General features: G+C 43.4%; 4 protein-coding genes across 14 annotated transcripts; 1 reads left to right on the top strand and 3 right to left on the bottom strand.

Annotated features, from left to right (window-relative positions):
• Positions 1-2,720: 2,720 nt before the first annotated feature.
• Positions 2,721-27,145, bottom strand: LOC146349630 (protein spire homolog 1-like). The gene is made up of 13 exons (XM_084845456.1): positions 27,102-27,145; positions 25,731-25,809; positions 23,580-23,744; positions 21,525-21,650; positions 21,294-21,350; positions 20,474-20,635; positions 18,915-19,044; positions 16,497-16,627; positions 12,159-12,293; positions 9,875-9,936; positions 7,607-7,634; positions 6,631-6,773; positions 2,721-3,536 (listed from the first exon to the last, which is right to left on the bottom strand). Exons 1-13 carry the CDS (start codon positions 27,143-27,145, stop codon positions 3,329-3,331), a joined length of 1,470 nt encoding a protein of 489 aa, XP_084701582.1. The 3' UTR covers positions 2,721-3,328.
• A 2,136-nt stretch (positions 27,146-29,281) lies between these two features.
• Positions 29,282-45,198, top strand: RMP64 (ribonuclease MRP subunit p64). 4 transcript variants are annotated; one of them, XM_084843131.1, is made up of 9 exons: positions 29,282-29,435; positions 34,912-35,066; positions 36,434-36,510; positions 37,665-37,796; positions 38,319-38,396; positions 38,618-38,964; positions 39,462-39,523; positions 40,879-41,135; positions 43,085-45,198. In XM_084843131.1, exons 2-9 carry the CDS (start codon positions 34,977-34,979, stop codon positions 43,500-43,502), a joined length of 1,461 nt encoding a protein of 486 aa, XP_084699257.1. In that variant the 5' UTR covers positions 29,282-29,435; positions 34,912-34,976; the 3' UTR covers positions 43,503-45,198. The 4 variants fall into 4 exon arrangements, with proteins under 4 accessions (XP_084699257.1, XP_084699258.1, XP_084699255.1 ...); XM_084843132.1 differs by having other exon boundaries at positions 40,879-41,098; XM_084843129.1 differs by having other exon boundaries at positions 29,282-29,388.
• Positions 45,071-49,593, bottom strand: TAF13 (TATA-box binding protein associated factor 13). Of its 2 annotated transcripts, none has more exons than XM_084843140.1 (4): positions 49,557-49,593; positions 48,293-48,371; positions 46,491-46,588; positions 45,071-46,163 (listed from the first exon to the last, which is right to left on the bottom strand). In XM_084843140.1, exons 1-4 carry the CDS (start codon positions 49,581-49,583, stop codon positions 45,993-45,995), a joined length of 375 nt encoding a protein of 124 aa, XP_084699266.1. In that variant the 5' UTR covers positions 49,584-49,593; the 3' UTR covers positions 45,071-45,992. The 2 variants fall into 2 exon arrangements, with proteins under 2 accessions (XP_084699266.1, XP_084699267.1); XM_084843141.1 differs by having other exon boundaries at positions 49,184-49,593.
• A 2,012-nt stretch (positions 49,594-51,605) lies between these two features.
• GTPBP8 (GTP binding protein 8) lies at positions 51,606-58,957 on the bottom strand. Of its 7 annotated transcripts, none has more exons than XM_084843135.1 (7): positions 58,830-58,957; positions 57,928-58,157; positions 56,564-56,662; positions 53,853-53,983; positions 53,244-53,343; positions 52,186-52,304; positions 51,606-51,817 (listed from the first exon to the last, which is right to left on the bottom strand). In XM_084843135.1, exons 1-7 carry the CDS (start codon positions 58,948-58,950, stop codon positions 51,739-51,741), a joined length of 879 nt encoding a protein of 292 aa, XP_084699261.1. In that variant the 5' UTR covers positions 58,951-58,957; the 3' UTR covers positions 51,606-51,738. The 7 variants fall into 7 exon arrangements, with proteins under 7 accessions (XP_084699261.1, XP_084699260.1, XP_084699259.1 ...); XM_084843134.1 differs by having other exon boundaries at positions 58,740-58,957; XM_084843133.1 differs by having other exon boundaries at positions 57,928-58,140; positions 58,663-58,957.
• Between the last annotated feature and the right edge of the window lie 11,244 nt (positions 58,958-70,201).

Here is a 70,201-nt window from a genome sequence, read left to right on the forward strand (position 1 = left end):
CGCCTGGTGCCTACATTGTACTCCTTTCGGCGCCAGGTGAAGACCTTTTTATTTTCCCAGGCATTTTAGTATTTTAGCTTTCTAAATTTTTATCTTTGCTGTTTTAAATCTGTATTTTAAACTCCTGCACTGCTGCTAGGTTTTATTGTCGTTGTATTGTTATATTGTGGTTTTAATGTTCTATATATTTTAAATTGTTTTATTGTGTGTTGTTTGGTTTTAATTTTTGTGAACCGCCCAGAGAGCTTCAGCTATTGGGCGGTATAGAAATGAAATAAATAATAAAATAATAATAATAATCAGGAGGTTTGGGGTGTGGTGTCATCAATATGCAGATGACACGCAGCTCTACCTCTCGTTCAAATCTTCACCCAGGTTGGGCATAGAATCCCTGTCCAAATGTCTGGAGACGGTGAGTGGCTGGATGGGGAGAAATAAGCTGAAGCTGAACCCTGACAAGACCGAAGTACTTTTGGTGGGAGACAAGAGGAGGCTAGGGGATGTTGACCTGGTGTTGAATGGGGTACAGCTACCCTTGAAAGACCAGGTCCGCAGCCTGGGGGTCATTTTGGACTCCCAGCTGTCCATGGAGGCTCAGGTGTCAGCTGTGAGCCAGACAGCGCTGTACCAACTCCATCTGATACGGCGGCTGCGCCCCTTCCTTCCCGACTATCTGCTCCCATCGGTAGTACATGCCCTGGTCTCCTCTCATTTAGACTACTGTAATGCGCTCTACGTGGGGTTACCCTTGAAGATGGTTCAGAAGCTGCAGCTGGTACAGAAGGCAGCGGCTCGCCTGATTAAAGGCAGCCGCCGGCGAGATCACATCACTCCAGTGCTGAAGGAGTTGCACTAGTTACCAGTTGTTTTCCAGGCCAAATTCAAGGTGTTGGTTTTGACCTTTAAAACCCTATATGGTTCCGGCCCAGCCTATCGTAAGGAGCGCCTCCAGCAACACCAGACAGGCTGCTGAACAAGATCAGCCTCGGATGGCCTTCTCTCTGTTCCATCAGCCAGGACAGCTAGACTGGTGGGGACAAAGGAGAGGGCCTTTTCTGTGGTGGCCCCCACTCTGTGGAACTCCCTCCCTAGGGAACTCTGCCATGCCCCCTCTTTAATGAGCTTCCGCTGTGCATTAAAACCGTGGGTGTTCAGGCAGGCATTTGGGGTGGGTTAGGGTATTTTAGAAAATGTTTTTATTGTAGAATTTTATTGTTTTAAACTGTTTTATTATATGCTTGTACATTGCCCAGAGTGGCTGGATGACCAGCCAGATGGGCAATTAATAAATTTAATAAATAAATAAATAAATTTAAGGAATAGGGCTTTAATGTGTGCCATTTCAATTGAGGGGGAATCTCTGGAAGTTCTGATGTAGGCATTCAAAGGCAAGCCTCAGTCAGCAGAATGGGAGCTACTTCTGAGGAGACATTAATGGGTTTACTGTGGGAAAGAGAGTAATAAATGGAATCCAAGTACTTTCATCCTAAGGCAATTCATTGGAGCCTCGCTTGGTCACTTAAACAAATTTAAGGAATAGGGCTTTAATGTGTGCCATTTTAATTGAGGGGGCATCTCAGCCTCATCCACCACAATGGGAGTTACTTCTGAGGAGACAGTAATGGGTTTGTTGTGGGAAAGAGAGCAAAACCAGCCCCCATTTTAATGCACAGGATCTCTATATGGAAGGTGTGAAGGAGTTACATCCTAAGGCAATGGACCAAAGCCCTGTCAGTTGAGGAGCTTCTCTGTCATTTCTGTGGTCATTGAGAGGGCAAGTCTCATTCAGCACAATGGGAGACACACATACCCTCCCCCGGGGTCATGGGCTGTGTTCTGGCCCTTATTTTCAATGATGTTTTAAAAGTTGATCCCTCAGCATCCAAGAGATCAAAAGAGGGATGACACTTCTGGAAAACAGGTAGGGAAAGGGTTGGGTCACTGAGGTCAGAGCGACACACCGACAAAGGCCAGCCCACATGCCTCATGGGCAGGACTATGATACTGGACCCAGTGCGGTTGTGGAAACAGGTCAGTAATGGAGCCGTGGTAAGCTGGAAAAGTCGGACTATAAGCCGTCTCAGAAGAAGCAGTTGTTTAGCGATAAAATGTGGGGCTGGTGCTGAATGGCCACGACGTCATGGAAACAGAGAGACCTCACTGAGCAGCCAGGTTGGAGTAAATCGCTGGTGGAAATGCAGCCATGGACAAAATGCTGCAGTAGTTCAAAGCAAATACTTTGGAGGTTGCAAGGAGAAAGAAAAAAGAGAGCGCTACATATTGTGCATCAATCCTTTACCTTGCATTTTACCTAAATATTAAATTACCAACCTTGCTGATTCACTACCACTGGGAACCTGTTAAAGAGTGGCATGTAAACCTCTTAAAATAAACAGAATAAAATACACACACACACACACACACACACACACACAGAAACACACACATGCACGTGTGCGCACACAAACACACACACAGACACAGGGATTTCTTTTTCCTGGAGACTACAGCAAGGACAAGCAACCTTGTAGAGTTTTGCCCCACACAAGTTTGGCGGGAGATGTTCACCATTGCTCACACATGTGGCAATAAGCAAGAAAGAAATCAATTTAGTGAGCTCTCATGCTCTCTCTCTCTCTCTCTCTCTCACACACACACACACACACACACACACACAGAGCAATGCCACTCTCCACCTTCTAAACCTTTTGGCCTTTTCACAGGTTTCATCAAAATGCTTTTTATTTCTTCAAATCCATCTTTGTAGAATATAAAAATGGCTTCCACTCAGAACAACAGGAAGGATTATTATGTTTAAAGCCAAAAAATGAAGATACCCAGATAAAATAAACTTGCCTAGGCTTTACCATGGAGGCTGTAGCTACTGACTACTGACTGTAGCTACTGCCCTTCCCTGGTGACTTGATTCTTGGAATGTTTTGGAAGAGAGCGAACATGAGGGTTTGGTGCTGTAATCAAACCCCATCTCCCCTTGGGCTTGGGAGCAACAGGCAGGGTCGTTGGCCTAGGTCGCAATCATTATCCCAAGCACACGGTTGTAGTCATTGAGGGAACCTCAGTGTCATGTCCTTGACGTTTGGTCTTAAGAGGTGGTAAAGTGAAAGGACAGGAGGTTAAAGGCATGGCTTATGAAAATGCTTCAGTATTTATGCCATGAAGTCAATGAGGGGTGTTTTTGTTCTTTAAAGTGCAGCTTTCCAAATCAAAAGAACAGTATCTGGCTCTTCAGGACTAGGGGAGAGGAAAAAAAAATAGCAGTGGTCCTTCTATTTAGGCCTTTAAGGTCATCGATTTACATTGTCATACTTTATATAGGAGGGGAGACATTTCCAGTTCCATATTCCAATTCAGTCCATGATAAGGGCCTTTTCCTACAAGGAGGCTGGTGGAAGAGGATCTCCAGAAGATATTTCTCACATTTGGTACAGATATCCACAGAAGGCCAATCCATCATGCTTTTTGTGCGACTGGCAAGGGGCGGCGATAAGCACTGGGGTTCAAACACAAGAGGTGCTCTGGAAGTAACAAGGAGAATTCAGACTATTTTGAAATACGTCTAGAAACCCTGATTCCTTCTCCCTCAAATGCCATAAGTGCGCAACAGTAGCTGTTATTTTAAAAATGATATTTTGCAAAGTGATGTGTGACTGTATAAATGCTTAAAGATAGGTAGACCACCTGACTCGGAAAGAAAGGGCAGAACTGGAGGCTGATCCAACATTTGTAATGCAAGATACAATATTCATAAGAACACAAGAATATAAGAGCCATGCTGGATCAGACCAAGGCCCTGTTTCCACAACAACGGAAAGAGAAGGAAAGAGTGGCTTAGGGAGCAATCCTATCCGGGTCGACGGTTGCCTCCGAGCCCAGGGGTGACTGCCTATCCAGTGCAGAGTGGGAGGAGTGGTGAGGAGTGGATCTCCTCTTCGATCCTCATACCCGGCTTTTGTGCTGTCTAGCCGTGGGACCTCGGAGCGCGGGAAGTGGCAGCCGGGGGACACATAGGATGTGTCATACTGGCATTTCCAACTTCCCCACCCCGGCATGCCCCCAGGAATGCCCTGTTTTTGCTGCTCCCTGCTCCTCTTCTGAGTGCGGAGTGGGGGCCGTTCCACGAGGCGGTGTGGGAGGGGGTGGAGGTCGATTCTCAGGGAACCGGCCTCAGAGTGTGGGCTCCAAGGTCGGTTCCCGGAAACCGACCTATCCTATGATTGTCTAGCTGCTGACTAGCAGCCATAGGATTGCGCCCTTACTCACATTTTTCTAGGAGCCGCTTTTGGTCCGGGCAAGGCTCCACGGGGGTGTGCGTTGCCCTGTTTTAAGTTGCTTCTCCTAACATACTTCCGGGTAGAGTGTGGGGGTTGGAGTGAACATCATCTGAGTGGCAGGGGCTGCTCAACCAATAAGAGAGCCTTCTCCTCCTCCAGGCTCTCCCCCCCCTTTCTCCCTAAGGAAGGTGAAAATGAGAAGTAATTACTTCCTATATGCGCAAGGCAGGAAGAACCCGCTTAAAGAGCCCCCAATCTTTCTCTGTTGTTGCGCTTGATCGCTCTAATGGGGTGGGGGAAACGAATTACTTCCGATGTGGGCATTTGGGAGAGAAGCCTCATTGAGCACAATGTTACTTCTGAGTAGACACTAATTGGTTTGTGCTGGGAATCACAGGGACGGGAGAAGGGAAACACCCCTTGACTGGGGTCACAGTGAAAGGCACACCCCTGGGCAGGGCTAGCATACCTGAGGTTGGGGCACACAGCAACTATACCGGGGAGAACCTGACTTTAGGAAAAGAATCGGACTTTAAGCAGTCTCAGGAAATCCGGTTTTTCCCTGATAAGCTCTGGGTGGGTGCTGGATGGCCATGATGGCATCTAACCCTAACCACCTCCACATGCAGCTGGCTTGCAGTAAATCACTGGTGGAAACACAGCCCAAGAGTCCATTTAGTCCAGCTTTCTGTTGCCCATGAGAAACCTACAAGCAGGACATGAGTGCAACAACACCCTCCTGCCCATGTTCCCCAGCAAGTGGTGTACATAGGCGTACTTCCCCTGATACTGGAGATAGCACAGAGCCATCAGGACTAGTAGCCATTGATAGCCTTATCCTCGATTCGTCCAATCCTCTTTTAAAACCATCCAAATTGGTGGCCATCGCTACATCTTGTGGTAACAAACTCCATAGTTTACGCACTGTGTGAAGTGGTACTTCCCTTTATCTGTCCTGAATCTCCCACCAATCAGTTTCATGAGGTGACCCTGGATTCTGGTATCACGAGAGAGGGAGAAAAATGTCTCACTATCCACTTTCTCCACACCGTGCATAATTTTGTACACCTCTATCATGTCTCCCTTTACTTGCCTCTTTTCTAAGCTACATGGTCCCAGATTTTGTAACCTTTCCTTGTAGAGGAGTTGCTCCAGCCTCTTGATCATTCTAGTTGCCCTTTTCTGCACATTTTCTAACTCTACAACATCCTTTTTTCAGCACTCAACTGGTGGTGAAGAACCCAGTTAAATACTGCATTGGTCTTCATCCTGTCTCAAAGTGGCACAAGGATACATCTTTCCTCCACGAGGATTTTTGACACAAGAGTAACATGCATGTATGCTTCATGAATTCAGAACTGAACTGATCACCCTTTAATCTGAAGGTAGTGTTATTGTTTCTGATATGAGTTAGTGTGTTGGCCCTTTCACAGATGAGCTGAGCAAAACTAAAAGCCTCTAATTAAATAAATGTTTTCCCTAAAGATACAGAGGAATCAAATTCCAGCATAAAGGTCTTCATATAGAAGGCAGAAAATACCTTACAAGGTGCGAAGAGGAACTTCTTAGAATCAAACTGTCCCTTCCTTAAAAGCAAAGTTTCTAAAGAGCAGTTCCTATTATCATTTTTTGAGAAATAGTTGGTGAAGGGCGGGGGTAGGGGAGAGCGTGCAAGTGTTAACACAGTTCAGTTTTTACCCACAGGGCTCCTTCACACAAGGCTTTTATTTTGCACTTGCGGCGGGTTACTCACAGAAGTTAGCGGGTCCTTTTCACAACATCATCAACCTCCAGGGGTGCATCCAGCATTTTTTTTTTTACTTTATCCTGCTTTTTAAAAGATCAGCGATAATGCACTATTTAAATGTAAATCCGTTTTAATAGCTGTGTGTAATTGTGCGATTCTGCTATAACCACAGCCTGGGAAGAAGATGCCATTGGGCCTGAGCAGGAAAATCACAACTGCCCTTCCCCCCGCCCAATGCCCTCCAGCATGTCGGCCTGTTGACCTGGGCTGGGAGGAGAGTTTTCTTGGCCAGGCTGGGAGAGGGTCAAAGCGAGCGTGGAACTTGCAGGGGAAGAAGATGGCAACCCCCCATATAAACAACTGACAGCAACGAAGCCCTGCACTGCTTTGCAAAGAGAGACTTGGATTTATCAGGAGACATAATGATTCACAGCTCACTGTCTCATTCTCCTCTCTGAGGCTGTGGAGAACTTGCAGCCCGATTCAGCCCATATAAAGAAGCTGATCTTTAATCCCACATAAAAACTAGAAGCAGAAGCCCTGGCAAACTGCAGAATAAAAAGCCTGGTGTGGTGAAGTCCTTAGTCTTACCTTGATGAATCCCAGTGCTCTACTTCATACAACAGCTGTGTAGCTTTCTGGCCCTGCACAACCAGATCTTCTTCTTTGCCCAGCTGCACCACTTCAAAGAAGTGAAGTGGAAGACGTACGCAAGGTCTTACTGGCATAGACATCTAGACAAGAATAGCATGGCATTTAAATTATTGACAGAATGTTTTAAGTAGTTGTAGAATAGTGTAGGAACATCCCATTTACAGTGTCCTTTATGAGGGGTATGGGGCTTCTACAATCTCTGGGGGTGTTCACACAACACACTAACTAACATTCAGTGGTTGAGTGTGGACTGTTTTGAACTGTGGGTTGTTTGTTGAACTGTGGGTTAGCATGTTGTATGAACGCAGCATGTTTTCCACATAGTGGGCTTTGTGTTGTCTGAACACAATGTGGTTTCTGCAAGGTGGCTTGTTAACCACGCAGTGTGGCTTATTGTTCTTAAACAAGCCACCTTGAGAACCTAAGGTTTGTTGTTGGGTTGTTCAGGGTGGTTAACAAGCCACCCTGTGGAAATCACGCTGCATTCAGACAACATGCTAACCCACAGTGTTGCGTGACCAACCCCATTGCCTTAAACACAGACAGATTAGGACGAGAGTGTGAGGTCTTTTTATATATTTTTAAACCATACACAGAAGCTTGAACAAAATGAAAGCGCATACAGACATTCTCAAACCAAGTATGAAGCTAGAAAAGGCAAGTCAAGTTTCAGCAAACTGCTAAATATTTCATTAAGGTCTTTAGAATATCAGTCAGAAGCAAGATAGTCATCAAGCAATCCAACAAGCATTTTATGTGCTGCTTTCAAAACCACAGCAAAACCACAATTTAATAAATTCTTTAAAAGTTCTTAAACAAAACTTTGCATTCAGGGAACAAGAGGACAGGACTTCTTGTGGGTCAGTAACTTGGTAAAAGTACATGAGAATTATTTTAAGAGAAGAGAACTTACTTTGATACAGCAATCCCTGCAGATAACACTAAAAAAACAAAATCCAAAATACCTTCAGTTGTAGCAATGGCATGTGCATGAATAAAGAGATAGAAACAGTAAGAAGTGGCAAAGTAAACCCCACCGCTTCCCTTAAATTAAAGTAACTGACAAGTTTGACAAAATTGATTTTTTCCCCTGGTGCCTGATCAATTTCAAATGCCCCTGGAGTGTGGGTACAACTCAAAGAAAGAGGCCCTACTTAAACAGCTGCCAACCATTTTATGAAATGCCTTGGTGAATGCAACTTTGAGCTTATCCACCTTGCCTTCAGAAAGATGCAAACGCCCTGTATCTTGTGAAAGAAAGAAGATGGTTGGTGTCTACATTGTGCCATCCTTTTGCTATTTGGCATTGCACCAGTACAAGAGATACAGAGTCTTTCTAAGGGAGGAGATGCTCAAATAAACGTTCAAAATGCATTTTCTGGTAAATGAGATTAATTTGCCAACTGGTAAAATTCAAAGCATACATAACAAATTAAGAGCCTCTTAATATAGAATGCATCACCTGTGAATATTAACATAGAACAACACAGAAGAGCCACTGTGAAATCAAATGATACATTATACGGGTGTTGGTTTTGTATTAGAACATATGGGGGGAAATGCAGTGTAAACCAAATTAATCAATTGAAAATATGTGGCCTGAGAAAAAGGGTAAAGACAGGACATTTTTAGAGCATTGGGGCCACTCCTGAAGCACACGCACTGCGTTCAGTTCATATGCATGTTTCCTTCCCAGGAGTGAGATCTGATTGGCTGTCCCCTCCCTCAGTTCCAGGATACCCCTCCCAAATCCTTGGAGCAGTTTTGTGCCTTTAACATATAAGGCTTCATCACATGCAAGTTTTATCCTGCGATTGAGATTGCTCCTTCACAGAAGTTTGCGGGCTCTTTACATGAGACCGCAACCCTCCTGCACTAAATGCCCATTGTTCCATTTTTAAATAGATCACAGGTAATGAGCTATCAAATTACCCCGTTGTGTTCCGCTTCAGTTTCCTTTGTGAGAAGACTTAAAGTGGCAAGAAGAGGAGCGAGATCAATGAAAGATCATGGAAAACTCAGATACAGGGAGAAGGGGGTGGGGAAGAAAGCGCATGTAAAGGGAGTCAGTGGTGATCCTGCATTTAAAACGAAAGCAGAAAGCCCTGTTTTAAATGCAGGATTTTAGGCTGGTGTAGAAATGCCCATAGACAGAGAGGCACACACCTTCCTAGAGTACCTGAATCATGGGCATCTGATTTGCTGTTAAGCTCAATTTCTTCTTTCCAGGGCATCTCTCTATAGCCATACATTAGGCATTAGAGCACAGGTGGGCAACATGTGCCCTTCCGGATGTTTTGGCTCACAACTCCCATCAGCCCTAGCCAGCTTAGCTAATAGTGAGGAATGATGGGAGTTGTAGGCCAAAAGGGCCACAAGTTGCCCACCATGTGGGGTAAAAGTTTCAGACAGCAGCAATGGCTTTAATACGCAAAATACTCACGCAAGTATCTTCCCCTGGTGCACCACTGCCTTTGTTTTCTTTGGTACTACATCAAGAGCCTCAGCTTAGTAGCTGTGTTACATTTTTACTTCATATGAATGAACTGCTGAGTGTTAGCTTAAGAAGTTCTCTGGCAACTTTTACTGAAACTTCTTATAGTGACATGCATCATGGAATAAGTTTACAAAGAGCAACTTGTATTCACTTCCTTGCGGTGATTATCCCTACAAGCACTTTGGTCATGTGAATGTCACAATAGTAGCTCAAAGCCAGGTATTCTAGAGCAGATTCACAGGGCCAGATCAAGACTGACAACTAGTCGATTTTTAGACTTGGGCTGTCCTGTGATTAGAAGTGATGTTTTGAGCTATTTGCAAAATAGAATACACAGGGATGTTTGTCCCATGTTGAACAAAACATTCCCTTATTTCAGAAAAAGTCTACATCCAATGTTGCATGAGTAGAAGTCCACTCATATAACAGGGCTTCCCCTTGCTTTCCTCCTTGGTACATACCCCTGCATGCATCCTGAATCTGCTACAGAAGATCCTTCAGGCCTTCAGAGCAAACTTAGGAAGCAGACGGGGAGGGGGAATCCATTCTGCCAGCGGTTTCTGTTCCTCTAATAGACAGCACTGAATTCAACCAATGCAAACTGATCCTAGGTGTAAGATTTGATAATGCGGCTTCTGTTTACAGTAATTTTTTTATCATTAAAAGGCCCTTGGGTCAACTTACCTGCTACAGAGATGACACATGTACGGCCATATAAAGAACTGGTTATGACAAACAAAACAAACCTGTAAGGGGAGGAAAGGGAGTTGTGAACTACAGTGCCTAGATTATTTTTTTTAGAGTATGATGTGGTAAAATCCATACAAGTTTTAGTACTTTTACCTTTAGACATAGAATTAAGACAGCTGCATTCTAGAAATCAGAGTGTGGGCTATAGTTTCTCTCATAATTTTATAGCTGTATTAGTCACCCATCCCAATACTATAAAAGACCGAAAGATAGCTTGCTTACTATGAGTGCCAATCAAATTACAAATACTGGAAGGAATTCCATTCCATTGTGTGCGTGCGCGCGCGCGCGCGCACACACACACACACACACACTGACAGAAGCGCAGAGTGAGCTGAAATCCTAAAAGTGAATGAGTGAAGTTAACATGGCATAAACCGGACTCTGTCTTGCTCTCTGCAAGACTGAAGATGTTAGCATTTCCTCAGGCCCAAGATGGGAGGCTCACAAGCATCACCAAGTGATGCTTACATTTCCTGCATTTGTAATTCAAGAGAAAAACCCCCATTAGTTAAAACAAGAGATGTGATACAGAAAGCAGAAGTTAACATTGACAAGTGATTCATGCTAGACTAAAGAGTGTCTTTAGTGTCATGTATGAAATGCCTTCATAGTCACTTCACACATTGTATTTTTCCATTATACCCACACGTATAAGCCATGTTGGAAGCATCTGATAATGGAAATTGGAAGCATCTGATAGTGGAAACTGTCTCTCTTACTGCATGCACCTGCTTCTGGAGCCACAGGACAGTGAGCTTATTTCCTTCAGTCCAAATTTCCTATGGGCTTATTTGACCTTTGGGTCCTGGTCTATCAGATGGTTTTAATGTGGTTTTTTAATTACTGGTTTTATATTGCTTTATTGTAGCCTGACTTCAATTGTGATTGTAACCAATCTTAAGTGCTGAGGTTTAATAACCTCAGTGGTCCTTCTCTGGGAGCCCCCAGCAAAGGAAGTGTGGTGGGTAGCTATTAAGAAGAGGGCCTTTTCTGCTGTGGCACCCCCGTTATGGAATGAGCTTCCCAGAAAGGCTTGCCTGATGCCTTTATGCTCTTTCCTGTGCCAGGTGAAGACCTTTTTATTTTCTCAGGCATCTTAGTTTTTCAGTTTCTGTTTTAAATCTGGTATTGTATTATAAAGCTTGCACTGCTGCTAGGTTCTATTTGGTTATTATTTTTGTTTTTTATACTGTAGTTTTAAACTTTTAAACTTCTATATTGTATTATATCACCCTGTATTTCATAGTTGTAATTGTTGTGAACTGTCCAGAGAGCTTCGGCTATTGGGTGGTATAAAATGTAATAAATAAAATAAATACAATTTAACTCCCAAACATGTTTCCTTTATTTACTTTTCCTTTATTTACTTGCTTTACTTTTGAACATTTTAAAACAGAAGCAGCTTTGGAAAGATTTTCTGTAACATATCTGGAGAAAGATAAGTGGCCACTGAGGAAGGGGAGGAAATAGGTCAGGAGTACATGCTGGAAAATAATAGCCAATCAAAGAGGCCAACATTCCATAGCAAAAGATGCACATGCCAGAGGCATCTGGGGAAGGATACCATGTATAGGTGTTTTTATGCAAATATTAGAAGCCTCAAAGCCAAAATGGGAGAGTTGGGGGTGTTTCTACCAGTGATTTACTCCAAACCGGCTGTGTGTTGAGGTCATTAGGGATACATGATGTCATGGGCATCCAGCAGCTTATCAGGGAAAAACCAGATTTCCTGAGACTGCTTAAAGTCCAGTTCTTTTCCTTAAGTCAGGTTCTCCCAGGTATAGTTGTTGTATGCCCCAACCCCCACATTTAGCTTGGGTATGCTAGCCCTGCCTAGGGGTGTGCCTTTCACTGTGTTGGCCACTGTGTGAACAGAATGCTAGACTGGATGGACCCTTGGTCTGATCCAGCATAGCTCTTCTTATGTTCATTGGGAAAATCCTTTCTGAAATGCGTTGGGCATAATAAAGTTTTTTTCAGGCACGTGAGAATATTTTCTCTTCTCTTTTGGGTCATGTAAGTGCCTTCCCCTCTTGCTGTTTCCTTTATTTATAGATGCATGGGACAAGTGTTAGGGGAGGAGAACAAAGGATAACCATACAGAGCAGTCCCTCACAAAGAAACATAATTGCTGAATACTACACTGATACTACTGTGTCTGTTTTTAATAAATATTTTAACCAACCAACATGTATTTCTTCATAGTAGTAAGTACCTGGGCCCTTGAAGAAATGCTGTAACTGCCTCTTTGGTAGGAATCTTTTATTTCTGAGTATCTTGTTCCCATCAAATCTGCAATGGTTGGAAATGACCATTTAGCAGATGCCTTCTGATTGTAGGTCGACAATAGCTAGGAATTAAATAAGAACATTTAGATAATATCCCCTATGGCTTTTCATAAGTAAAACTGAACTCCATCCTCTAATATTCAGTAGTTATTATGGAATGACAAACTTTAGTTTTGCTTGAGTACTTTAAGATGGAGAAACTCAAGTAAACTACTCTACAGCATCTATGAGCATTTTCCTGTAAACTCCGGAGGTTGGATCCAAAAACCTAACTCCTGTATTTCCCTCTGAAATCAGACTAACGGGAACCAGCATGGATTTGCCCTGATAAGATGGTAATTCAAAGTTTGTTTTTAAGTTAGCATGTTTAGTTATGTGGATAAAGAAAGGGCAGTGTTGCATTGTATCTACAGGTTCTTGACATATATACCCTTCCTAAACTTCTCCACTTTTTTGCTTTCTTAAAAGAGAGAGAGAGAGAGAGAGAGAGAGAGAGAAGTCTGGACATTTTCTAGCTTTTCAGTTTGAAAGAAAGCTTGGATTTTCAAGGAGATTGTTACCTTGTCGTGGTGCTGGAGCTTGAGCACCTCAATGATGTCATGATGAGCTAAACCGTGAAGGGACACCCAAGACGGGAAGGTCATGGCAGAGAGGTCAGACTAAATGTGATCCCTGGGGAAGGAAACGGCAACCCACCCCAGTATTTTTCCCAAGAAAACTAAATGGATCAGTACAACCAGAGATATGTCGGTATACCATCGGAAGATGGGACTCCCAGGTCGGAAGATGGTCAAAATGCTACTGGGGAGAAACAGAGGATAAGTTCAACTAGCCCCAGATGTGATGACACAGCTAGCTCAAAGCCGAAAGGATGGCTAGCAGCCGATGGTGCTGGTGGTGAACGACGAATCCGATGTTCTAAAGATCAACACACCATAGGAACCTGGAATGTAAGATCTATGAGCCAGGGCAATTTGGATGTGGTTATTGGGGAGATGTCAAGATTAAATATAGACATTTTGGGTGTCAGTGAACTGAAATGGACTGGAATGGGACACTTCACATCAAATGACCACCAGATCTACTACTGTGGACAAGAGGACCACAGAAGAAATGGAGTAACCTTCATAATTAGTAATAAAGTGGCTAAAGCAGTGCTTGGATACAATCCAAAAAATGACAGAATGATCTCAATTCAAATTCAGGGTAAGCTATTTAACATCACAGTGATCCAAATATACGCCCCAACCACAGATGCTGAAGAAGCAGAAGTAGATCAGTTCTATGAGGATCTGCAGCACCTACTGGATAGTACGCCAAAAAAAGATGTTATTTTCATTACAGGAGACTGCATTGATAAGGTGGGTAGTCAAACGACACCTGGAATTACAGGCAAGCATGGTCTGGGAGAACAAAATGAAGCAGGACATAGGCTGATAGAATTTTGCCAAGACAACTCACTGTGCATAACAAACACTTTCTTCCAACAACCTAAGAGATGACTTTATACATTGGCTTCACCAGATGGTCGACATTGAAATCAGATTGACTACATCCTTTGTAGCCAAAGGTGGCGGACATCCATGCAGTTGGTAAAAAGAAGACCTGGAGCTGATTGTAGTTCAGATCACAAACTTCTTATTGCACAATTTAGAATCAGACTAAAGAGAATAGGGAAGACCCACAGATCAGGTAGATATGAGCTCACTAATATTCCTAATGAATATGCAGTGGAGGTGAAGAATAGATTTAAGGGACTAGATTTAGTAGATAGGGTCCCAGAAGAACTATGGACAGAGGTTCGCAACATTGTTCAGGAGGTGGCAACAAAAAACATCTCAAAGAAAAAGAAAACCAAGAAGGCAAGATGGCTGTCTGCTGAGACACTGGAAGCAGCCCAAGAAAGAACGAAAGCAAAAGGCAACAGTGATAGGGGGAGATATGCCCAATTAAATGCAAAATTCCAGAGGTTAGCCAGAAGAGATAAGGAATTATTTTTAAACAAGCAATGCGCGGAAGTGGAAGAAGATAATAGAATAGGAAGGACAAGAGACCTCTTCCAGAAAATTAGAAACATCGGCGGTAAATTCCAGGCAAAAATGGGTATGATCAAAAACAAAGATGGCAAGGACCGAACAGAAGCAGAAGAGATCAAGAAAGGGTGGCAAGAATATACAGAAGATTTGTATAGGAAGGATAATAATATCGGGGATAGATTTGACGGTGTGGTCAGTGAGCTAGAGCCAGACATCCTGAAGAGTGAGGTTGAATGGGCCTTAAGAAGCATTGCTAATAACAAGGCAGCAGGAGATGATGGTATCCCAGCTGAACTGTTTAAAATCTTGCAAGATGATGCTGTCAAGGTGATGCATGCCATATGCCAGCAAATTTGGAAAACACAAGAATGGCCAACAGATTGGAAAAAATCAACTTATATCCCCATACCAAAACAGGGAAGCACCAAAGAATGTTCAAACTATCGAACAGTGGCACTTATTCCACATGCCAGTAAGGTAATGCTCAAGATCTTGCAAGGTAGACTCCAGCAATTCATGGAACGAGAATTGCCAGAAGTACAAGCTGGGTTTAGAAAAGGCAGAAGCAGTAGAGACCAAATTGCCAATATACGCTGGATAATGGAGAAAGCCAGGGAGTTTCAGAAAAACATCTATTTCTGTTTTATTAAAGCCTTTGACTGTGTGGATCATAACAAATTGTGGCAAGTTCTTGGTGGTATGGGGATACCAAGTCATCTTGTCTGCTTCCTGAGGAATCTCTATAACGACCAAGTAGCAACGGTAAGAACCAACCACGGAACAACAGACTGGTTTAAGATTGGGAAAGGAGTACGGCAGGGTTGTATACTCTCACCCTACCTATTCAACCTGTACGCAGAACACATCATGCGACGTGCTGGGCTTGATGAAGCCAAAGCTGGAGTTAAAATTGCTGGAAGAAACATTAACAATCTCCGATATGCAGATGATACCACTCTGATGGCTGAAAGCGAGGAGGAGCTGAGGAACCTCATGACAAAGGTGAAAGAAGAAAGTGCAAAAGCTGGGTTGCAGTTTAACCTAAAAAAAACCCCACAAGATTATGGCAACCAGCTTGATTGAGAACTGGCAAATAGAGGGAGAAAACGTGGAGGCAGTGACAGACTTTGTCTTTCTAGGCGCAAAGATTACTGCAGACGCTGACTGCAGCCCGGAAATCAGAAGACGTTTACTTCTTGGGAGGACAGCAATGACAAATCTTGATAAAATAGTGAACAGCAGAGACATCACACTGACAAAGGTCCGCATAGTTAAAGCAATGGTATTCCCTGTAGTAACCTTTGGCTGCGAGAGCTGGACCATAAGGGATGCTGAGCAAAGGAAGATAGATGCTTTTGAACTGTGGTGCTGGAAGAAAATTCTGAGAGTGCCTTGGACTGCAAGATCAAACCAGTCCATGCTCCAGGAAATAAAGCCAGACTGCTCACTTGAGGGAATGATATTAAAGGCAAAACTGAAGTACTTTGGCCACATAATGAGAAGATAGGATACCCTGGAGAAGCTGCTGATGCTAGGAAAAGTGGAAGGCAAAAGGAAGAGGGGCCGACCAAGGGCAAGATGGATGGATGATATTCTGGAGGTGACGGACTCAACCTTGGGGGAGCTGGGGGTGGCGACGGCCGACAGGAAGCTCTGGCGTGGGCTGGTCCATGAAGTCACAAAGAGTCGGAAGCGACTGACCAAATAAACAACAGCAACCCTGGTTTACCCTTGCCACAGCTCCTGATCCTGTTCCTTTATTCTACCATCCCACACATCTCTCTTTGTTCCACTTCTCTGAACAATATATTTCAAGTTCAACTAGTTTGGATATTGCAGTCAGTATTATGCATATATATTTGTTCAAGTTTGTATATTTATTCTTAACAAAATGTTTGGGCTCCTATGCCCCCACACCTCCAATGTATATGCTATTAGAATACATGGCATTTTACAGAGTTTTTAAAAGGTTCTTTTCTCCTATTAGTTTAGTCTATGACCTAGTTTACACATAGCGACAACCCAGAGTATGGGTTGAGTATAGGTTGTCATTGAATCATGAGCTGTTGTGGCTTGTGAACCTTGCACTATGGTTTAACTATGGGTTGTTAACCAAGAACAATCCTGAGTTCACAACTCAACAACAAACCATGGTTTCTCTTCCTGGGGTGTCTGAAATTTCACTATCTGAAATTTGATAGCGCTAAAAGAAAAAGAAAGAGAAGCTACCTTAAGTTCTTGGTCTGACTGGATGCAATTCAACCGTGGCTTTTTAGCTTTTAAGAAGTCTATTGCACTAATGGTTTGGTCAGAGAAGATACCATCACATGGAGAATTCAAGGAGAACTTCTGAAAGTCTTCTGGGAGAAAATACACACACACACGGGAAAAAAATAAGAAACTGCATTGTATGTTATCCCCAAGTTGATGCTAAGTCACCAGTTACCAGTTTCCTTGAGTTACATTAGAAAAATAAGTATGTTACATGTCCGGATCAGTTTTTGTTTCCATTGTCTAAGCTGCCCTTAAACTTCTCCCTTAAACTTCTCCCTTAAACTTCTCCCTTAAACTTCTCCCTTAAACTTCTCCCTTAAACTTCTCCTACTTCAGAGTAGGATGAACTTCTCTAAACTTCAGAGCCAGCCCAAAACATTTTGCTGCCTACCCTAAAGCAAAGGATAAGATGGCACCCAGCCCAGTTCCATGTACAGGAGATGATTGGACTGGCTGTTGCATTCTTCTTCAACAATGACAACTGGACCGTGAGGACTGTACCCCACTCAGGAGTACCAAGCTAGCCTGGGGGTGGGTGGGTATAAATAGTTCTATCTAACACCTTGCTACTATTCTCTACCTCCAGCATCTGCCACTTGAGACACCTGCCTCACTCTGCCTAATGGTAGGGCCAGCCTTGCCTCTCTTATATTTTTGGTACTTATCATCAATAATCTCTATTTTGTCAGCAAACACAATCTTCCCTTCCCCCACCTAAATCCTCTTGAACAATGCTACTGCCAGTTTGTCCTTGTGCATCTTTTTGTCAAGGAACCACATTTGGTTTGGGAGAGCTGTGAAAATTTACATTTCACCCAGTTATCAATTTAGAGTCTAAATCGATAACTGGATGAAATGTAAATTATATGCATCTGATAGGATTAAGTTCTAAATTCTAGAGCCCAATCCTATCAGATCCAATTTTAGAACCCAATCCTATCAGATGCATATAATTCCTCCCAGTTTTGTGTGATCTACCAATCTGATGAAAACTATCCCTCTGCACATGCAAGAGAGCTAGTTCTCAATACCAGCCAATGTAAGATCGTACTTGTCAGTTGACTGTTGATTCATTGAGTACTTTGGGGTGGGCCACACATGCACAGACACAACTATTTCTCTTTTGTTTTGCCCTTTTTCACGCATTTATTTGGATAGAATAAATCCACATGGGAGTGGCAGTACTAGCAAACTCCCGCCCAGATCTATGCAGTTGATCTGTAGGCATCCTTTGCAGATACAGCTGTAGGAAACTGTGCAAAGGCAGAAATCCTGATTGAGGGTAGAGAGACCTTTGTACGTACAGCTGTATGTGTAGCAGCTCCCTCCAGATGTTCTACTAAACATGTGGGTTGCGAGCAGAGCCTGCCACCACAACATTGCCCTCCTACATGCATTCATTCTACACAAATGAAAGGCTGAAATGGGCTTTAATTCCTGGCAGCTGAAGGTGTGAACCAACTATTGGAAAGCATTATATTCCAGGGGATGTAAGGAGTCATGAATGTTCATCTAGGATGGTCTGTGCATGCAGGTCATCATTGGAGGTTGCCATCATCAACTGATGCACATGCATGTGTTCATCAGGCCTTTGAGTGCATTTCAAACAACTGCATTTTTAAACACCAACTCCTTCTACCCCAGATCTGACAGTGAGAGCAGTGCTAAGCCACCACCAGATATTACATAGCAACATGTAATAGTTAGGCACTATTAGTTAGGCACATGTTAAAGACTATTTCCTTTGTCTGTCCCATACTGTTCATATCCTAAAGTGTAACAGTCACTACCCAGGGTCAAGATTATAGTAGAAGCATACCAGATCTCAATCCTACATCCCTGTAGGTAGCTACTTATAGTTTCTTCACCCATGCATCCCAACACTTTTGGAGCCTTTCTACACAAGGCTTTTATTGTGCACTTGTGATTGCTCACTCGTGATAGTTTCCAGGTCCTTTACATGCTGAGCTTTTCTGCACAAGGCTTTTATTGTGTGCTCATTGTTGCTCACACACTGTAGTTTGTGGGTCCTTTACACACCATCATCCTTCAGGGCCTCTCCCATACTTTGCAACCCTTATCTTGTTTTTTTTAGATTAAGGAAAGTCTAGTATATCCTGAATGGTGCTATGAAACTTTCCATGTATTTGCCCAATTCTGCTATACGATAGTGCCATCTAGTGGCTGTATAATAAAACATATAGAACGGCAGAGAAAGACTACCCTCAGAAAAAAGTGCATGTAAAGGAGCTCATCTTAATCCCGCAAAGAATCCGGAAGCAGAAGCCTTGGTAAAGGTGCAGGATAAAAGCCTCATGTAAATGCCCTTGAACCATCAAGTTACCATAACCCCAGTCAACATCTGGTGCATACGTTTGTATTTGTCGCTACTCCTCTCTATAAAGCTGGGCCGAAGCTTTGGTGGATTTTTCACTTCCATCATGAGCTGATCATGCAGGCTGGGCTCTTGGCAGGGTCTCTCTTTCAATATCCGTGCTGATACCTGCCAAACAGAGACTAGACAGCAGAAAAACAAGAACCCAGCTCTTCATGCCTTTCAGGTTTTACTGCAATTCAACTTGAGATGCAAACTCTTCCCGCAATTTGAGTGAACTATTTGGTGACCATGTGGTTTCACTTAAAGGGAACATGCTCTATCTTTTGCCCAGAATTTGCTCCAGTTGTCTCTGAAGTCCTCGGCCCCATCTACGTGGCACTGCTTTGACCCCCCCACACCCCATTGCAACTGTGCAGCAATGCGGCTTTGAGTCTGCATGCCCTGCGATACACTCGGAATGTACCGTGCGCTTCCCTAACAGACTTGCCATGCCCCTTTTTTTTGGCCATGCGCAGCTGTGCAGTCTCATGAGTGTGGGGGTGTGACACTTCAGTGGCTGTTTTGTATTTGAGGGGCTCTGCTGTGTCTTTCCATCCCTTTTTAGGTAAAAAGTGGGTGTTTTGTGCTCCTCCATTTCCGTACCATCAGGTTGACAGTTCCACAGCCCGACTCTTGCGATGGTTTGCACTCACAAGCATGAGCGCTATGTGCCTAGCTATCACTCCAAAATGGTAGCTGGAGAGATGTTGGTCCTTCCGCAAGACCGCCCCCCCCCCAGCCCTTGGGGACTGAGTCCACAACCATTGAGAAGATACAAAGCTGCGAAACTGTGATTAAATAGATGAAAACACCCCTCTGTGCCTCTGTAACTGTGCAGCTGTGAAGGGATGGGGAGAGTAAAGGGGCATCACAGAGTGACACAGGCACTACGCATGCCTACAACACCTCCACTGCAAAATGCGAAGTTGGTTCAGGGAAGGAACAGATGGCCCACAACCGCAGGGAAACCCACAGCAAACCCCCAAATCGCAGTAAAACAACTCCTTGGAACTCTGCATTTTCCAGGCGAAGACCACGGATGGCTGCAAAGTCGCAACTGTGTCATCTATCATGAGGGATCTTGACTCACACCCACCCCAGAATAAAAGCACAGTGTAGATGGGGCCCTTGAAAAAAAAATGAGATCATCATTTACAGAAGCTAAAGAATAAGCAGCTGGTGTAAGGTACCAAAGCAGCACACAACCTCACCGTAGCATTTAAAAGCTTCTTCCCCTCTTAATATTAAATGGTGTGATCCATTCTCAGAGATTAAAGTACCTGATTTTCATGTAGATAGTGATACATTAACACACACAAGTCCTTCTTAGGGCATGTTTGCATTGGTAGAATTCCTCAGCTGTCAAAATAGACCCAGAACGAAGCAGGAACACAAGAGCACCTATTTTGATCGGGAATTATATGGTTTGGGAAATCTCAAACCAACATTAATGCCAAGCTAGTATGGCTTCTACTCCCTGGATTTGAACAAGCAATTCTTCAGGTACCACATAAGTTTCAGATGCAACGCTCTGGAAGCTGATAGACATTCTTACTTTGTTGAGGGTGTAGCGCTTGTTTCTGATATCATCCACCACTGTGCTATAAGACGAGTGAGTACTCTCCTCTGGGGGAGTCCTTTGCAGAGGTTGCTCCATAGCCTTATGCAGTCTCACGCCCTTCTGCAAGTCACCAAGTACATCCTGCCACAAGCCAGCCTGAAAAAGGGGAGCCCAGGCCAAAGAAAACATCTTAGGGCTTTCCTACATGAGATAGCCTCCTGATAGCTAGGAATCGCTCTCCAGATTTTGGAATAAGCTACCCAGCTGAAGGGAGTGGGGCAGAGCAACAGCTAAACAAACAGTTGGCAGTTTGATGAAATGAAGAGATGGGTGTGTGTGGGGGGAGATTAGTTTTCTAGCTAAAAATGGGGTGCAATTTAGGGGTCTGCACCAGTTGTTCTCTGATTACCTGATGCCTGCTGTGCTGTCTGCTTATAGTAGTGCTTGCCTTAACTATGTTTTGCTTATATATTTGTAAAATAAAACTCCCGTGTTTTTCTCATACAAAGGGAATGTAGGCTGCAAACCTATGCACACTTACTTGGAAGTAAATCCCATTGCATGCATTTAGATTTACTTCTGAGTAAGCATTTGGACTGCAATTTCTGTTGCATTGCCCCTGAACTTCTCCCACTCCAAGAAGTGGGCAGCACATGTAACAACAGACAAGGTGGGTTAACTTATGTTGGTAGGGAAGTACCCAAACTTTGAATCTTGTCAAAAGCTTGCATACTTCAGATGTTGATCAATGTGAGGTCACCTTTTTGCGGGGAGAACTGGGTATGAAAGTAACAAGTCAAAGAGCTACCCATACCCAGTCATTTGCCTTCTGCATTGCAGAACAGTCTTCCACGTCCATTGCTCCCAAATACTGAAAGATATAAAAGGAATGCCTTTGTAATTTATTTGCTCCAACTCTAAAGACTACCTGCCTTCCCAGCCTCCTGTACATTTTTTTTTCTTCTAGCTTTTTTCCCTTCCAATTATTATAATCGGATGAAGATGCTGAGATGGAGAAAATGAAAGAATTGCCCCCCCCCCATACCTCTTTGCAACTTCGTATGGTGAACAGCAGTTTCTGAAGCTCAATGTACTCAGCAAAGAGCATTTTGCAGATAACTGTGTAATGACTGGCAGCTTCAAAAGGCTTGAGGAAGTGATCCTCACAGATCTAAAATGGAAAGACAGCAATCAGTTCTGGATTCATGTTTCTAAGCTTTACACTGGACTATAAGACAGTTTTCAAATGTATACAAATTCTACAAGTAGTAAAAAGGCAAGAGATCTAGTGCATCCTAGGAGAAATGATCAGAGAACTGAGACTGCATGGCAACAGGCTATAGGATATGTAGCTTTGTTTTCTCACGCTATCTTGTCAACTGCCTACCAACATTGGCATGAAAAAACAAATAAGAATCTACCCATACATGGGGCCTTCAGATGAGGCTTTTATTGTGCAAAAGCCCTGGGATATTCCATGAATTTTACTGGGGGAGTGGGGTTTCAGACAACGCTGTCTTCCACTTGTAACCCTCCTGTGTTTTCCTACCACGTCTTCATCTTTTTTCTTTCTACAAAAAATCCATTAAGGAGGAATAGATGTAATAGCTGCACAATGCCTTTGGATTGGAAGTGCTAGGACCTGTCCCCCTGGAAACACCCTCAGTCATTAGTCTTCTGTCTTAAAGAAAAACAGCCATATCATACCTGAGGTACAAATATTATGCCTTAAAGGCACGAAATGCATATAGTTTGAAGACACCATCCAGAGAAATTTAGAACTAGATGCAAGTTCTAATAATATGATACCTTGAAGACACCACTACATAAAGTAGGCCTTCACCCCTCCAGCAATGCATGAGCTTTTCTAGACAAGGCTGTTTAACCTGGTGTTTATAGCTCTAGTTTTGCCACAGAATTAAGATTAGAGCTCTATATGAAGTTATTTTCTTTTCCGCTACATAACCTCTAGGTGGCGTTGTGGTAGAGTAGAATAATGCAACTTGGTAATGGGGACTTGCACTTTATTTCCCAATGCTTAAAAATACCAGATTTTCCCTGCTCCAACCTCCCCCACCCTTCGACAAGCACTCTTTAAAAACAGAGGCAAAACTGTAGGGTAATGATGTGGTCTAAAGCACCCATAAACAACGAGTGCCCTTCCTCAGCTCTGTCTGGCTTTTACGGTTTTATACTACCAATGCTTACTGTCCTATTAGTTGTTTTATAGTTTAGTTCCACTGTATTGTTTTACTGAATATTATAAATTACCCTGGCAATTTTATTAAAGGGCAGTATATAAATAGATCCTTCATTAATTAAATTAGTCAAGAATGATAGCTAGTACTAAAGTTAAACACATGGGTTTTTTTAGTTGAGGCCTGAGCTGCACTATTTAGGCAGAAATCCTATACACACTTACCTAGGACTAAGTCCTACTAAACTCATTGGGCTTATTTCTGAGTAGACATGCATAGGATTGCAGTGTCAGCCATTTTAACATTCTGGCAGTTTGTTTAAAGCATACTTTCCTGGGATTCCTTCCTGTTTTATTCGCCAAGTCATCTGCTGCTATGCAGACTGTAATTCACAGTCAATCCAAGCAACACTCTTTTCTCCCTACCTGCCCCAGCTCATAGATTAGCATGCTTTTTTCTTTGTAAAACAACACCAGTATAGTTTTCCTGCACAAGCCAGTTTGCCTATTCATCTCTGTCCTTCCTTAGTCAGATTTTGCACTGAAGGCTTAAGTTAAGGCCATTATTTTTCTACGCCATCTTCTGATTGCACTGAAATTTCAGCACCATGGCCAGGGAAGGGCCAAAGTTCAGAGGCAGAGCCCCTGCTTTGCATGCACAAGGTCCCAGGTTCGATCCCTGCCATCCCCAGGTAGGGCTGGAAAAACTCAAACCTGAAACCCTGGAGAGCCGCTGCCAGTCAGTGTTGACAATACCAGGCTAGATAGACCAATGGTCTGACTCAGTATTTATTTATTTCTATGCCGCCCAGTAGCCGAAGTATATAAGGCAGCTTCCTATGTTCTTATGAGTGAATGCCTGAAGGTGTAGGTAGGTTGTGAAAAAAGCAAAAGAAACAAAACCTTGATGACATCTTGGAAAGCAACTGCTGTTTTGATGGTCTCTGTGTTCAGTTTGAGCATAAAAGAGATTAGCTTCTCCAGGGACTCACTCAGCTCTCTTTCCATATGACTCTCAATCCCCCAGTCCAGAGCTTTATAGATCAACTTCCCCAACAGTTCTGTCAGCTATAAAGGAAGTCCAAGGAGATCATCTTATTCCAAGAACCAAGATCAGGTCAGTTATAAGCATTAAAAAATAGTTACCTAGGTGACCAGCTCCATACAGAACTCCTAAGATGTTATCCTTTCTGAACATACTTGGCCCTGTCCTTGCCCACCCTTATGTATAAATGCAAACAGTTGGCCTCCATTAGTAGGAGAAATTGAGTTCAGGTTGTTGCTTACTTTAAACCATCATAGAACATTTTAACGTATTGTCTATCCAAATGTAAAACTTTGCTTTAAAAAGCAAGAAAAACGACTTCCAAATTTAAACTCATCTCTACTAAGTGACTGCTTGTCTGCAAGCTGGTTTTGGATGAAGAGACTAAGGGCCGTGGGCAGACTTCTGGTGTGTGGGATCTTTGTTTTTTTACTAGTAATTTTAAACTGAGGGCCACCAGCCAGCACGCAGGTGTAAAACAGTTGAATGGGTGGGCAGACATACAGTATGCTAAGAATTAAGGAAGAGGGTGCCACTGAACACATGCTCAGCCCAGGAATTTGTGATCAGTCCTTTCACACAACAGTCCACTCCTTGTTCCCCGCCACCCACCTATATTTTTTTCTAGCAACTTATTTCATGGGGGAAGCTTTTTAGTTGTTGTTACTGATAGACAACCGGGAGCCAGAAACCCTTGCCAATCTACAGCAAACCACCCAGAGATCTATCAATAGATTCCAATCTACTTCTGCCCAGTTTGCTTTAAAGTGTGCAAGGTGATATATATGGTTTCCCCCTTTTTAACTTTAGCAGTGATTTGTGTTCTGTTCACCTTCTGCTCCCTACTCTTGACAACATGACTCTGTCTTAACCTGCACAGAAAGCTGACATAGACATTGAAACAGAAATCTATTAAAGGCACAGTCCTATTACTTCCGCATCCAATGCTCATAAATCTCCAAACCTGGAGGCTTACGAGCATCCAGTTAAGAGTAGGAGGAGCAGCGGAGGCAATTGTCCCGTCTGCCACTCCTCCTGCTCTGCATTTTAGTTAGATGGGCTTTTTGCCCACCTAACTGGGGTGTGTCAGATCCCAACTCATATCCCAGCCTCTCCAGTCCCCTCCCCTCCACCTTGAACACTCCCTCTACCTCCTTTTCAAGGTTGCTTTTCCAACCTTGGAGAGGCAGGTGGCATGGTTCTCTCCACACCAGCTGCGAGGGGAGGTGGCGGAGAGTGTGGATTCCCATCTCCGAGATCGGAGCACTGTCTCCAGCCTTGGACCTGGGAATCCAAACTATCCTATGGTCCCCCCAATGCTGTCTAGAGACCACAGGAGGAATGCTCTCCCTGGCAAGAATAAGTATGCTGCTGGGTGTCTGTGTGATAAATAAATAAAATTATGTCGCTTTTGAAAGGAGCAGACTTGTTGCTTTAACTTTCAGGGCTTCTCCCCCACTTGCGTATGTTTCTTACCACAAACTGGTAGGTCTATGGATGCAATCCTGCACACAGTTATGCACCCTGAGTCCTACTGAAGGGACCAGACTCATGTCCACTGCTGGACACAGAATTGCAGTCAGTGCTACACTTCATTACATAGGCTTCCAGTTTGTCCTTGGCCTCTAGGCCATCTGAAATAAGGCAACAGAGAGCACACTGGGCAAGCCCAAGAATATAAGAGCTCTGTTACCCAAATGTTAATTGACCACTGAAGTTTCACTTACAAAAACCTATGTAAAGGAAGTCCAGATAATAGCAATCCTATTTATTCAAGCATGTAGGTACTCTCATTGTTCCCTCCCCCTCCATGCCATCTGGATGGGACTTTATTGTGGCTGTTAAGTTACTAATTTTAATCCAATATCAGCACTCCAGGGCCATTGCTAAGTAGTGTATGTATTCCTTCATTAATAAGCAACCCAAGTAAAGTAGCTATGGCATACACAGATTTACAATGCTAGATCTGCAGTCTATGCTGAGGGCCACATTAAATGGCAAAGCCTTACCTTATCTTCCAAAGTATCACTTGGTTGTTCATTTATGTGACTATCTGGAACAAAATACACATACTTTAGCGCCTCTGGTCTTAAATATTAGTTGCATATTCAAAGTGACAGTAGAATATATGATTACAGCACAATCCTATGCAAGTAAGGGGAGACATGATAGAGGTGTACAAAATTATGCATGGTGTGGAGAACGTGGATAGGGAAACTTTTCTCCCTCTTTCATAATACTACAACCTGGGGTCATCCCATGAAGAAAATTGGTGGGAGATTCAGAACAGATGAAAGGAAGTCCTTCACATAGCACATAGTTAAATTATGGAATTCTCTACCACAAGACGTAGTGATGGCCACCAATTTGGATGGCCTTAAAAGGGGGTTAGACAAATTCCTGGAGGATAAGGCTATTAATGGCCAGCAGTCCTGATGGCTGTGTCCCACATCCAGTATCAAAGGCAGTATGCTTATATGCACCATTTGCTGGGGAACATGGGCGAGAGGGTGCTGTAACACTCATGTCCTGCTTGTGGGTTCTCAATTAACAGCTGGTTGGCCACTGTATGAACAGAATGCTGGACAAGATGGATCCTTGGTCTGATCCAGCATGGCTCTTCTTATGTTCTTATGTTTAGACAGAAAAAAAGTCCTACAACTTGCAGCATTCCCCAGCTAGTATGCCTGACTGGGGAGTGCTGGGAGTTGTAGGATTTTCTCTCCTGCTAAATATGCATAGGATTGTGCCCTAACAGATTGCCTCTCAGGTTTTCTTGGTAAAAGAAGCCACTCGAGAAAGGAAAGCTGAAGAGGATTCCACTGTTGATCAGGATAACACCAGTCATTCATCCAGACCTGAATACCTTAGATCAGAAAGGCTAAGACCTGAACTAAAATCATACAAACACAGACAAACATACATATATCCATTAATGCCTATGTGTGTATAAAATCATTCTCACACACATGCGCACACGCTAGGGTGGTCATGTGGCCTTCTTTACAGAGGGCAGAAGGCATACTCTGTTTGAAGGGCTATCTGGTTGAAGTCTGGCTTAAAGTTAAAAAAGAACCATAAGAAGAGAGCATCAACAGTTAGGGCCTGATGCCTGAGGAGCAGACTGAACACACAAATCTGTCATCTTGTGTTCTCTTTTTCTGGGAAGCCTAAGTGGCCACCCTTGTTTATTTCCAAGGATGGATAGAGAATGACAGTCCTTGGAACAGTTAATAAGCACTAGTTATCTTCCAAAATATAAGTGACCTCTTAATGATCATTAGAAGCATATCTTTTTATGAAAAGGCAACAGAAGTGAGAACTGAGCTTCTACTCATTCATCTTTTTAGCCGCCTCCCTCCTTCCCTGCTTGTTCTTACTTAGTGCTTTCATTCAACCAATTGCTAGTACTCATCATCACCATTGCCACAGATTAGCAAGAATTGCTGTGGGAAGCAACCCATAGTTGCATAATAAATTGCCTGGATACAGGTTTACATACGCATCAAGACTATCACATTGTACCAGCCCTGGAGGAGTTACTCAGATCTAATCGCAAACCATCACAGGAGCTTTTTTATTCTATAGTTAGATTTGCTGTGCTTTGCTTTAACTTTTGTTAAATCCTTAGTCATGGAATCAGAGACACGCATTTGCACTGTGATTTCCAGTTCTTCAGTTACACATTTCATTTCCTAAACTTTTACAAGAATGATAACTGGACTGCCCAGTTATTTATTCAGAAACCCCATTGAGGTTAATAAGATCTACCACTAAATAAGCACATAAAAGATTAAAGCCTTAACTAAGATAAGAGATAGTATATAAAAGTATTGTAGCAATTAAGAAAATACAAACACATATATGTGCAAACCTGAAAGAGTAACTCAAATAACCTTCATCTTAACTCTTACCAAAGTTGCGTTGCAGAGTGAAGGACACGCTACCATCAAAATGAATGTAAAGGTTGTCAGCGTCTAAGACTATCATTTGCAATACAGAATCTAGTCCTTGAGCTAATAACTGTTTCATTTTGCAACAAGACTGGAAACAGATAGCCCATGCTTGTTCCTCACTTATGGGTTGCTCATAATATCTTAGAAACTCAGCAAGTGAGACCTTAGTGAGGTCCTTTGCAAAAATTATTGCATTATCTGATTTTCTCCCTATCATTTCCCCCCCAGAAATAAGTATCTTATAACTGAAGAAGAAATGCTATCCTTCGTAGAGCCCTTTTATGTGTCCTATGCTATAACTCCTTCAGGTGCGGCTGTTTAGAGAATATGTGACTGCCTTTTCTTAAAGGGAAAGTAACTATTTGATCCCATATATTTGCATACTCTCTTACTCAAAGTGAAAGTTAGTTTATTTGTAATAACTGAAGGCCATCGCAACTATTTCTTAGAATAGTGATCTGGGCTAGGATCTAACAATCCCTGTCTTCAGCAGTAATGAGAATATGCTGCCAAAACATACGACTAGTCCATGGAAAACATTTCATTCACTGTGCTTCATCTGCAGGGAACAAGGAAATCTATAGAGTATCAGTGGCTTTATGATCTCTAGTCTATAAAAATCCACTCCTGAAGATAATCAGTTTTGTCATATGCAGTCACAGGGAATATGAGATTGGTACTTTTTGCGTTGTTGATAGCATGGAGACGCAGTGATAAGAAAAGCTTTACCTGCTAGGCACGTAGGGAAGAGTTGGCAAAGCCAGCATGCTGCACAGCTGTAGAATTTATCTTCTCTCCTGTCATTCTTTAAAAACAAATATTCTAAAAATTGTGGAATGCATGAAATTATTTGAACAGTCAGTGTGATTGGGCAGACATGCCTGTACAGATCAGGTCTTGTTTGATACATATAAAACTCTGGGGGTCTATTTGTATTAAGTGCTTTTAAGATCACAGTCTGTACAAATCTGATTTGGACACATCCAGCTCGGCATATGGAAAATTTCCTTTTAGAACAAAGAAACTACCACATCCCAAATGTAAGAAAAGAGCTGTTTTGATGCAACCCCGTCCTGGAAAAAATACCCAGCTGTACATCTCTTGTTCGGTAGCAGAGGGATCTGTCTCTTCATATTACGAGGAGTTTGGTTATCTGGTTGCTGCGATTTTGCCTGACAAAGTCGATTGGGGGGGGGGGCGCCTCGGGGACATAACAAAAAGAGCTTAATAGCCTGGAACCTCTCCCCAACCTTGGCAATGTGACACCCATGAGAGTCCAGGGAGAGACAGATCTTATTTCCCAGAATGCATTGTTAGGTGTAATCTGGCACCTGCTGGAAAGCGCTTTATTTAAGCAACTGTTGTGAAATGAACCAACGGGCGCTTAGAACTATAACCGTGAAAGAAACGACAAGGTAGAACCACCTCCGCCTTCTCTCCTGAGGCGAGGGAGCCACGCCCACGGCTCCTCCCCCACGGAGAACCCGCGAGAGGGCGGGCATAGAACGCAACGGGTGAATGGCTGCTCTCCCCACCCCCCGGCGCGCCCTCCAATCGCCTCCGTCCCCGTGATTTGGGCTAGTCCAGCCCAGACCCCGCCTGCCGGGGAAGATGGCGGCGCCCGGAGGAGAGGAGGCCGTCTGGAACCGGCTGGATGTGGACTGGCCCGCGTGCAGCGCTACGGTCGCCGTGCCGGGTCAGCATCCCTCAGGTGAGGAGAGCGGCCGCTGAGGCGAAAACGTCTCCCTTCGACGTCAGGTTCGCGTGCCGCTTGCTCGTATATGCCCGCCTGGCACACGTGCTGGGGAGTTTCGCGCCGCGCCTCGACAATTCCCTTGTCTTTGGAATTTGGTTTAATATTCTTATATGGATTACAGGAATCTAGGGCTCGACCCAGCCAAAGTTGAGCGCTTCTGTCAGTGCAATCCTGTGCACGTCTACTCAGAAGAAAGTCTCATTGTTTTAATAGAGTAATTTGCTCTTAATAAGTGAGAGTAAAACATGTGCCTCTCCGGCATTAAAAAGCACTGGTTAGATCCAGATAAAGGGCATTTCTTGTTGTTCTTCAGTCGTTCAGTCGTGTCCGACTCTTCGTGACCCCATGGACCATAGCACGCCAGGCCTTCCTGTCCTGCGCTCTCTCCCAGAGCGTGCTCAAGTTCATATTCATTGCATCCGTGATGCTATCTAGCCATCTCATCCTCTGCCGTCCCCTTCTCCTTTTGCCTTCAGTCTTTCCCAGCATCAGGGACTTTTCCAGGGAGTTTTCTCTTCGCATTAGGTGGCCAAAATATTTGAGCTTCAGCTTCAGTATCTGTCCTTCCAATGAGCACTCAGGGTTGGTTTCCTTTAGGACTGACTGATCTGATCTCCTTGCAGTCCAGGGACGCGTAAGAGGCTTCTCCAGCACCACAGTTCGAAGGCATCAGTTCTTCGGCGCTCAGCTTTCCTTATAGTCCAGCTCTCACAGCCATACATTACTACTGGGAAAACCATAGCTTTGATTAGACGGACCTTTGTCGGTAAGGTGATGTCTCTGCTTCTTACTATGCTGTCTAGGTTTGCCATAGCTTTCCTCCCAAGGAGCAAGCGTCTTTTAATTTCATGGCTACAGTCACCGTCTGCAGTGATCTTGGAGCCCAAGAAAGTAAAATCTGTCACTGCTTCCATTTCTTCCCCTTCCATATGCCAGGAAGTGATGGGGCCAGATGCCATGATCTTAGTTTTTTTAATGTTGAGTTTCAAACCAGCTTTTGCACTCTCCCTCAACAAGAGGCTCTTTAGATCCTCTTTGCTTTCTGCCATTAGGGTGGTATCATCTGCGTATCTGAGGTTGTTGATAATTTTCCCGGCAATCTCAATTCCGACCTGTGATTCATCCAACCCGGTGTTTCTCATGATGTATTCTGCATATAAGTTAAATAAGCAGGGCGACAGTATGCAGCCTTGTTGTACTCCTTTCCCAACTTTGAACCAATTGGTTGTTCCATGTCTGGTTCTTACTGTTGCTTCTTGACCCTCGTACAGGTTTCTCAGGAGACAGGTAAGGTGGTCTGGTACCCCCATCTCTTTCAGAATTTGCCAGAGTTTGTTGTGATCCACACAATTAAAGGCTTTAGCGTAGTCAGTGAAGCAGAAATAGACGTTTTTCTGGAATTCTCTTGCCTTCTCCATGATCCAGCGAAAGTTGGCGATTTGATCTCTAGTTCTTCTGCCTCTTCGAAACCCAGCTTGTACTTCCGGTAGTTCTCGGTTCGCATACTGCTGAAGCCTAGCTTGTAGGATTTTGAGCATCACCTTGCTGGCATGTGAAATGAGCGCAATTGTGCGGTAGTTTGAACACTCTTTGGCGTTGCCCTTCTTTGGAATTGGGATGTAAACTGACCTTTTCCAGTCTTGTGGCCAATGCTGAGTGTTCCAAATTTGTTGGCATATTGAGTGCAGCACTTTAACAGCATTGTCTTTTAGGATTTTAAATAGCTCAGCTGGAATACTGTCATCTCCGCTAGCTTTGTTGTTAGTAATGCTTCCTAAGGCCCACTTGACTTCACTCTCGAGGATGTCCGGCTCAAGTTCAGTGACCGCACTATCATGGCTGTCAGGGACATTAAGATCTTTCCTGTATAGTTCTTCTGTGTATTCTTTCCACCTCTTCTGAATCTCCTCTGCTTCTGTTAGGTCCCTGCCTTCTTTGTCCTTTATCATGCCCGTCTTTGCACAAAACGTTCCCTTGAGATCTCCGATTATCTTGAAGAGATCTCTAGTCTTTCCCATTCTGTTGTTTTCCTCAATTTCTTTGCATTGTTCATTTAAAAAGGCCTTCTTGTCTCTCCTTGCTATTCTCGGGAACTCTGCATTCAGTTGGACATATCTTCCCCTTTCTCCCTTGCTTTTCGCTTCCCTTCTTTCCTCAGATACTTGTAAAGCCTCCTCAGACAGCCACTTGGCTTTCTTGCATTTCTTTTTCTTTGGGATGGATTGAGTTGCTGCCTCCTGAACAATGTTACGGACCTCCGTCCATAGTTCCTCAGGCACTCTGTCTATCAGGTCTAATGCCTGAAATCTATTCATCACCTCCACTTTATATTCATAAGGGATATGATTTAGGTCATACCTGAATGGTTTAGTGGTTTTCCCTGTGTTCTTCAATTTAAGCTGAAATTTTGCAAGAAGCAGCTCATGATCTGAGCCACAGTCAGGTCCAGGTCTTGTTTTTACTGACTATGCAGCTTCTCCATCTTTGGCTGCAAAGGACATAATCAATCTGATTTCGATATTGACCAAGTGGTGATGTCCATGTGTAGAGTCGCCTCCTGTGCAGTTGGAGAAGTGTGTTTGCTATGATCAGCGTGTTCTCTTGGCAAAACTCTATTAGCCTTTGTCCTGCTTCATTTTGTATAGCAAGGCCATGCTTGCCTGTTATCCCAGTGATTTCTTGACTTCCTACTTTAGCATTCCAGTCCCCTATGATGAAGAGGACATCTTCTTTTGGTGTTACTTCTAGAAGGTGTTGTAGGTCTTCATAGAACCGATCAACCTCAGCTTCTTCGGCATCAGTGGCTGGGGCATAGACTTGGATTACCGTGATGTTGAATGGTTTGCCTTGGATTCGTACTGAGATCATTCTATCGTTTTTGAGATTGTATCCCCAGTACTGCTTTTCCCACCCTTTTGTTGACTATGAGTGCTACTCCATTTCTCTTGCCCACAGTAGTAGATATGACGGTCACCTGAATTAAATTCGCCCATGCCTGTCCATTTTAATTCACTGATTCCCAAGATGTTGATGTTCAATCTTGCCATCTCATGTTTGACCACCTCCAGCTTACCTTGATTCGTTGATCTTACATTCCGGGTTCCTAAACAATATTGTTCTTTACAGCATCAGATTTTCTTTTCACCACCAGACACATCCACAGCTGCGTGTCCTTTTGGCTTTGGCCCAGCCGCTTCACTCTTTCTGGCGCTACTTGGAAATTCCCTCTGCTCTTCCCCAGTAGTATATTGGACACCTTCCGACCTGAGGGGCTCATCTTCCGGCGTCATCTCTTTTAGCCTTGTGATACGTTCCATGGGGTTTTCTTGGCAAGAATACTGGAGTGGGTTGCCATTTCCTTCTCCAGTGGACCACGTTTTGTCAGAACTCTCTGCCATGACCTGTCCGTCTTGGGTGGCCCTGCACGGCATAGCTTATGGCTTCACTGAGTTACGCAAGCCCCTTCGCCACAACAAGACAGTGATCCATGAAGGGAAAGGGCATTTCTACACCAGCCTAAAATCCTGCATTTAAAATGGGGCTTTCTCCTTCCGTTTTAAAAGCAGGATCACCACTGACTCCCTTTACATGTGCTTCCTTTCTCTCCTCCTCTTCCCCTGCGCTTCCCCCTGTATCTGAGTCTTCCGTTATCTTTCATTGATCTCGCTGCTCTTCTTCCCGCCTCGCCTCTTTTCATGGAGGAAACTGAAGCGGAACACAACGGGGTAATTTGATAGCTCATTATCTGCGATCTATTTAAAAACGGAACAAAGGGCATTTAGTGCAGGAGGGTCACGGTGTCATGTAAAGAGCCTGCAAACGTCCGTGAAGGAGCAATCTCAATCGCAGGATAAAAGCCTGGGGTGAAGGAGCCCCCAGTCCCATTGGAAATAATGGGACTTAAGGTAGTCATGACTCCCTTAAGTCCCCTTGATCCAAGTCTGGATCTAATACAACGGGGTGCAGAAGAGCTTAACTTTGGCTGAATTGTGGCCTTGAGCTTTAAATAATGTTAACGAGAGAGAAAAAGGAATGCTAAAATCCTGTCAGGCATTTTATTGTTCCATAGTACTGGAGTCCTCATATGTGCTGTTTGTAAGGCTGTGATAATCAAGGTGCAACTGAAGTGAATAGCAAAACTTCCCATTGACATTAATGGATCAGGATTGTAACCTAAATTTGTAGCTGTAGTCTCACTTCCTTAGAAGTACATTCCACTGGATTCAGTAGGGCCTACTTTTGAATAAATGCACATAGGATTGGGCTGTAAGCCATCAAGATGAATTGACGGAATGAATCATCTGTAAATTTTTGCAATTAAAACAACACAAAGTCTTGTGGCACCTTAAAGACTAGCAAATTCATTCTGGCATAAGCTTTTGTGGGCATTGTCCACTTCATGCATCTGATGGACAGTGTCCATAAAAGTTTATGCCAGAATTAATGTGTTGAGGCGCCACAAGATTCTTTGTTGTTTTTGCTGCAGCAGACTAACATGGATACCCTTCTGGAAATTATTTCTGTGATGGAAGTGACTTGTAGAAGTGCTCTTGAGTAACTTTTGGAATCAGTGTGGCTGGGGGGTTTCATTACCCCGCCCCCCTTGAGTAACCACAAACTCTAGGGACTATGAGGTTTTGTGACTGGAAGGCAAACTGTTGAAACCACTTCTCCCTTTCACGCTATCCGTGGTTTGTGGATACCAAGTTTGGCTGGGGTTTTCTGAAGCTGAGGTGATGGCTAGTTTGCCTAGAGAGGTTTGCCTGGCACCTACATTGTATGCTTTCCGGTGCCAGGTGAAGACCTTTTTATTTTTCCAGGCATTTTTAGCATTTTAGTATTCCAGTTTTTTAGCTCTGCTGTTTTAAATTTGCTGTTGTGTTTTCAATATCTGCACTGCTGCTAGGTTTTACTCTGGTTATATTTTTGTTCTGTAGTTTTAATCTCCTGTATTTTATATTGCATTTTCTGCTGTGTTTTTGTGGTTTTAATTTTGTGAACTGCCCAGAGCACTTTGGCTATTAGATGGTATACAAAGGAAATAAATAAATACATATAAATTTGGTGGTAGGCTGCGTCACAGACTGCAGTGCTGCCCAACAAAGCAGTGAAATGGGCCTTCAGTTCTAAGAACTGGTTCAAGAACATTCTTTGAAACTGCTGTGTTAGCTGCCAATATGAAGACTACAAAGGTCAGGGAAGAGGATGAAGAAATATTACTGGTTTTCAAATGTATTTCAGGTTCCTGGAGTCATGTTTGTAAGCTTTGGGGAAGCCGTAGGTTGTTAGAGGAGGGACAGAACTCTCCATCGCTCCTCCACCAGCCCCCAGCAGACTATTAAATTTTTTTTGGAAGGCTAGTAACTTTTGTGGGTTTATTTACACAGCTGATACAAGGTCTTGAGGTGCAATGTCTTCTGATTTGCTGAGTCAATTATTGTGTAGTTTCATACCAATGTCTTCATTTATCTTTTCCAGTGAGATGTCTTTCAGCTGTTAGGAAGGGGTGCCGTGCTGTTGGCCACCTTCTAAGAAATGAAGCTATGGTTGCAGAACAGAGCCTCCTGCATTCAGTCATTTATAGTTTCCACTACCAGATGAGCCGTCATAGGCCATATCGGGGTCTCAAACAGGTTGGAAGACCAACATTTCCTGGAAATAATCTTTTTCATTTGGAACTAGTTGTAACCTTAATGGGATGATGTTAATGATGACAATGATGACAGATATAAATCTACAATAGATGCTTAACATTGGGCAGTATCCAGTGTCTTCACTCAATGAATACAAGAACTTTGTGAATTCTCCTTCTATTCATGTAATAAAAACATTAGATACTGTCCATTGACTCATTTCTAAAAGCTTTTTTTTGTTAAATTGATATTTGTGTTTGCAAAAGGAAAACCTAACAATAACAAAAAGACCACATTTACATGTTTCTCTTACTGTGTCTTCTAAACTGTCCATATTCATTTACTTTGCTGTAGTTCAAGTGGTCTATAAATATGTATTATGCAAACTTGCACTTCAGTTCAGGATATAGGAAGAATCCATTTATTGCCATGACTCTGTAGACATTAATATACAATTAGCTTGTCAACCCAAATCTAAACACGTTTACTTGGAGATAGGCATGGTTTTGATTTCCTAGAAATTGTGCTGAAGTATGCTTAGCATTGTAGCCTAGGTTCCCAGTAATTTCACATATAAGTAGAAGTAATAGTTAGTATGTTATTCTTCAAACACATCAAATGCTATAACATCACATATGCTATCGCAGGAATTGTAGACAGGGGTGTTTTTGCGGCCTTAAGAGGTGCCAGAGAGCTGTAGCTGTAACTGCTCCTTTGTAAGCACTGGAATGCTTCCATTTTCACCTCTGGGTTTCAGAAAAAATTGTCTTAAACAAAGTCAGTGGGGAGATCTATTGAATAGAAAACTTTTTAAAGGGAATACAAATGTGGTGTGTGTGTACACACCTACCAGTTGACTATGTAAATGGAGGAACTGGGCTTTTCAGAAAGGAGCAGGCTTGATTTTCTTTGCCTTCTTTTGAGTTCTATGGGAGAGACTGCAGTCAGGGACCCAGTTGAGAGGGACAAAGCCTGATGCTTCCTCCATAAATGAATGCCATTTTCCCCCCATGGGGGTTGGGGGAGGTGGAAGTAAAGCATTGGACTCTGCCACTGTTGCTGTGTTTCCTGGCTTTCATTCTTGGGAATCCCACTGTGGGGATGGTAGGGAGTAATACACAGGGTTCCTCTCCTCACCCCCCACCCCATCACAGTGCTAGGTGTTTTATGAGTATTATAGAAGGGAGAAATATCGAGAAACTTCTGTTGTTCATTTTATGTATCCCAATTGCTTTGCTACAGAATAGAAAGGGGTCATTCAAAAAATATTGTACTCATATTGTGGATTGCAAATTATTAAAAATCAAAGTGTGTCTGGGTTAAAAGTTTGTGAATCAGTCAACTTCTTTATTCCTTCTGCTTTTCAGGTAGAACAGTGCTTGAAGCGTTTAAATCTAATGAATTTGGAGAAGCCAATTCGAGATCTTGATCAGCTGGGCCCCATGTAAGTAGCATAAGCCAGCACATCTCACCATGTTTATATGGTTCTGTAGCTTACATCCTCAGCTTTCCTGAGCTTGGGGTATAGTTGTTGTTGTTCAGTTGCTAAGTCGTGTCCGACTCTTCGTGACCCCATGGACCATAGCACGCCAGGCCTTCCTGTCCTCCGCTCTCTCCCAGAGTGTGCTCAAGTTCATTGGGGTATAGTACTTTAGCTAATTTTAATCCTACAGGAATCCATGGGACATAAAACAGCTAAACAGCTTAAAACAGCATTATACATCAATAATGTATCCATTCTAGTGGAAGACCGTGGAAGTTTTTAAACTATGCTGACCTCTTCAATAGAGAATGAAGAGATCTCTGTAATTCAGAATCTTGCATTAATAGAAATCAGCCAAGAGAAGATACTAATTTTCTCTGCATTGCCCTTTTTATTTTTTTCTTTGGTTATCTTTTAGTATATCAGCAGCCATTTATATAAAAGTTTATTTATTTATTTATTTAATATCTAAGGCAGTTTACAGTGTGGTGTAGTGGCTAGAGCTTTAGACTAGAACTCAGGAGATCTGGGTTCTAGTCCCCACTTGACCATGAAGCTCACTAGGTGGCTTTGGCCAGTCACTGATTGTCAGCATAACCTACCTAACAGGGTTGTTGTGATGATGAAATGGGGAGGTGAAGGATCATGTACGCCACCTTGGGCTCGTTGGAGGAAAGGTGAGATATAAAATAAATACATTTTCAAATAATGAAATGAACAAATGTTATTAAAAAGAAAAAAATACCATCAGAATGTAGTTCTTTCAAGCCAGTTGAAGTTCTCTTTGGGAGCTAATGGCATGAGCGCCCCAGCCTGGGCTTCTCCTCTTCTGTCTTTCCTCAGGGCACGCAAGTCTTAAGTAATCCCAGGGAAGTTGCACGATTTTAAATATTTTTGAGGGAAACTCAAACCCAAAAGCAGAATCTTCAGGCAAATTTGAATGAACATACAACAGAATCATTAATTTTTATTACAGGAAGAGTTCATGGCAACACAGTCTTGCTTGGGACTCAGTTATGGGGTACTGTCAGGCCCAGATCATACCAGCATTAAATATGGCAGGATGCCAACACATACGCACACATTTTTCCTTTCTTTTTATTTATTTTAAATAGGAAACAGAACTCTGAAAATTCTGAAGCGTCCTTGGTTCCCAGCCAACCTGTGATAGAAGTGGTGCTGGTGAAGATACTGGGTGGCTGCAAACTCATGCTGCGTTTACTTGAATGCTGTTGTACAACATTTCTGTATCCTTCCAAAATAAGAGTTTGGAATCTAATTTGGTGCCTCCTGCAGTTTTTAGATGCAGAATCACATGGGATATTCTGCAGGCTTATTAGGGAAGATAGCTTTGATGAAATGTCTTGTATATTTATCAAGGAATCCTGATGCGTGTCAGTTTTCTGATGTTAACTGTTGTCTGTTGTGGCTTCATAAGTTAGCTGAAATAATATGTATTTTCTATGTCCTGAAAGTAGCACAGAATTCTCAGTAAAAATGTGTCCGATGGGGCTTGTCTTAAGGCTCTGTACTCACTGAACTCCACTGTGTGTTCATACAATAGGTCAACCTTCCCCAACCTGGTGTCCTCCAGATGTTTTGGACTACAGCTCCCAGGATTCCTGATGATTGGCCATGTTGGCTGGGGCTGATGGAAGTCCAAAACATCTGGAGGGCACCAGGCTGGGGAAGGCTGCAATAAGTGTTTAATGTGGGTTTCTAACCTCTTTGATCAAGTGTTGTCCAACCTTAATTGACTCGCTCCTCAGTTTCTCTGTTAAGCATCTGTGTTTGCAAGAGTACATACTGCTGAATACTCTGGTTTTGGGGTTGCTGAGCAGATTATGGTATGTATGCTTGTAAATGTTTTTATTGTTGCATTTCTACTTGTTACGTTAATGCCAAAGTTTATTATGGGAGAAGACTGGTTAGTTCGTATTGTGTGAGATCAAGCTAGTAATGGAGGAAGTAAGTTTTGGAAAGTTTTAATGGAGGAGCAACCATCAATGGGAAAAGTATTTGTTACACAGCACCCAAGTGTTCCATCTCTTCTTTTTTACTGACTTAGGATTCTTTATAGAGGTGTATTGAAAAGCCTTGGTTCTTTATACAAAAGCCTGTTTGAATTGCTTCAGGAGGTTTCAAAGATGCAACCAAGGCCTTATATTAAAGGATTTGCGTTTCCTTCTGCAATAAATGAATTTCTGGGAGACCCTTATTCAGAGATTAAGAAGAAAATGCCCAAAGTACTTGTAATAAAAAAGGCCGGAACTGGATGGATGAATAGGTTGTTCCCAGGAAGCAAAGCTGCATCTTTAAGTACAACAGTTCCTACAAGAGTCAGGAAGAAGATGAGAAGTGCCCAGAACACTGTTGATATTGGGAAGCCAGTTCTGGTCAGCAGAACTAGCCTAGGTAAGTGGCGATGGCCTCTTAATTTGGGTGAAATGAGGGGTGGGATGTAGGAAACAAAGCTTTGTCTCTTTGGGGATCAGCCACCCACACCCCCATATTACAACACTTTGTGCAACTTCTCATGCACTATAACTTCCACTGGGCTGAGTTGGGAGGGCTGGGTGGGATATGGGAGGTGCACATAGACCCCTTCTCCTTAATAGTCTTACTGTACCGCCTGCCTGCAATTAGATTGGTGGTGAAGGAGGGGTGGATAGAATCATGTGCTATATTTTCTGCTAGGGACATTGCAGATTAGAAATAACCCCTAGCCATACTGTGCTAGAATACTACATATCTACTGGCAAAACCATATTTCCCAAACCACTTATCCCAAATAAAAATAGTTATAACATAAGAAATCCTTTGATCTCTGGATAGTTTTGTTCCAAATAACGGTGCATAAGATTGTAGCCAAGCTCACTTTTCCCGTTTATAAGGTGTGCCCTTTTTTCTAGATCATGGAAAGAAATTGGAGTTCAATGTCAAGACCTTGTGTAGATACCCGGCACCCCAAGAGGTTTGTTAGATTTTGTGTTTGTGCATCTTGAAGTTATTGGCATGGATACAGAGCTTGCCTTCTGGAATTGAGGGAGGAAGCAATTTCAGTTCCTTGTAATCCCTGAAAACCCTCCAGAACAGTGTGGAACATGGTGCTGGGGGCTGTGGGAGAGGGAGGAAGTGTCAAAAATTGGTCCCCTCCCCTTCCCATCCAAAGCAGAACTCTGTTCAGGCAGTGTTCCTTCTGGCAGAAGCAAACTCTGCATTCAGCCCATAAAGTTTCTCTGTACTTCATTTTATTCTTCTGATCAGTAAATACTGCCATGGCATTAATTTGCTGCAAAAGGCACACCTTTCAGTGCAGATGCTCAAATTTTGAGGTATGCTTATTTTGTAAAAGTAAGCTTACACTGTAGGCTTTGGGGCAGGGTCTGTACTGTGCCTTAGTATACTCTTAAGTTACTTTATTCATAATGGTTTGGATCCAGATTTAGTCATCCTTAGAGTAGACCTATTGAAATAAGTAGGACTTAAGTTAGTCATTATTTACTTGTCCCATTAATTTCAGTGTGTCTGCTCTAAGTGTGACTGTGTTTGGATCCAACCTAATATATATATTGAGTAATTCTGTTTATGCTCTGGAGTTCTTCATGTATATGAATAAACAATTTCATCCACCTGTCTTGCGGATGGTAGGAACTAAGAAAGTGATGCTTTGCGTACTTAATAGAAGCCAGTTTCACTGGAAGCATCTGAACTTTAGTGGATCTGATGAGCTTCTTGGGGAGGGTCATAGCTCAGTGGTCGATCACACACTGTGAATGCAGAAATTCCGGGTTTGCTCCTTGGAATCTCCTATCCCTGCTATTTAAGACCCCATTTACTGAAAAGACTTGTGTCTGAGGCCTTGAGGAGCTACTGCTAGTCAAAATAGACAATATTTTACTTAGATAGATCAATGGTCTGACTCGGTATAAGGCACCTTCATGCATTTCTCAGGTGTTCAGAGGGATGTTTTAAAACTTTGAACGGCAGATAGTGCATAACAAACTGCTCCTCGAAATATTTTTGCCATGTATCACAGGGGGCTGCTATTCAAGAAACATAATTCTAAAGTGCACGAGCATGCAAAATACCAAATTGTGCTAGATCCTGCCCAGAGTCTTTAGGATCAGAGTATTAAGGCAAATAATTTTTTTTTCTAGCCAGTGGTTAAAACTATGACCAACAACATCTTTATTTTCTCTGTTTCTAGTGTCCTTCAAGGATGCTGTGTGTTAACCTTAAGAATTTGAGCCTCTTCTATGCTGAAGATAAATTTTACCTTATTAGCCTTTTCCAGTACTAATTTCCTTGCTTTCTATTTAATTTCAGAATACTATATTCAGCGTAAATCCTCCTGAATCAAAAAGGACACCCACATTCGTTTCTTCTAAATCTCTGAGGTCCCAGCATCTTAAATCTTTTGTGCCCAAGTTTCAAGAAGCATGCTCCTTTGGAGAACTATCTGACACACTCAGAAGAACGATTATCTGGTGCAAAAGCAACAAACTTGGATCAGAGGCCTTTTTCTTGGGAATGAAGCTTTTGAAAAGTAAGCGGCTGCAGCATGTAGAAGCCCAGGGTTGCAGGTTTGTATATTATGTCAGTCCTGGGTCTCTTCAGTTCTTGGCTTTCAGCCATCCTACCTTCTTGGTCCTATATCCCTTCACTTGCCTTAACCCTAGCCCAGGTTCTTGGACCCTTTTTCAAGCGTCTTATCTCCCTCCTGAGAGCAATACACAGCCACTCATGTTCTTTGATCCTTCTTGAGGTTTTTGCTCAGTTAAAATTACCATGCATTTATCTTACAGTAGATGTACTCATTGTCAACATCCTGGAATCATGCAAGTGGATGTGAGAAGAATTGGATTGGCTGGTCATATACACCAGTCTTCCTTTTGCTTTTTCCTCTTTTGTTCCAAGGGGCCCTTAACATTGTGAGGGGATTTCTTTGAGGCAGCGATCTCAGCAGACTATAATTTGGCTATTCTCCCGCTGAACTCTCCAATGGTACCTCTCCTCCCCAAGCTAACAAAGCTGTTTAGGAGAAGGCAGACAGACTCACAAATGTGGAGCATTGTATCTATACTATAGATAGAACTGAGAAGAGATTCTACAAGTGTTCTATAATGTACAGATAACAGTAGAATGGTTAATTGCCACAGCATCCTCTGTGACTTGTCACAGAGAGGTATTGTACGAAGTGCATCACTTCTTCTGTTTCCCATAGGTTTCTAGCAACCCAAACATATCTACAACAATTATTCTACGTTTAGATCTATATCAGCCTTCCCTAACTTGGTGCCTTCCAGATATTGAACTAAAACTCCCACCGTTCCTGACCACATCTGGAGAGTACCAGGCTGAGGAAGGCTGATCTGTATACTAAATAAGCATATGACCAGTTGGTCCGCAGAGACATAATGTTACCCTAGGATGAAAGGTCTCAGCTACTGGCCAGAGGATCAAGGGCATCTGGGAGGCTTCACCCTAGGAGAGCATCAGGACAAAGGGGAGATTGACCTAGTTTCATCTGTTGGCCAGTGAAGGTGTAGTTCCTGTATAGTGCTTAGATTTTTTTAGGTACTCTCTAAGTGCTAAATATGTTTTACTATGTCCTGGTTGCATTCAGTGTTCATAAGGTGGAAAGTTGGGAAGAATTCTTCCCCTGTCTGCATGTCAAAAATAAAAAGAGAAGGGCGGGGGGTATATTTCTGAGGTCATGGTGTTAAGCATCATCTGTTATTTATTTCTGGTTTTTTATAATGGAGGAGGCTCTTGTAGGCACCCTTGTACTCTCTTGTGCAAAAGATCTCTGGTTACACAGAATAATTTACTTGGACTTTAAAAAATTGCTATAACAAAGCATCCCTCTTGGTTACCCCTTTAGTTGCTAAACTAAGAGAGCCACTGTGGTATAGTGGTTAGAGCAGGAGTGCAGAACCTCTGGTCAGCAGGGTAGCGCATTTGGCCCCATAGCCCCTTGGGGTTCCTTCAGAGGGTGGGGGCTTAGGCACTAAGCCCCACCCCTTGGAGGAATCCACTCAGAGAGCATCCACCCACTGCTGTCTCTGATTGGAGATAGCAGGGATGTGAAGTGGCCGGGGTCCCTTTGTCCATGCTGGGAGTAGGCACGGTTCTGTGCTTCCTTCCAGCAAGAAGAAAAAAAAACAAAAGAGTAGGGGATGTCAGGAGGTGGTCCACATCCCTTGACATGTTGTCACGGTAGGGCCATGCCCTGTGATGTCATCTGGCCCATGTTGGGCCTGGTGGGGGCAATTTGGTCCCATGTCCCTGAACAATTCTGTGCCCATGGGTTGGAGTGTTAGACTGGGGAGATCTGGATTCAAGTCCCCACTTGGCAATGAAGGTTACTGGGTGACTTTGGGCCAGTCACTGACTCTCGGCCTAACCTACCTTGCAGGTTTATTGTGAGGATAAAATGGAGGGAAGGAGGATCATGTATGCCTCCTTGGCGGAAAAAGCAGGCTATAAATGTAAAACATGACAAATATATAAACTCTCTTCTTTCCTATAGTTTGCAGAGGAAACTTGGCTGTGTTAAAGCTACACTCTGTAAATACCTCATGCTCTCAAGTTGCAAACGGAGACCAAGCCAAATACTTAGAGCACGCTCCTGTCTACGAAGGCGGATCAAACTTCCAAGGAAGCCAAGATGTGTTTCAAAGAGAACACCATCTTGCGTCATACCTGCACAGAGCCACACCCCTGCTTTTGGTGACGGCAGCCTCTCCTGTTCCCTTGATCAGTGGCCTAACTGCACATCTCAGCTGTGGACTGCTGACAACAGTAGTTCTAATGAAATGGGTGAAGAACCAGCCCCCAGTGTTGCTTCTGACCTTGTGGTATTGGAAAGAAACCCTGCCCCTAGACAGAAGGAAGCTGCTGAGAAGAGCGATGATATTGATGACATTTTTAAAGTAATAGGTCTCTAAATGCTTCATTCCATTAAACTACATTTAAACTGTGTTCACCAAATTTCTTTGTATGGAGCAAAGGGAATGTGGCAGGTCTCTACTTATATATACACAGTGTAGGAAATTCTTTTAATGTCCTTGTAGTACTTTAGGAAAATATTTTCATTACTGTAACTGTTGGCAGATTAACACAAAGTATGAGGTGAACACCCCAGTGCCTGGATAGTATATATTATGCTTCCTTTCTCTACACCCTAATAGTAAACTTATTTGTGGGTAGATACTTATATAGCCAAAATGGCACCATCTCCATACAAGAGGGAGGTAGTAGCAGGCTTGGGGAACCCCAAGATTTGCAGAAGTACAAAAAATATTTGGAAATCCTCCCAGAGTGGGTATAGAATGCTGGCTGTGGTAGGGGAGAAAAACAACCAGCAAGGAGAAGGAATGGAATACAGCCTTCAGGAAATGGGGATCAATGGAACCCAGAGCAAGAGCATTCCACATAGAGGTATGATATTCCAAGCCCCACCTGTACCTCTACTTGTAAGTCTTGTAGTTCATTAGTAAGAACATGGGAAATAGGGCAAATGTTCGAGACAGAACTAAAGCTATGCTAGCCAGCATCAATGTTGGATAATTGATAACGGCCTCTGCTTGTCCTTTAACTCAGGTAGCTGGTAGACGGAGGGCCAAGTCTTGGAACTATTTGGGGGGTTAGGGGCAGCTTAAAATAGTTATACCTGTCAATTTAAAGCCTTTGGGTTGTGCACAGAGTTAAGCTTTTGACAGGCTGCCACCGCCATAATGTGATACTTGTAGTGGTGTGTCAAAAGTTTAAGCCTGGATGTGACAGTGCATAATCAGCCACTCCTAAGCCAGGAACCAATTCTTGTAACCTACTCAAAGGATTGTGGCATGGCTGTTGAGTTTAAGAATCAGCTTTGAATCCAACTACACAGCCATAACTAGCTTCAAGAGTTGTAGTGATTCATACTCTTGCAGAAAAGTATGGGAAGAGCCACCAGTACAAGCAGTATGGTTGGAATTCCTACAAGTTATGTCCACTGCAATTATTCTTACCTTTGGCAAAGTGGCATTCTCTTTACTTTAATAGTGGTTATATCGAAATATATTGGCACTTGTCAGAGGCCATTTCCCCCACCCAACTTTTCAGGAAAAAAGGCACAAATAATTTCCTCAACAGTGACACCTCTGAGGTGCTGCTGACTGTAGCAGAGTTGTAGACTTCACTCAGTTGCAAGTAGCTCTGAACCAGGTTGGTGTTTGAGCACTGCTCAGTGTAGATTTCTGTAGCTATTGTTCCAGGGTAGATACACTTTCTTCATAACATTACATCTTGCTGCATGCACATGCAGCGGGAAACCTCGGTAGCCGGTTCTTTTGTGTAACAAGCAAAATATAGATGACTTTCTCATGATGGCATTGGTACATATCTTTTTCCTACACACCGCTCAAATCTGTGCAGGAAACTTAACACATGAAACAGCCCTCATGGCCAAACATCACAACTCTTAAATTTGTAAATTTAAAAAAAAATTAAGGATACAACTTGCAATAGGGCATACAATTAAAGTCCATTTTAATGTATTCTATTGAAGACAACAGTTGTAAAGAAAAGCAGAATTTCTTGTCAAGAGTCCATCTATCCCAACAACTGTAACAAAAATAAAACTGTTGGTTCTCTTAAAGTAGTTCTGTTTAACCTACAGCTCTGTATAGCAGTGTGCTTCCCATCATTCAAGAGCCTGAAAGTTACCATAGAATTGCCACTTAAGATAAATTTGGGAAGGGAAGCATTGTATTATTGTCCAAACATGAAAATAACCATCATTAAGGGTACATTTGTACCTGCCCTCTCAAACAGCAGTGATCCACACTCCAGTTAGTAAAGTAATTCTGTACGATCCAAGCACTCCTATTCGTTTTGGTATATCTGCAGCCATTTAACACTGCTATTTGAGAAGGCTGTTGGGAATGTACCTGGTACTATCCATGTTTCAGAAGCAACTCTGCGGTGAAACTGATTATGGCCTGAAATGTCACAAAACTAAAACGCTTGGGAATTGTGACAAAATGATGTGATTTTGAATACAAAGTACTACAGCGGGCAGCTTGTGTTACATTAACTTCACACATGCGTACACACAGTTCTGAAGAATAAGTGTGGTGCGGTACTTGTTTGGCATTTTGGTTAGCTACGTGTTACAAACTAAAAGTCACTACGAATTGCCCAAATGTTGGAGATGGATTCAAGCATTCCCTTCTAAAATATTTGTGTGAAACTCTGGAAATCTTCAATGAAACAAATACAATGCAACATTTTGAAAGTAGGAAATTAATTACATCTGAGCAAGACTCTAGATTCTGAGGTCCACACTATCCAGAAGGATAGACAGATTTTATGGCTTTCAGGTAAAGGGCAACTCAGAAAAACACGATTTTTTGCCTTCTTGCACTTGCCATCTACCTGCATCACAGAAGTCCTCAAGAGCCATAGTTTGCTTCATCAAATGCCTTTCTGGCCCGTTTCAGTTCTTCATTCATTGTTAACAAGTCTTTGACGCGGGCAAACTTCCGTGGGTCTTTACGAATCAAGAAGACAATATCTTCAACCTGTACTCGACCTTGCCGTCCAATAGACATTGCTTTGTGGGTCTATCAGGAGAAAAAAAAAATCAATTTGAATCAGGACAGAACAACAAAAATGCTTTCTTTGGTCCCACAGAATTGTTGATAAATCATCCCCCTTTTTAAATACAGTATTTCTAACATGGGTCAAGATGATAAGAACCATGATATTAACTTATTATTCATTCTGGGTTGGGTCCAGGATCTGCCTTCCATGGATGGAAGGGCTCTACTCAAGGAAGATGCTTCTGCCCCATTTTGGGGGACAACCCCCCTCCCCAGCTCACCCCAGTGAGCATTTGGAGGGCACCAGTTTGTGGAAGACTGATGTACAAGCATACCAGCAGGACCTACCATTTCTGTGATGAATTCTATGACCAGGTCTTCAAGAATATCTACTGACTCGGTGTAAGGGTTCTGATCATCTCCAAATCCATACATCATACATCTCACTGTGGAACAAAAGAAACCCCTCAGTGGGAAAAGAATTGCAAGCACTCTGGAAGATTTAGGAGCTATTCACCGACTGTCTTAAGTGTATCTGGGCGGTCACGTTCTCCCAAACTCTTCAAGCAAGCAGAGGCTTCTGCACTTATGCAAGCTTTTAAACTAATTTTAAGAAGCATCCATATAAATATTCCCCACTTGGGAATATATATTGGGTTTTGTAGGATCCCTATGTTGAAACAACATCAACCGCTATCATGCTGATGACCATAATATCCCTTTTAAGGACAATGCTCGATAACCAATGATTTTTAGTGGAACCTTGATGGAACCTATCTGCCTGATTTTAGATCCCAAATGAACAATACTACTAGGCGACAGGTCTGTATTCTCTCCAAGTTATGCTTACAGAAGCTTACACTGTTCTGACCATGTAAGTTTCAGTGTAACTGGGCATCATCCAAGTTAGTCGTTGGTGAATACTGCAATTCTACTACCCCGGAGAATGAGATTCCCTTGAAGACACCAAGTCTTCAAAGGAATGGCATTTTACAGTAAAACTAGTATTTAGAACCCAATCTCAGGGCACAAAGGGTTGTATTCCGCCTTTGTTATGCTTAGAGTAGACCCACTGAAATCAATGTGACTTAAATTAGTCATGATGTAATTCTCCCATTGACTTCAATAGTCATGCTTAGAGCAGGCTCATTTAAGTCAATGGGACAAGTACATCAAGTCTAGATCAGTGATAGGGGTGGGATGACCCCTACCTGGACCTCCGTGGGCCAGATGATCAATGAACAGAGGTAAGAGGGGGATTCCCTACCCCCTTCCCAAGCCCCCGGTAATCTCCAAGGAGTGGGGCTTGTACCCGCAGAAGGAGCCGAAGTCTCTGCAGGCCCGATGGGGAATCTCTGCGGGGCAGGGATTCCCCATCCCAGGTCTAGACCCAACCCTGAGTTATCACACAGGCCTTTCTTGCCCCACTCGCAAGGAAGGGAAATGTGTGTAACCCGATTGCCACAGAAGCATGTAGCAAATATTGTAAATAAGACTGGGAAATACAGATACATAGTAAAAACAGGCTAATTTAAATTAAATATTTCAGGAGGCAGTTCACACATACATGTTCATCAATAAATGACTGCAAGATCAAGTGATGGAACACGCATGCCTGAAATAATTACAGATGAAACACCTTATATCAGCTCATATTTTTATTTTTTTTAATTTATATCCCACTTTTTTCCCCTTGCAAAGAACCCAAGGCAGTTTACATGGTCCTCCTCCTCTCTATTTTATCCTCACAACAACTCTGTGAGGTAGGCTGAGAGTCAGTGACTGGCCCAAAAGTCATCCTGTGTGCTTCATGGGTGAGTCTCCCGAGTCCCAGTCAAATACTCTAACCACTACACCACACTGGCCTTCTCAATATAACCTCAAGCAATAGCTTCCAGTGGAAATAGTTCCCATATTCTGCTATGAATCATCAAGTAGTATCAAATGACATACATGCACATGTAAATCAGCCCTTAGTCACAAATTGGGCATTGTCTTAGGGTGTAATCCTATGCATGTTTAGACAGGAAAAAGTCCTAGAACTCCCAGCATTTCCCAGCCAACGTGGTCATTTGGTGGTCTCCAGGGCTGCAGGTCCTGGACTCTGGATCCAAGGTCCAGCCCTAGCTATACCAGTGACCCCAACTTACGTTCTTTGGAGAACAGCCTCTTCCTTTTGCCCTGTCCACCATCTGGCCCTCCTCCAGCCTCTTCAGTATCTTCTTCAAACTAAAGGGAAACAAACCCCCAAACAATGTGTACCCTTCTCCAAACCTCAAGGTATCCTATTCTCATCCTGCCCCTTCCAATGCTCAGCCCACAAAGCCTCCCCGCTGTGAATTGTCTCTCCCCAGCGGGACTTAATTTGAGTCAGGGCTCAGCTCCAGAACCTGTTTTGAATGTCAAGTGTCAGCCCTGCAATGAGAATGGTACAGAATTGTGTGCCTCCAAGAAAGTGCTCCACCATCAAACACCCGTAAGGATGATACTTGACATTCAGAACATATGTATGGTCCCCTGTGGCAGATGTTATATGGCAAGTTTCCCAGCGCAGGAGCCTCTGTTTTTATTTCTACTCTGTGAAGCAGGGGTGGGCAACTTGTGGCCCTCCAGATATTATGGCCTACAACTTCCATCCATCCCTCTCCATTGGCAAAGGCTGATGGGAGTTGTAGGTCAAAATGTCTGGAGGGCCACAAGTTGCCCACCCCTCCTATAAACCCTCATGCACACTAACAGCATCATGTAAATAATAACAATAGAAAGGAGGGCTTCCCAATCTGAGGTCATGCGTAGTTTTTGCATATGCTGCAGCCACCATCCCCTACACAGGTTTATTTGGAAGTAAAATCCAGTGAGGCCGATGGGTACCACTCCCTGGTGGAGGTTTACAGGATAACAGTGCAATGCTACACATGTTTACTCAGAAGTAAGTCTCATAGAGTTCAGTGGAACTTATTCCCAGGTGCTTCTGCCCAGGATTACACTTTCCAGCGCAATCCTATACATGCCCGCTTAGAAGTAACTCCAATAGAACTTACTCTGAGGTAACGTCGTTGCATTTTATGAATTGTTTTAATGGCGGTTGGCTGCCCTGAGTGGTGCACATGCAGTTAAGCACCAGGGGCAGAAAATATTGCTTTATTTAAACAACAGTGACAACAATAATCGAATATATGATTACAGCCTCCGTCTGGTCAGGCGTTAGCTTGCGCCCCAGCCCGTTCCTCCCCTCTAGCACCCGAACCAGGACGCAGAGGCAGCGAGCATCTCCTCCGGATCCCAAGGGAGACCGGAGAGGAGGAGAGGGGATGCAAGGAGGAGCCGCCTTTCTCCGCCAAGAGGCGCCGCTCCCCAAGCCGGCCCTGGCCGTCCTCGCCAGCCCACGCTGGCGTCGCCTTCAGGCTCACTCACAGGCGGGTCCTCCTCTTCGTCCGCCATGATCACGGCGACAGCGGCGGCGGCGGCGCCTTCCGGGCGCGGCCACCGCAAGCAGCTTCTTCCGCCCGTGCAGCAGCTCGCATCGCTATTGGCGGGTGGACGAAGTACTACTGCGCATGCTCCCTCGGAGTGAGCGATGCTGGGCGATGCCCTTCCTCGCCCTCTCCCAGTTCCCCCTCTCAGCGGCGTTACCGGGCGCGGAAGGGGGGAAACTAAAAACCGTCGAGCTTGCGCTGTAGGAAAAACGGAGCTGCCTTCCTGCCCTCGCTTTTGAAGCGGATCACCTTTGAACCAGTGGAGGCTGGTGGCTCCGATTTCGGTGGGGCTGTGTGTCCATTCTGGGGTTTAGCTAGAACTCTAAAGGAGCTATTCAAGGTGCGGAGCCTATTGCGGAGTAGGGTTCAGCACCTTGGATAGCTCCTTTGGAGTTCTGGCTTGTTGTTGTTCAGTCGTTCAGTCGTGTCCGACTCTTCGTGACCCCATGGACCATAGCACGCCAGGCCTTCCTGTCCTGCGCTCTCTCCCGGAGCGTGCTCAAGTTCATATTCATTGCATCCGTGATGCTATCTAGCCATCTCATCCTCTGCCGTCCCCTTCTCCTTTTGCCTTCAGTCTTTCCCAGCATCAGGGTCTTTTCCAGGGAGTTTTCTCTTTGCATTAGGTGGCCAAAATATTGGAGCTTCAGCTTCATTATCTGCCCTTCCAATGAGCAGTCAGGGTTGATTTCCTTTAGGATGGACTGATTTGACCTCCTTGCAGTCCAGGGGACTCGTAAGAGTCTTCTCCAGCACCACAGTTCGAAAGCATCAATTCTTCGGCGCTCAGCCTTCCTTATAGTCCAGCTCTCACAGCTAAAACCCAGAATGCATTCACAGCCTCACCGAAATAGGAGCCACCAGCCTCCGCTGCTTTGAACCAGGCCTTGGGTAACCTGGCGCCCTCCAGATGCGGGCTGGGGGTTCCTGGAAGTTGTGCCCTCCAGATGTGTTGGATTACCAGTTTGGGGAAGGCTGCTTTAACCCACTCAAAACATGAGCAAGAGGAGTGTGCTTCTGGAGAAAAGACAGGCAGGACTTGTCCGGAGATATGGAGATACGGAGACTTGTCCGCTAGTATGGCGTAGTGGTTAGAGTGTTGGACTGGGGAGACCTGGGTTCAAGTTCCCACTTGGCCATGAAGCTCATTGGATGACCTCTGGGCCAGTCACTGACTCTCAACCTAACCTACTTTGTGAGGATAAAATGGAGAAGAAGAGGAGAATGAGGAGGAGGATCATGTATGCTGTCTTGGGCTCCTTGGAGGAAAAGCAGGCTAAATATATAAATATATATGGGGCCAACAAGAAGCTAAAACATATGAACAGCCACTCCCTAGTCAATAACAAGGAACAGTGGAAAAACAACTAGTGTTGTGGCACCTTAAAGACTAACATATTTATTGTGGTATTAGAAATTACCCTTACTTGATTTCAATAAATGCTTCCCATTTGGGTGCTTGGCTGACAAATTGCAGCCTTAAGGGAGCCGGAAGGAGCTGCTGTTGCTTTTGGGGACCGATGCTACTTTAGGGCTATCATTGCCTGTTTGATTCCTTCCTGCTCAATCCATATATTTGTAAACAAACAGATTACAAAAAACAAACCCCTAAACAACAAAGAGTCTTGTGGCATCCTAAGGACTAACACACTGGTATAATAAACCTGTTAGCATTTAAAGTGTCACAATAAACTTTTTACTGCATCAGGCTAACACAGCTTCCCCACTGGAAGTTAAACATGCCACAAGTCTCTCTAATACTCTCCTCCACTCACTGACAATTGTGTGTCAGTGAGTGGCCAACGTCAAGTCAGCTATGGATTCATGCCTGCACTGATGTGGCCTATGCTTCTATTTAAGTTTATCTATCTAAAAATCTGGGCTAGAAAGTAGCGTTTACTGTTCTTTAAACTTTTACAGTTCAGATCCAATCAACTGAAAGTGTGAAAATGTGTACACTGTAACTTAATATTGAAGCTGAGGCGATATGAATCACTTAAATAGCATTTATTGTGTCCAAATTATTTACAAAGCTTAAAAAAGAGAAGCAGTAAATCTTTTATCTCTTTTAGCAGAAGAACAATGTACAACATGGAGATGAGTCTGAGCATGAAGTATCATCAAGCGGATAAGGGAAGATGTCCAGTAATATGTGCTATAAAGCATCTCAGTACGTGGATTCCAGAATAATACAAAGAACTGCAGAAACAAAAGTAGAATTATTATTTTATGAAGACGAAGAGAACATAATTATTCTATTCTCCCATTATATTACTGATTGATTGATTTTATTGCATTTATATCCCGCCTGTTTTCCTCTTGCAAGGAAGCCAAGGTGGCTTACATTATCCCCCTCCTCTCCCTTTTATCCTCACAACAACCCTGTGAGGTAGGTTGGGCTGAGAGTCTGTGACGGGCCCAAAGTCACCCAGTGAGCTTCCATGGCCGAGTGGGGACTAGAACCCAGATCTCCAGGCTCCCAGTCCAACAATCTCACCACTATACCACACTAGCTTTATTTGCAGTTGCTACCTCTGCTTGAGTAAGAACCATTGATTAGGTTTTACCTGACTGGAAAAGGTTGAGGAAAGCACACTTGTGTCTTTTTCTTTATGAAGTCTTGAATCTGTAGCACATTTTTTGCCATCACTCCTTTTGGTGCTTTGTCAATTTTGGTTAATACAAGCTGCAAAAAAACCCCACAGAAACCCAGAGAATATTTTAAAGCAACTTTTTAAGAAGACTTGAATTCTTTGTAACATGTCTTATGTTAAGCTTTTGAATTAGTTCAGGATGCTCACTTGATTGATGTTTTTGATACTCCGAACTCTTTTGATTTTTTTTCAACAGACTGGGAACTCTGCTCTCTTACAACTTTTCTTCTCTCTAGTTCCATACTTACGGAGATTTTTGGGAGAGGTAAAATCTAACATTTCATATACTCCCTCAAAAAAAGTATGAGGCCTAAGTTGGAATATTTTATTAAGGTGAACTGAACAACCTAAGTGGATCAGACCACTGCTTCACTAACTGGGTTAGACCCAGACTAAGGGTACAACCCTATGCATGTTTTAATGGGGAAAACAATCCAGGCTGGTTGCAGAATGCTAGGAGTTGTAGGGTTAATCCTACGCAAGTATAGATGGAAAAATGCCCTACATTAGTCAAATCACTGGAACGTAACCAATGACTAACTTAAGTCCCACTGATTTCAATGGGACTCAAGTGTGGCACAAGTTTGTATCCTTACTTAGAATAGACCCATTAAAATGAATGGGACAAGTTAGACCAACATCAGATACAACTCTTAATCTGAATCCAATCTAGTATATTTATTAATCAAAATCTTTATACCATTTCTTTCCATTTGTCAATCCATAGGACAGGGTTAGACAAATCCACTAGTTTCCAAAATTGTCGTTTTTCATACCATTACTAAAGTGATACTAGCAAAAATTGGACATAAAATGCTTAATTCTTCCATTGAAATTAACAGGACAAACGTGTTTACTGCTAGCTAGATTGTATCTATGCTTTCTATTACCTGCTACATGCGTTTTAGCCAAACTAGTTCAATATGTTGCACATTCACTTTCTGTATTTTTAAGCAAAGATCACAACTCACAACGTAAGGGATCCCAAATTCTTCCAACATTTGAATAGCAATGTTATCCATTTCCTGCATTCCTACTTCGCCATCCACTAATACGAATGTCCGTTTCAAACTAAAAAACAGAAACATAGTGCACAACCATGCTTAGCAAAAATAGAAAAACAGACACAGCTGAGATAACTGGCAAGAGAAATGTGTCTTCCTCATTTCCTAATCTGAAATTTAGCCCAAGAGTTTATATAGCCAGTCATTCTACCACACATTTGTACTGGGCATGTGGTAAAATCGTCTTTAAGACTTGGCAGCATGATAGAGATGACCATGTTACCTGGCTGTGAATTACCTCGTCCTGGGGCAGTTTGGTCATTTGTATGGATTTCAATTCATCCTATAAAGAATGCTGCAAGATTATTTGTGAAACAATATTTCCAAATACTGTGACTGGCCCAAGTTTAAACAGACGTTGCATCTAAAAACTATTTCATGTGCCCTAGTACACCTTCCTACTGAAGAGAGCATTTTACTACTCTATTATAAAATGGGACATTTAACGTAATATTGCTTAATCCTGTGGAAAAGATTTAAGTGAAACTGCAATAGAACAGCAACATTCAGTCTTACTTCTGACGCAGATTTAAATAAGGCTCCACCATGTCTGCAAAATCTTCAGGTGCTCTGTAACCATAGCCTGGCATATCCACCAAAGTAAAGAATTTTCCCACTTTGAAGAAATTCATTTTCTTTGTGTGACCCTGGAGAAACATCAAAAGGAGCAGGGGGTGGGGGTTGGTCTTATTCCAGTTAATATCCCAAAATCATGCGATTTGTGGGCTCACCTGAAATTTTATATCTAACAAGCATTACACTTAATGGAGTTGAGCACCAAGATTTTGATAGAAAGACTGCATTTTCTGTCTCATTTAAAGGTTGACCATGTGATTTTTTTACTGGTTACTCTGAAATGTCAAATCTATGCACTTTCTTTATGCATGTTTCGGACTCCTGATTTTGGAGGGTGTCTTAATTCAAATTATTTGTGACAATTACATACAACTTTGCTATTTTTAATTTATAAAACTATACTGTGTGTTTTAGGACAAATCCCAAGCATTTATCTTTAATATCCTAAATATGGAATTATATTAAACAGCTTTTCTATTATTTCAGATTCTGTGTTAGACATAAGACAGTTTGGAAAAGGACCTTGAATGGGCTAAGGGCGAGTCTGTGAAGGAACTGTAATTATTCAAGGTAAAAAGTTACATATATTCATATGTTTTGTTTTGGAACAGTGACTGATGGGCAAAGGGTTCAATGAAGAGAGAGAAAAAACTGTGTACTTCAGCTAGGACCAGAAAGTGAGACAAAGTTTGAATGTCATGCTGGCATTGATAAACTGACATACTGGTGCTTGCTGTTACCCAAGAAGTGGCTATGCTATCTGTCCGTGAGGTTCCTGACTTTTTATACAGGAATGTGAAACCAAAATGTGGTCAGATATGATTGGTTAACTTGTGGAATTCTATTCAAATCTATTGGTCCATTATAAGAGTCCAGGGGAGGGGAATTCTACTCCAAAATGAACTGAACCACTTCGGGATTTGTTTCAAATGAGAAGCAGTTTGTATATAAATATTGCTAATAAAATAAAAATAATTATCTTCATACAGCTCAAGAGTAACTACACAGTAGAAGTATCACAAACATCTCAGAGGCATGTAGTGAAGGAAGATTAATTTGATCCAAAATGACCACATATTCATATCCTTCTTTGGGGCTTCTTTTACGAAGTTGGGATGGTTTCCTAGTTTTCTCAACTGACAAAAGCATAAACAGCTATGATCAGATGGATATAGAAAATGGCTTTTTTTGGTGGTTCAGGTGTAGGCAATTTTAAAGCAATGGTCATTTTAGGCAAATCAAAGAGACTGTCTGAAGCAGTTTGTTTTTGACCTATCAGTGGCAGGAAGCTTAACCAGGGGAAAAGGGCACATTACAAGAAATATTCTTGTTCAGTAAGGTTCATGTCCTGGACAGGTCAAAATCACAAAGGACAAGTTGGGAAATTTCTATAAAACTATACAAGTAAAAACAAAATGTCATCCAATGTGAATAAATATCAGAGTACAGTAAGCAACCACATCACATACCATGTTCAAGTGTGGAACTATAAAAGCAAAGGGAAGATACCGGGTGAGGTTGCTCCCAGCAAGGAGTATTCTCTGCTAGCAGAAATCTGTATTGATAATGCATGCACTGTGCTTTTGTCTTGTTTTTCCCCACTGTTATAACTTTTGTTAACAAATATCAAGGTAACAATTTCTTTCTATTGTGGTCTTAAATACGCTTGCTTCTTGTTAATAAATGTTTAAAATATAGCATATGAGCATCTATTCATAAAGTAACTGTGTTGAGTGTAAAATGACTGAGTCCTTCTCAGTTTCAGAAAAACCACATCTCTACAGACCCAGATATAGACAGGTAGTGAGAGCCTGTCAAGATAACAAGTCTGCTTAATTAGATTATCTATAAATATTTCTCCTTTACAAGCCCTGCGTACAGATGCATACATGCATCTATAGCAGCCTTCCCCAACCTGGTGCTCTCCAGATCTGTGGGGTTACAGGTTACAGGATAATGGGAGCTGTAATCCAACAGATCTGGAGAGCACCAGGTTGAGGAAGGCTGGTCTATAGCTTGATTTCTCGATCATCCAACACTTGGTGGATTACTGTGGCTGGTACAGACTGAATCAAACTCATTGAGCTTGAGGAAACATTGAAACTCTGACCTGGGATTGCTCATTCACACAGGCATACACGCACTTGATGCTTCTGCCATGTAATTATGAACAGGCATGTGTGAACCAGCCCTCAGAGTTTCTATCAGCGGCATTGAGCACACTCAGGCCACTGCTATTGCCTAGGGGTCCAAGGGCTGCAGGGTTGTGTGTACACTTAAAGGTAACGGCGGCTCACCCATCCGACTCACATGTTAATGTTCAGATTAAGTAACTTCAAGAATTGGTGCATGCATATGATTGCTTTCCTCTTCCCTACCCGTTCATTTTTCCTTTTGTACCTTCCATGTCTATAAGTCTGTGAGCCTGTGGGCAGGGACTGTCTTATCTTTCAATCTCTTTGGACACTGCTTAGAAAATGTTAGGCACTTTATAAGATATTATTATTAGCTTCCTAGTACTCTCTCTCCAAGCTGAGTTTTTCTCATCAGTTACCAACAATTTTACAATAAACATAGCAGAACAAAAACATCTTTGTTTTGGCTCCATTAACTTCCAAAGTGAATGTAATAAGTCCTCAAGTGACACTTACTGGAGTTTTGGAAACTCTGACTTCAACATCAGGGGCCAATGAAAACAAAGCTTTTATTAAGGAGGATTTTCCAACATTGCTTCTTCCTAAAAAGCAAACCTGAGGAGGACAGTTACAATTACTGCACATTTCACTTTCTTACCCAATGAAAAGCTGTGTAATTAAAGCAAAGAGTCATATTACCTCCGTTGTCACCCTAACCTCTGCACAGTCTGACTGTGCAAGATGGGCCTAGTTTCAGCAATTAATCCAGAGGATATGGAATTCCTGAAACTCCTCTCTCTGTAGCTTTATAGAACTCTCAGTGTCTGCAAAATGTCAGGACTTGTGTGTTCCTTCTGGAAATGGAGAACTTTCCATTTATTCACAGGCAAGTTGTTAGCAGCCTCCTTTAGGTGAATGAGTGTGAAGAAGACATGTCCTAGTTATCATTTCAATAGGTCCCATGCTTTTGCAGAAGGCTGCATCATAATGTTGGAGGACTTGAAATTCTGAAGCTAAATGCTACTACTGGAATGAGTTATGTATACTGGACAACATTGCATGAATTTCCTCAATGTGTCTACTTTACAGATCAATTTTAAACAAGGTAGAACTGCAGCCTCACACCCCAGTTCCATTACTTAATGGAATAATGTTCAAAACTAAATCCTATGGATTCCAATAGCATTCACTTTAAGTCCATTTAGGATTACAGGCTTAAACAGATTTGGCTGGACTTTTTGTTCTGGTGCCCCCTCCCACATTTTTCAAAGAACTTGGAACTTTTCCAGTTCTTAACAAAATTGGAGAAGCACTGGGCATAAGGAGAATTAATAGATGCATAAGCACTGATGCAAATGTATGTGATGAAAAAGCATCTGGAGACAGAAGGATGGGGCTACAAGGAAGAACCTATAACTGAGTGAAGCAGCAAAACTGGAAGGCTTGTGCAGATCTCCACTAGTTCAAAGACTGAATCCACTCCAGCTACATATATCATAAGAATAGCTGATCCAGTCCACTTCTGACCCCAGACTGTGTCTCCAGTTTGAGGTTTATCTTTGGGTTTTGTTGCAAAAAAATCGATACATTATTAAACAAGTACTCATTTCCTCTTGCATTGTTACTTATAATGTCTGGACAATTACCCCAAAAGTATTATTGCTGCAAGCCACAGGTACATGAAATGCCATTATCTTGCAATCAAAGCCATGCAGATCTCTACAACCAATGGTTTTCGTTACCCCATCTCTTCTTCCACACCACACCCCTCAAAATTTCAAACAAGGTAATTTTGGCTACATTTGGCCCTTCTTCCTCATATGCACCCCAAATGACAACAGTTGCTCCTAAGAATGAAACTACTCTTTTATGGATCTCACCTCAGGCTGCGACAGTTGTGGGGCATGATCCATCCGAACAGCAGAAGTGAAATAATCAATGGTGTGTTTACGGGATGGAACGAACAGCATCTCTGCCCTGCTGATGTCATTGTGGTTAGGACTGAACATTTGAAAGCATGATGTGTCCACATTAGGGGCCATATATTTTGCCAGATCTTGGAGAGGAAAGGTGATTCCAGTCAACCGTTTCTCCTGTAAGTGCAGAACTTCTGAAAATGAAGCATATTTGATAGGGGTTCTGCCTTTCATCACAAAATGTCTCCGCAGCAGGCAGCTAATCCCTAGAACCCTCCTTGGTTTTGGTAACTGGAACATCTTTGCCCACAGATTTTCAAAAGTCCTGTAATCCTTCAACAGTCAATTCAGTACCTTCATTTAAAAAAAAAAAAATCTTTAGCTTAGGGTTTTCTAGTTCAGATGTGATTGAAAAGAAAGAGGAAGAGGTTATGAGGGTTATTGCAGCAGCTACTAAGAAAAGTCATCACAAATGCACCCCCCCCCATTGCATTACAGCACTGCTTTGTATCAAGGCTTTTAGTACTGATGCCAGACAGAGCATACAAACTGCAATCCTATACTTGTCTACTCATAAGTAAACCCCACAGAGTTCAACGGGACTTACTCCCAGGTAAGTGTGTATACAGGATTGCAGCCTGGGGGCGGGGGGAGGGAAATAAAACTGGTCAGAGCAAGAAACAACATTAAGAAACTCACTAACGGAACCGGGGTGTCACAGGAATGATTATTACTTTTCAGATACCAAATCCACAAACCAGTGAGGGCTTCCAAACCTGTAAGGGCAATTTTAAGCAGGTGGAGAAAGGAAAGCGTGGTGCGTGCGATCCGATCGTATGCACGCTGACTCGAAAGTAGGTTCCCACCGAGACCAATGGTTCCTCCTCCCAAGTAAGTGTGTACACGCGGCCGCGGGCGTAACTCCGATGCAGCGCCCGAAGACTCGCGCCACTTGCAGCCTCGGAGACGCCTCACGCTCAAGCCCATGCAGCACAGAGACTTCGGGCTCTTTAACCCGGAAAGCAGAACGATCGCTCCGCCTCCTTCCTGGTCAAGAGCCGCACTGAGTTAGAAAATGACTCTCACGAGCCAATCACGGCCTCAGCCGCCGCCACCGTCTTTGCAGTGTCGGGTCACCATTGCAGGGTTGTCCCTTCTCATCCTCAGTATATAGATAATAACTGTGGGCTATATCAATGGCTGCTAGTTCTGATGGCTATGTGCTACCTCCAGTATCAGTGGCAGTATGCCTGTGTACACCAGTTGCTGGGGAACATGGGTGGGAAGGTTCTCCTGCGCTCGTGTCCTGCTAGTGGGTTCCTGGTCAACAGCTGGTTGGCCATTGTGTGAACAGAATGATGGACTAGATGGACCCTTGGTCTGATCTTGGCCAGCACGGCTCCTCTTATGTTCTTATATTTGCAAGAAATTTTAAAAAAGGTTTAAGCAATTCACATTGACCACACAAAAGACCTGAGTTTGAGAGAATATGAACACCTGCCTCTGCGTCTTTTCAAAATTTGTTTGTTTGTTTGTTTGTTTATTGCAGGTGTGGGTGTATCTGACGGCAAGGTGCTGCCAAATCACAGCTACAATAAAGTCCTGGCTTGCTCTTTTGTCCCGTGAGCAGTTATTATACCTGGCTGACCACGAGAAAAACACCTGGGCTTCAGAATTAACCTGGAAGCTTGTCTGCTTTGCACACACAAGAATAGCCAGGTGACAATCCTTTGAACACTTCCCTATTGAACTCAATGGTGCTGACTTCTGAGTAGACACAGATAGGATTGTGCTATGAAGCGGCAATTCTGTACCCACTAACCTGGGGCTGAGCCCCATTCAGTTCTATGGGACTGACTTCTGAGTAGACATGGATAGGATTGTACTGTTTGTCTACATTAGGACTACTCACCACAATAGATTCATTTCTATGAGGGGACCTTACTGCTTCCCTCTCTGCCTCATTATTCTCAAGGAGCAGCTAGACATGCTGCTTGCTCCATTGGAAGTAGCCCTCTCTACCCCAACTGCCACCTACAGGGCTACTTAGAGAGCAATCCTGTATTCAGGTAAGCAGAGACAGGCCACTGCTAAACTGGCAGAATAGCTGCCATATGCAGTGCATGCTCCACAGAGCAGTTTCCTAACCACTACATCACAGCAGCAAACAGACATCAGACATGTAATGAGGCGTTTGACTCCACCCACACCACCACCACCACCACCACCACCTGCAGCTTCAACACAAGGTCATGGGAGCACAGAGGAGGCAGAAAGAGCCGTGGTCTAATGGAACAGCTCATGTTTTATATTCAGGGGGTTCCAAGTTCTGATCCATGGGGTATAACCTTACACTAGGAAAGGTGTGGAGGGACCCAACCCAAGAGGCTCGCTGTTGTTGGAAAGTCTGGTGTGACTTCCAGCATAGTTACTTTATATAAAGTGTGGCAACACAGCATTTAGTGTTGGAGGCACTAAACAGAGCCTAGAGGCAGTTTAAAAGAAGTTCAAATCAACTTACTTTGTTAGTGCTGTTATACAAATCAACGCAGAAGGCTATCTCATAGAATCATAGAATAGTAGGGTTGGAAGGGGCCTACAAGGCCATCGAGTCCAACCCCCTGCTCAATGCTGTTGAGCTACAAGCACCCCCAAAAGCTGGGTGCGTGAGTGTGAGTAAGCGAAGGCATGAGATATGGTTATTTGCTTCCTCTCTGGGAACAGCACACGGTGCTTGTTGCAGAGGCAGAGGAGAAGGAGAAAGAAGAAGGAAGAGGAAGGGGAGGGAGCAAGAAAAAGGAACTGATCAGACAACAAGGACATTCTCTATCGCACCTTAGTGTCTGGAAGCATGTGGAGTTATTATCCAACAGCTATATGGACCAATAGCCCAGCCTCTGATTGGGCCAACCTTCCCACTGGCAATCTTCCCCCTGCCCCGCCCTGCTATTTTGCATGATAGGGTGGCCACTAGTGAAGTGTCAAAAAAAGAAGAAAGCCATCACCAAAAAGATTGATTCTCTAGTCTGAGGCAGATTGAATTTCGGGAAGTAATTATTAGGTAGCAAAGCTCCTTGTCTTTGCTAAAGAAGGAAGTTTACAGAGAAAAGTGTGTGGTTAATGCACTTTTTAAAAAGATATGTTGCCAAACACAGGGACTAGAGACTGGATACTTAAGGAGAAGTTGTGACATTCTGGAATTCCCGGTGTTGTACTATATTTTGATGATGTCCTGCTCATGGCATCAGCAAAGGAAGAACTTGCTGAACGACTTCAAGAAGTCCTACATCGTTTTGACACATCTGGCATTCATGTAAAAAAGGAGAAATGTGGAACTGGAACCTCCAGCGTAACATTTTTAGGCTGTCCTATTGATGCTTCTGGCATTTACTCCATGGATGAAAAAATACGTGCAAGTCACGATGCACTTGCTCCAAAAACAAAGCAGGAACTTCAAGCCTTCTTGGGACTTCTCAACTTCTACCATGTGTTTCTTCCACAAAAGGCTACCATTGCTGAGCTATTGCATTGCTTGCTGGGAAAAGGAGTTCCATGAAAATGGACCAGCCAGCATGAGAGTGCTTTCCAGAAGGTCAAACACTTCTTGAGTTCAAGTTCTGTGCTTGTACATTATGAATCCCCCCCCACACACACACACTAATCCTTACTACTGATGTTTCTTCTTATGGGGTTGGTGCTGTGCTAAGCCACAAATTCCCGGATGGTACAGAGGCACCAATTGCTTATTATTCAAGGGCTAAGTTATCCACTGAAAGGAACTTTGCATAAATTGACAGAGAAGCCTTGATTGTTATTGCAGGAGTCAAAAAGTTCCACAACTATCCCTATGGCCATGCTTTTGAAATACGCATGGACCACAAGCCTCTTCTAGGAATCTTCTCTCCTGGTAAGTCTACTCCCTGCATACTATCACCTTGTATGCAGCACTGGAGCATTCTGTTCAATGCTTATGATTATACACTTGTCTACAAACCAGGAAAGGCAATAGCTAATGCCGATGGATTGAGTTGGGTACCACTTCAAATTCCAGCTTCTGTTGTACTTCCTCCACCGGAAGTCTTGATGCTAGAAGCCCTTCCTGACCCATCTCTTAAGGATGATCAAATTGCTAGGCTGACTGCTCAAGATCTTGTAGTGGCTCGTGTTTTAAACTGGGTATGGAGGGGATGGCCAGATGAGGAACTGCCAGAGGAATTTAAGCCATTCAAATGCCGTCAACATGAGATGTCTACCCATAAGGGATGTCTCCTATGGGAAAACCATGTTGTTATTCCAGATAAGGGTCATCAATCCATCTTGACCACACTGCATGCAGCTCATCCACCGATCGTTTGTATGAACACATTGGCCAGAAGCTATGTCTGGTGGCCAGGTATCGACCCGGATGAGTGCAGTACTTGTCAAACTGCTAGGCACAATCCACCAAGAGCACCTATCTTTCCATGGGAAGTGACCAAGAAGTCTTGGTCAAGAATACATATTGATTTTGCAGGACCATTTCAAGGGAAAAAATCTTATTGGTAGTGGTAGATTCTTACTTGAAGTGGCTTGAAGTAGTCTTAGTACCATCACAAACAGCCGCTGAAACAATCACAGCACTGTGCCACTTATTTGCAACCCATGGGCTGCCTGCTACTATAGTCTCAGACAATGAGACTACTTTTACATCTGCTGAATTTAAATAATCTGCAGACAAGAACCTTATTCTTGTCCGCAGAATAATGTTCTATAATTATTGTAATATAATTACATAATGTAATATAATTATTATATTAAGTATAATAATGCTTATACTGTCAGCATTGCACTTCACCATCCCCGAGCAAATGGCCAAGCTGAACGGATGGTGCGGACAACAGAAGATGCCCTGATACGCATTGCAGGAAGAGACTAGCCAGGTTTCTCATTGCCCAGCATGTTACTCCTTGTGCAAAAACAGGAGTCAGTCCTGCAGAGTTACTTATGGGGTGGCGTCGAAAAACTTGCCTTGACTATCTCCACCCAGATTTAGCTGAAGACTTACAAAACAAACGGGAGCAAGCTCTGGATGCAGTCTTCTCAGCTCCTTCTCTCCATTCATTTGCCCCATAAGATCAGGTGTTTGCTAGGAACTATGGTGCTGGACCGAGGTGGGTTTCTTCCTCTATCATTGAGGTCACTGGGCCTGTGTCATACAAGGTCCAGTGTGCAGATGGGTCAGTGTGGCATTGCATGTTGACCAGCTGAGAAGGCATTCTGGTCAGAGTGGGTTGTCATCAGCAGAGATAGCTGCTGAAGATCTATCTGGAATTGATGTGTTTCTCTCACCATCGGTTGAAATGCCAGAACCATTAAGCGATGGGAGCAATACTCCTTCCTTACCTACAGCAGTTACTGAAAGAAAGTCATCTGAGTAATCTACATCTACTAGTCCAGTGCAGAGACCGTGCCGTGAAAGGGTACCTTTCGGTTGGAAGACTATGAGAGCTAAGGGGGGAAGAATGTTATGTATTGGGGGGGGGGGGTTTGCTGTGGGTTAGTATTGTTTTGAACCCTGGCAGCTCCTGTAGAATTCAGAGCAGCAGCAGTGGGTGGAGCTTCTGCTAAGTTCTGCAGTTCTGTGGGTGATAAATAAAAGATAGTTTTGTTTGAGGCATGCTGAATTTTACAGTCATTCCTTCTACCTATACAACAATTACCATGGGTAAAAACACCCCAAATCCCCTAATAATTGCTCCTAACAGTTTCATGTAGATGTTAAATAGCATTGGGGATAAAATAGTGCCCAGCGGCACCCCACAGCCTAAATGCCAGGTGGCTGATGAGCATTCCTCCCCAAACTACTCTCTGAGACCAACCCTACAGATGGGACCAGACACAGAGAGGGCACTGAGGAGCCCTCAGTTTTGACGTCCTGTTTCATCTCACTGTTCCAAAGTGAAACAAGGGCCTTGGCAGGATCAATAGCTCTAGGCACTGGAAAATATATCAGTGCGTTCAGGAATCCTTTGAATTCTATTAGCAGGGCCAGCTCTCCCATGAGGCAGGTGCAGGAATCTTAAAAGGCATTATAACTGAGCTTATTTAAGGCAGATGGTTATTTGAGCCTGCCATAAGGTTTTTGCTTACATATAAGAGCAGCATAGATAGCATAAGATAAGTATAGGATGGGATAACTAAGAGAACCAAAGATTAGTTGGCCTGATAAAAGATTGTTTCTTTCGGCCTAGTTTGAGCCAGAGGGAATTTCAGGAAGTAATTATTAGGTATTAAAGTTATTTGTCTTTCCTAAAGAGGGAAGTTAACGGAGAAAAGCTTGTGGTTAATGCACTTTTTCTTTAGACATATTGCCAAATACAGGGAATAGAAACAGGATGCTTAAGTAGAGGCTGGAGCTTTTCAAGATTCTCTGGAATTGACAAAGACATCAACAATGACATTAGTAAATGGAAGGCACTTAGATTTAGAGTAAGGGCCTTAGAAGGAGTTTGTTCTTGTTGTTCAGTCGTTAAGTCGTGTCCGACTCTTCGTGACCCCGTGACTATAGCATGCCAGGCCTTCCTGTCCTCCGCTCTCTCCCGGAGTGTGCTCAAATTCATATTCATTGCATCGGTGATGCTATCTAGCCATCTCATCCTCTGCCGTCCCCTTCTCCTTTTGCCTTCAGTCTTTTCCAGCATCAGGGTCTTTTCCAGTGACTTTTCTCTTTGCATTAGGTGGTCAAAATATTGTGGTCAAAATAGGTGGTCAAAATATCAGCTCTTTAGATCCTCTTCGCTTTCTGCCATTAGGGTGGTATCGTCTGCGTATCTGAGGTTGTTGATAATTCTCCCAGCAATCTTAATTCCGACCTGTGATTCATCCAGCTCAGCGTTTCTCATGATGTACTCTGTATATAAGTTAAATAAGCAGGGCGACAATATACAGCCTTGTCGTACTCCTTTCCCAATTTTGAACCAATCGGTTGTTCCATGTCCGGTTCTTACTGTTGCTTCTTGACCCTTGTACAGGTTTCTCAGGAGACAGGTAAGGTGGTCTGGTACTCCCATCCCTTTCAGAATTTGCCAGAGTTTGTTGTGATCCACACAATCAAAGGCTTTAGCGTAGTCAATGAAGCAGAAATAGACGTTTTTCTGGAATTCTCTTGCTTTCTCCATGATCCAGCGAATGTTGGCGATTTGATCTCTAGTTCCTCTTCCTCTTCGAAACCCAGCATGTACTTCTGGTAGTTCTCGGTTCACATACTGCTGAAGCCTAGCTTGTAGGATTTTGAGCATAACCTTGCTGGCATGTGAAATGAGCGCAATTATACGGTAGTTTGAACACACTTTGGCATTGCCCTTCTTTGGAACTGGAATATAAACTGACCTTTTCCAGTCTTGTGGCCAATGTTGAGTGTTCCAAATTTGTTGGCATATTGAGTACAGCACTTTAACAGTATCATCTTTTAGGATTTTAAATAGCTCGGCTGTAATACTGTCATCTCCGCTAGCTGTGTTGTTAGTAATGCTTCCTAAGGCTCATTTGACTTCACCCTCTAGGATGTCCGGTTCAAGTTCAGTGACTGCACTATCATGGCTATCAGGGACATTCAGATCTTTCCTGCATAGTTCTTCTGTGTATTCTGTCCACCTCTTCTTAATCTCATCTGCTTCTGTTATGTCCCTGCCTTCTTTGTCCTTTATCATGCCCGTCTTTGCACAAAATGTTCCCTTGAGATCTCCGATTTTCTTGAAGAGATCTCTAGTCTTTCCCATTCTATTGTTTTCCTCAGTTTCTTTGCATTGTTCATTTAAGAAGGCCTTCTTGTCTCTCCTTGCTATTCTCTGGAACTCTTCATTCAGTTAGGTATATCTTCCCCTTTCTCCCTTGCTTTTCGCTTCCCTTCTTTCCTCAGATACTTCTAAAGCCTCATCAGACAGCCACTTTGCTTTCTTGCATTTCTTTTTCTTTGGGATGGATTGAGTTGCTGCCTCCTGAACAATGTTACGGACCTCCATCCATAGTTCCTCAGGCACTCTGTCTATCAGGTCTAATCCCTTAAGTCTATTCCTCACCTCCACTGTATATTCATAAGGGATATGATTTAGGTCATACCTGAATGGTTTAGTGGTTTTCCCTACATTCTTCAATTTAAGCCGAAATTTTGCAATAAGAAGCTCATGATCTGAGCCACAGTGAGCTCCAGGTCTTGTTTTGACTGACTGTATAGAGCGTCTCCATCTTTGGCTGCAAAGGACATAATCAATCTGATTTTGATATTGACCATCTGGTGATGTCCATGTGTAGAGTCACCTCTTGTGCTGTTGGAAAAGAGTGTTTGCTATGATCAGCGTGTTCTCTTGGCAAAACTCTAGGGATGTACGAAAGGCACTTACCTTTCATGGATTATGTTGATGGTGGTGGGAGAGGTGCTCCGTCCCTCCCCCCGGAATCCTGGATGGGGGGGGAGGCGCTCCGTTCCTCCCCCCCCCCGGAATCCTGGCCAGCCGGCTGTGCTCCGCAGGGATTCTGCGGAGCTGCCGGCCGGCTCCGCCAGCAGCCGGACATCCGGCCGCTGGCTAGCAGGGACGCAAATGGTGGCGGCCGTAGCCACTGCCGTTTGCGTCCCTGCAGTCAGCCGTGATAGGCTACGTAGATGTTTACGTAGCCTATCACGGCTGACTTAAAAAAACAACAGCAACGCGTGTACGCAAATGGTGGCGGCCATGGCCAACGCCATTTGCGTTCCTTATTTTGGCACGTCTTAGTCTACGTCAAGATTTACGTAGACTAAGACGGCGAAAATAAGGGGAACGTAAGTAGCGTAGGGGACGCTACGCTATTTGTGTTCCCCTTATTTTCGCCGTCTTAGTCTAGTAAATCTTGATGTAGACTAAGACGTGCCAAAATAAGGAACGCAAATGACAGCGACCATGGCCGCCGCCATTTGCGTAGGTGCGTTTTTTTTTTAAGTCAGCCGTGATAGGATACGTAAACATTTACATAGCCTATCACGTTTTTTAAAAAAACTTAGCCATGATAGGCTACGTAAATCTTTTTTTTTTTTTTTTAACTGGAAATGGCGGCGGCGGCAGCCGGTCGGAAGACCGGCCGCCGGAGCCGCCGCCGCCGCACCACCGCCGGAGCTGCTGCCGCCAGGAAGATCCGCCCCAGGTAAGTCTCGTCCCGGGGGGGGGACGGGGGGGTGGCAGACCGTTCCGCCACCGATTTCGGGGGGCCAAATGCGCTGGCATTTGGCCTCCCCGAGATCCGTGGCAGAATTCTCTGACATCCCTACAAAACTCTTTGTCCTGCTTCTTTTTGTACACCAAGGCAATGTTTGCCTGTTATCCCGGTGATTTCTTGACTTCCTACTTTAGCATTCCAATCCCCTATGATGAAGAGGACATCTTTTTTTGGTGTTAGTTCTAGAAAGTGTTGTAGGTCTTCTTAGAACCCATCAACCTCAGCTTCTTCGGCATCAGTGGTTGGGGCCTAGACTTGAAATACTGCCATGTTGAATGGTTTGCCTTGGATTCGTACTGAGATCATTCTATCGTTTTTGAGATTGTACCCCAGTACTGCTTTTCCCACCCTTTTGTTGACTATGAGTGTTACTCCATTTCTTCTTCTCAGGGATTCTTGCCCACAGTAGTAGATATAATGGTCACCTGAATTAAATTCGCCCGTGCTTGTCCATTTTAGTTTGCTGATTCCCAAGATGTCAATGTTCAATCTTGCCATCTCATGTTTGACCACCTCCAGCTTGCCTTGATTCATCGTTCTTACATTCCAGGTTCCTAAACAATATTGTTAATCTTTACAGTATCAGATTTTCTTTTCACCACCAGACAAATCCACAGCTGAGTGTCCTTTCGGCTTTGGCCCAGCCGCTTCACTCTTTCTGGCGCTACTTGGAAATACCTTCTGCTCTTCCCCAGTAGTATATTGGACACCTTCCGACCTGAGGGGCTCATCTTCCGGCATCATATCTTTTAGCCTTGTGATACGTTCCATGGGGTTTTCTTGGCAAGAATCCTGGAGTGGGTTGCCATTTCCTTCTCCAGTGGACCACATTTTGTCAGAACTCTCTGCCATGACCTGTCCGTCTTGGGTGGCCCACGGCATAGCTTATGGCTTCACTGAATTATGCAAGCCCCTTCGCCACAACAAGGCAGTGATCCATGAAGGGGTAGAAGGAGTTAGACCACCTTATAATAATGAATCAGTAAGCTTAAGTCATAATAGTTGCCATGTATACTATTAGGCATATAACTGGCATAAGACTAAAGGTATAAAAGGAAGTTTCAATTTATGGGTGGGGTTCCTGCAGTCTATCCTGACTCTAACAGCTTTTCTACATGAGGCTGTTAATCGGCTGTTAATCTGCTGTATCTGCTTTTGGTTTCATTACGGAATTGAGATCCAAGCACTACACCAAGAGTGTTTCCTTTCCTGCTTTTCTGCTACATAACCTGTAGGTGGCACTGTGGTATAGTGGAATAGCTCAAATATATGAGGAAATTGTGCTTTCTTTCGCTTTCACAATTAAATGCTGCCTTTTCCCTGCTTACCAAAAGGCCTGTTTAGACACAGAAGTGAAACTGGAGGGTCACAGCATTGTCTAAAGGACCCATAAATAGCCATGAGTAGGGAATGACAAGCATATAATAAATGCTTCATGTAGAAAAGCCCTCAGAACATTTCTTCTTTTTGGTGGGAGAGGGGACAGAGCCTCTGCCTGCAGATTTGTTGTAAGTCTAATTCTATTATTTTTCTATTTCTGTATGACAGGTGTGTGTGTGCATATGATTGCTTTCTTTAAAAAAGCATTTTATTTTATTTTAAATCATTTCCTGTGCATATGGAAATCAGCACATCTCAGTGTCAAGGCAGTCATATCTTCTAGCCCACGCCTGGTTTTAGTAGACAGGAAATGGGAACCTGTCATAATTTCTAAACTGAAGGTTTGTGGAAAATCTGTAGTAAGCCCACATTTCCCTACACAGGGTGAGAGGGGCAGTGGATTGGACCCAACGCCACTAGGAGGGCACTGCTGCACCAGACCCTCCCCCCTTGCTGTTGAAGAGCAGCAAGAAAGCAGGACCCCTTGGAGGAGGAGTTGCAGCCCGCATCTCTTGCTCTGAGCCCTCTTCCAAAGTGAGAGATTGGGTGGGTGGGCAGGCAGCTTCTCCAGAGTGCCTCGTCAGCCACACAGAGCAACCAAACATGCCTCTCTCTTTCCGGGAACTCTCCCAAAGCAAGAGATATGTCGAAGAAAACTTAACAGCTTATTCTGAAAGAAAACAAAAGGCGGAAAAGAAAGCACACATATGCGGAGATTCCTACAAAATTCTTGTAAGGAGGTTCTCCTCGTTTACATTTCAAACAAAGCTTTTATACAATGTATGACAAGGCACAACTTTGGCTAACACTGATTGGATACAGAACATTACAGAGGCACGACAAGTTGTATAATACTTCTGATCGGTTTGTAACTGCCACACAGCAAAACAATAAGTATTAGTTGCCATTCTGATAAGCAGTTCTTACTGTTCTGGTTTTATCTTGATTTTCAAGTCGCATTGAAGCGGGGGCATGAGTTTTTCCCCTTTACCCTGACACCGCTTTTTAGCCAGACTTTCAGACTGCATTCTTTGTTTACTTTCACTTTGCTGTATGGAAGGTTAGTGAAATGCAGGGTCAGTGCAAGTATCAGTCTGATTAATGGCTGCTGGAATTTTCTTCCACAGATCGGACAGGCAGGTGTCCTCTCTGAAGAGCCTGCCTGCCTGATCTCTTGCTCTGGGAGAGTCGCCTGAATGAGAGATCAGACAGGCAGCCTCTCCCGAGAGGCCCCCAGCCCAGAATGCTGCACTTTGATGGCTCCTTCCTCAAAACCTGGCATTGTGAGGTGGGCCTGAAGACTGCTTGTAAAGGCAGCACAGGCAGTCTCCAGGGCCACCTCACAAAGCTGTGCAGGATTTCGGCCTGGGTGCTTCTCCACAGAGGCCGCCCGCCCGATCTCTCTTTCGGGGGGGGGGCAGTGGTGGCGGGCAGTGGCAGCACACATCTTCCCGCCTCAGGTGGTGGGACATCTTGCACCACCTCAGTCCATTAGGGCTTCTCTACACCAGGCTTTTTATCCCGCAACTTTCCCGGGGCTTCTGCTTCCAGATTCTTTGTGGGATTAAGATCGGCCCTTTACATGTATTTCCCCACTCCCCCCCCCTGGGATTTCCTTTATCTGCAAGTT

This window comes from Heloderma suspectum, chromosome 3 (assembly GCF_057233095.1).
Source record: "Heloderma suspectum isolate Gila_16-S chromosome 3, 16-S_ref, whole genome shotgun sequence".
NCBI lineage: Eukaryota > Metazoa > Chordata > Lepidosauria > Squamata > Helodermatidae > Heloderma > Heloderma suspectum.

Excerpts from the sequence above, each read along its gene's own strand:
- LOC146349630 (XM_084845456.1), bottom strand. The coding sequence starts at position 27,145 with ATGGTGATGATGAGTACTAGCAATTGGTTGAATGAAAGCACTAA. Across the intron at positions 12,294-16,496 it reads AGTCAGACCAAGAACTTAAG|CTATTGTCGACCTACAATCA; the intron begins GTAGCTTCTCTT and ends TTTAATTCCTAG. Across the intron at positions 7,635-9,874 it reads ATGTGTCATCTCTGTAGCAG|TGTTATCTGCAGGGATTGCT; the intron begins GTAAGTTGACCC and ends TTGTTTTTTTAG.
- TAF13 (XM_084843140.1), bottom strand. The coding sequence starts at position 49,583 with ATGGCGGACGAAGAGGAGGACCCGCCT. Across the intron at positions 48,372-49,556 it reads ACGAAGAGGAGGACCCGCCT|TTTGAAGAAGATACTGAAGA; the intron begins GTGAGTGAGCCT and ends GTTTCCCTTTAG. Across the intron at positions 46,164-46,490 it reads TAGAATTCATCACAGAAATG|ACCCACAAAGCAATGTCTAT; the intron begins GTAGGTCCTGCT and ends TTCTCCTGATAG.
- RMP64 (XM_084843129.1), top strand. The coding sequence starts at position 29,289 with ATGGCGGCGCCCGGAGGAGAGGAGGCCGTCTGGAACCGGCTGGATGTG. Across the intron at positions 38,397-38,617 it reads GGGTTGCTGAGCAGATTATG|GATTCTTTATAGAGGTGTAT; the intron begins GTATGTATGCTT and ends TTACTGACTTAG. Across the intron at positions 41,136-43,084 it reads GTAGAAGCCCAGGGTTGCAG|TTTGCAGAGGAAACTTGGCT; the intron begins GTTTGTATATTA and ends TCTTTCCTATAG.
- GTPBP8 (XM_084843133.1), bottom strand. The coding sequence starts at position 58,950 with ATGGGCTTGAGCGTGAGGCGTCTCCGAGGCTGCAAGTGGCGCGAGTCT. Across the intron at positions 58,141-58,662 it reads GTGACACCCCGGTTCCGTTA|GAGAAACGGTTGACTGGAAT; the intron begins GTGAGTTTCTTA and ends CTGCACTTACAG. Across the intron at positions 51,818-52,185 it reads CCTCAACCTTTTCCAGTCAG|TTCTTTGTATTATTCTGGAA; the intron begins GTAAAACCTAAT and ends TTGTTTCTGCAG.